Raw genomic sequence first — 72,089 nt, 5'->3', positions numbered from 1 at the left:
TCTGAACTCACACTATACTGACTTTGCACACATTCACTCCTCAGCACTCTCAAGCCTTTCTGCCCCCCCCCCCCCCACCCCACCCCCATCCCCAACACACACACTTACATCATCACTGTCATCACTTCACATACATACAGCACACTGCTTGCTACAGTAAGCCTCCTCTACATACTTGCTGCACACTGCCCCCCCCCCCCCCCACATACACAGCACATTGTCTTCAGGATCTTCTCCAACACACATCCTCTACATACTTACAGCACACTGCCCCCACCTACCCACACACACACACTACACACACACACACACAGTCACTGCTCCACTCCCCTCCCGCCCACACACACATCTTCACTGTCATCACTCACATACATTACATACAGTACTCTGCTTGCAATAGTAAGTCCCTGACCCCCCCCCAACACACACACTTACATAATCACTGTCATCACTTCACATACATACAGCACACTGCTTGCTACAGTAAGCCTCCTCTACATACTTGCTGCACACTGCCCCCCCCCCCCCCCCCCACATACACAGCACATTGTCTTCAGGATCTTCTCCAACACACATCCTCTACATACTTACAGCACACTGCCCCCACCTACCCACACACACACTACACACACACACACACAGTCACTGCTCCACTCCCCTCCCGCCCACACACACATCTTCACTGTCATCACTCACATACATTACATACAGTACTCTGCTTGCAATAGTAAGTCCCTGCCCCCCCCTACATACACAGCACATTATTTCATCAGGAAGCTTCTCCAACACACATCCCCAACATACTTACAGCACACTGCCCCCCCCCCCCCCCCCTAATACACAGCACATTGTCTCATGAGGAAGCTTCTCCAACACACATATTGCACACTGCCCTCTCCCCACATACACAGCACACTATCCCATCTCCCCTGTCATCCCCCCAACACACACACCAAGACCCCTGGCAGTTGGGTTAGCCCCTTGAGCCGTGGATCTGCCCAAGGTTTCTTCCTTGGTAAGGGAGTTTTTCCTTGCCCCTGTTGCTCTTGGGTGCTCCTTGTTGGTGCCCCCCACCCAATCCCAATCCTCCCCCACCTTTTTTATGCAGCCCTTGCCACTTAATCTACTAAACCCCTCTTCTACTGCACTTTTTACCCCCCCCCCCCATTAATGCACAAATAGGCTGACACCAGACATAATTTCACTGCATTTCTTACTTCCAGTAACTATATGCATGTGACAATAAACTTCCTTGTATCCTTGAGAGTTGGCCTAGTTCAGCAGAAAGCAGTTGATACAGGTGCAATCAGTTGAACTGATTCTTTGATGGGGCCTAGATTTGCAGCTGGAAGTTGATACAGGTGCAAATCGCATGCTAACAATGCTAAAATGCTAACTATGTTAACCATGTTACTTAGCTAACCTAGTTAATCATTTTTAGCAGTTATGCTAACTAGCATGTTAACTATGCTAACCATGTTACTTAGCTAACTTAGCTAATCATTTTTAACAGTTATGCTAACTAACATGTTAACATGCTAACTATGCTAACCATATTACTTAGCTAATCATTTTTAGCAGTTATGCTAACTAGCATGCTAACATGATAGCATGCTAACTATGCTAACCATGTTACTTAGCTTACTTAGCTAATCATTTTAGCAGTTTTGCTAAAAATGCTAACAATCTTAGCAATGCTAACATGCTAACCATGCTAACTAGCTACAGTGGGTAGGAGTCATAGTTGATGACAAGTAACAGTTACAATGGCTGAACAGTTAAAAAGTTCAGTAGTTTAAAGGCTTAAATTGTTTAACAGTGAAATATTGTAGTGAGGACTTTTATTTTGAAACAGTTTTTGGCAGCGGAAGCAGTTGAACAGGATGTGTAGTCTTAATAGGGCCAGTTTGTATGCTTAAAGCCTGAGACTGGCAGTTGATGCAGGTGGCCCGAACACCGGCCATAGGATTCTAATTGCTTAACGGCTCTATTGTGATGTCATCAGCCCATGTTAAGTCTATGGGGAAATTTTGAGTAGTTTTTAATTAATAGTTTAAAAAGTATAAAAGTTACAAAGATGAAAAATACATAGCCCACATGTCCTAAGTAAGACCTACGTAACATAGTTTGAATGAAGTTTCTACGTTAAACGGTTGAAGCTGCATTAACTGCGTTAGAAGAAGAAGAATAAGAAGAAGAAAATGCCTAGGAAGAACAGTACAGTGCATTTTCATGCACTGTAACTAGAGAATGTAATTCCAGGGAATTACGAGTGCATGAAAATGAAGCTAGGACAGACACAGCATAGCTTAATAAAAAGTTGATAGTTTAGACGTAGACAGTTTAAAAGTTGAATGTAGATAGTTTAACAGTTGTTAATAGACAGATAGTTTAATAGACAGATAGTTTAATGAATGTTGAAAGTTTAAAAGTTATATGTAGATAGTTTAAAAGTTGTTGACAGACTGATAGTTTAATGTGTGTTGATAGACAAATAGTTTAAAGGCTCTATATAGGTAGATAGTTGACAATAACTGACAGTTGGAATGGCTCTAATGTTTGACCAAGTTACTTAGTTAACTTAGCTCATGTTTTCTAGCAGTTTTGGAAAAAATGCTAACAATGCTAACATGCTAACCATGTGACTTAGCTAACTTAGATAATCATTTTAGCAGTTATGAGGTAGATGAGGTTTTAAAAGGTTAAATTATTTGCTAGATAGATGAGGTTTAATATAGTTGGAATGACTGAACAGTTAAATAGGTGGATAGTTTAAAAGGTTAAATTATTTACTAGGTAGATGATGTTTAATATAGTTGGAATGACTGAACTAGGTAGATGAGGTTTAATATAGTTGAAATGACTGAACAGTTAAATAGGTGGATAGTTTAATTGGTTAAATTATTTGCTAGGTAGATGAGTTTTAATATAGTTGGAATGACTGAACTAGGTAGATGAGGTTTAATATAGTTGGAATGACTGAACTAGGTAGATGAGGTTTAATATAGTTGGAATGACTGAACAGTTAAATAGGTGGATGGTTTAAAAGGTTAAATTATTTGCTAGGTAGATGATGTTTAATATAGTTGGAATGACTGAACTAGGTAGATGAGGTTTAATATAGTTGGAATGACTGAACTAGGTAGATGAGGTTTAATATAGTTGGAATGACTGAACAGTTAAATAGGTGGATGGTTTAAAAGGTTAAATTATTTGCTAGGTAGATGATAACTAGTTAGATGAGGTTTAATATAGTTGGAATGACTGAACAGTTAAATAGGTGGATAGTTTAAAAGGTTAAATTATTTGCTAGGTAGATGAGGTTTAATATAGTTGGAATGACTGAACAGTTAAATAGGTGGATGGTTTAAAAGGTTAAATTATTTGCTAGGTAGATGATGTTTAATATAGTTGGAATGACTGAACTAGGTAGATGAGGTTTAATATAGTTGGAATGACTGAACAGTTAAATAGGTGGATGGTTTAAAAGGTTAAATTATTTGCTAGGTAGATGATAACTAGTTAGATGAGGTTTAATATAGTTGGAATGACTGAACAGTTAAATAGGTGGATAGTTTAAAAGGTTAAATTATTTGCTAGGTAGATGAGGTTTAATATAGTTGGAATGACTGAACAGTTAAATAGGTGGATGGTTTAAAAGGTTAAATTATTTGCTAGGTAGATGATGTTTAATATAGTTGGAATGACTGAACTAGGTAGATGATGTTTAATATAGTTGGAATGACTGAACTAGGTAGATGAGGTTTAATATAGTTGGAATGACTGAACTAGGTAGATGAGGTTTAATATAGTTGGAATGACTGAACAGTTAAATAGGTGGATGGTTTAAAAGGTTAAATTATTTGCTAGGTAGATGATGTTTAATATAGTTGGAATGACTGAACTAGGTAGATGAGGTTTAATATAGTTGGAATGACTGAACTAGGTAGATGAGGTTTAATGTAGTTGGAATGACTGAACAGTTAAATAGGTGGATGGTTTAAAAGGTTAAATTATTTGCTAGGTAGATGATGTTTAATATAGTTGGAATGACTGAACTAGGTAGATGATGTTTAATATAGTTGGAATGACTGAACTAGGTAGATGAGGTTTAATATAGTTGGAATGACTGAACAGTTAAATAGGTGGATGGTTTAAAAGGTTAAACTAGAAAAGCATTTCCTGAAGGAAATACAGTGCATGAAAATGCAAAAATATGATGTAAAATATCATACAGAGTAAAAACAAACTATATTGGTTGCTAAGTAGATGAGGTTTAATATAGTTGGAATGACTGAACAGTTAAATAGGTGGATAGTTTAAATGGTTAAATTATTTAGGTAGATAGTTGACGATAACTGACAGTTGGAATGGCTCTAATATTTGCTAGCAGTTATGCTAACTATGTTAACAAAGATAATAATGTTAACAAAGTTTTTAGCAGTTTTGCTAAAAATGCTAACTAGCATGCTAACATGCTAACTATGCTAACCATGTGATTTAGCTAACTTAGCTAATCGTTTTTAGCAGTTTTGCTAAAAATGCTAACTAGCATGCTAACATGCTAGCATGCTAACTATGCTAACCACATTACTTAGCTAACTTAGCTAATTGTTTTTAGCAGTTTTGCTAACTAGCATGCTAACATGCTAACTATGCTAACCACGTGACTTAGCTAACTTAGCTAATCATTTTTAGCAGTTTTGCTAAAAATGCTAACTAGCATGCTAACATGCTAGCATGCTAACCATGTGACTTAGCTAACTTAGCTAACTAGCTACAGTGGGTAGGAGTCATAGTTGATGACAAGTAACAGTTACAATGGCTGAACAGTTAAAAAGTTCAGTAGTTTAAAGGGTTAAATTGTTTAACAGTGAAATATTGTAGTGAGGACTTTTATTTTGAAACAGTTTTTGGCAGAGGAAGCAGTTGAACAGGATGTGTAGTCTTAATAGGGCCAGTTTGTATGCTTAAAGCCTGAGACTGGCAGTTGGTCCAGGTGGCCCGAACACCTGCCATAGGATTCTAATTGCTTAACGGCCGTATTGTGATGTCATAATCATAATGTTAAGTCAATGGGGAAATTTTGATAGTTTTTAATTAATAGTTTAAAAAGTATAAAAGTTACAAAGTTGAAAAATACATAGCCCAATTGTCCTAAGTAAGACCTACGTAACAAAGTTTGAATGAAGTTTCTACGTTTAACGGTTGAAGCTGCATTAAACGCGTTAGAAGAAGAAAAATAAGAACTAGAAAAGCATTTCCTGAAGGAAATACAGTGCATGAAAATGCAAAAATATGATGTAAAATATCATACAGAGTAAAAACAAACTATATTGGTTGCTAAGTAGATGAGGTTTAATATAGTTGGAATGACTGAACAGTTAAATAGGTGGATAGTTTAAATGGTTAAATTATTTAGGTAGATAGTTGACGATAACTGACAGTTGGAATGGCTCTAATGTTTGCTAGCAGTTATACTAACTATGTTAACAAAGATAATAATATTAACAAAGTTACTATGCTAACTAGCATATTAACACGCTAGCATGCTAACTATGCTAACCACATTACTTAGATAACTTAGCTAATCGTTTTTAGCAGTTTTGCTAAAAATGCTAACTAGCATGCTAACTATGCTAACCACGTTACTTAGCTAACTTAGCTAATCGTTTTTAGTAGTTTTGCTAAAAATGCTAACTAGCATGCTAACATGCTAGCGCTAGCATGCTAACTATGCTAACCACTTTACTTAGCTGACTTAGCTAATCGTTTTTAGCGGTTTTGCTAAAAATGCTAACTAACATGTTAACATGCTAACTATGCTAACCATGTTACTTAGCTAACTTAGCTAATCATTTTTAGCAGTTTTGCTAAAAATGCTAACTAGCATACTAACATGCTAGCGCTAGCATGCTAACTATGCTAACCACGTTACTTAGCTGACTTAGCTAATCGTTTTTAGCGGTTTTGCTAAAAATGCTAACTAACATGTTAACATGCTAGCATGCTAACTATGCTAACCACGTTACTTAGCTGACTTAGCTAATCGTTTTTAGCAGTTTTGCTAAAAATGCTAACTAGCATACTAACATGCTAGCGCTAGCATGCTAACTATGCTAACCACGTTACTTAGCTGACTTAGCTAATCGTTTTTAGCGGTTTTGCTAAAAATGCTAACTAACATGTTAACATGCTAGCATGCTAACTATGCTAACCACGTTACTTAGCTGACTTAGCTAATCGTTTTTAGCAGTTTTGCTAAAAATGCTAACTAGCATGCTAACATGATAACATGCTAACTATGCTAACCATGTAACTTAGCTAATCATTTTTAGCAGTTTTGCTAAAAATGCTAGCTAGCATGCTAACTATGTTAACCATGTTACTTAGCTAACTTAGCTAATCATTTTTAACAGTTTTGCTAAAAATGCTAACTAGCATGCTAACATGCTAACATGCTAACCATGTGACTTAGCTAACTTAGCTAATAATTTTTAGCAGTTTTGCTAAAAATGCTAACTAGCATGCTAACATGCTAACCATGTGACTTAGCTAACTTAGCTAACTAGCTACAGTGGGTAGGAGTCATAGTTGATGACAAGTAACAGTTACAATGGCTGAACAGTTAAAAAGTTCAGTAGTTTAAAGGGTTAAATTGTTTAACAGTAAAATATTATAGTGAGGACTTTTATTTTGAAACAGTTTTTGGCAGAGGAAGCAGTTGAACAGGATGTGTAGTCTTAATAGGGCCAGTTTGTATGCTTAAAGCCTGAGACTGGCAGTTGGTCCAGGTGGCCCGAACACCTGCCATAGGATTCTAATTGCTTAACGGCTCTATTGTGATGTCATCAGCCCATGTTAAGTCTATGGGGAAATTTTGACTAGTTTTTAATTAATAGTTTAAAAAGTATAAAAGTTACAAAGTTGAAAAATACAAAGCCCACATGTCCTAAGTAAGACCTACGTAACATAGTTTGAATGAAGTTTCTACGTTAAACGGTTTAAGCTGCATTAACTGCGTTAGAAGAAGAAGAAGAAGAAGAAGAAGAACTAGAAAAGCATTTCCTGAAGGAAATACAGTGCATGAAAATGCAAAAATATGATGTAAAATATCATACAGAGTAAAAACAAACTATATTGGTTGCTAAGTAGATGAGGTTTAATATAGTTGGAATGACTGAACAGTTAAATAGGTGGATAGTTTAAATGGTTAAATTATTTAGGTAGATAGTTGACGATAACTGACAGTTGGAATGGCTCTAATGTTTGCTAGCAGTTATGCTAACTATGTTAACAAAGATAATAATGTTAACAAAGTTACTATGCTAACTAGCATGGTAGCATGCTAACCATGTTACTTAGCTAACTTAGCTAATTGTTTTTAGCAGTTATGCTAACTATGCTAACTAGCATGCTAACATGCTAACTATGCTAACCATGTGACTTAGCTAACTTAGCTAATCATTTTAAGCAGTTTTGCTAAAAATGCTAACTAGCATTTCTAACATGCTAGCGCTAGCATGCTAACTATGCTAACCACGTTACTTAGTTAACTTAGCTAATCATTTTTAGCAGTTTTGCTAAAAATGTTAATTAGCATGCTAACTATGCTAACCACATTACTTAGCTAACTTAGCTAATTGTTTTTAGCAGTTTTGCTAACTATGCTAACTAGCATGCTAACATGCTAGCATGCTAACCATTTGACTTAGCTAACTTAGCTAATCATTTTAAGTAGTTTTGTTAAAAATGTTAACTAGCATGCTAACATGCTAACTATGCTAACCACGTTACTTAGCTAACTTAGCTAATTGTTTTTAGCAGTTATGCTAACTATGCTAACTAGCATGCTAACATGCTAACTATGCTAACCATGTGACTTATCTAACTTAGCTAATCATTTTAAGCAGTTTTGCTAAAAAATGCTAACTAGCATGCTAACTATGCTAACCATGTGACTTAGCTAACTTAGCTAATCATTTTAAGCAGTTTTGCTAAAAATGCTAACTAGCATGCTAACATGCTAGCATGCTAACTATGCTAACCATGTGACTTAGCTAACTAGCTACAGTGGGTAGGAGTCATAGTTGATGACAAGTAACAGTTACAATGGCTAAACAGTTAAAAAGTTCAGTAGTTTAAAGGGTTAAATTGTTTAACAGTAAAATATTATAGTGAGGACTTTTATTTTGAAACAGTTTTTGGCAGAGGAAGCAGTTGAACAGGATGTGTAGTCTTAATAGGGCCAGTTTGTATGCTTAAAGCCTGAGACTGGCAGTTGGTCCAGGTGGCCCGAACACCTGCCATAGGATTCTAATTGCTTAACGGCTCTATTGTGATGTCATCAGCCCATGTTAAGTCTATGGGGAAATTTTGACTAGTTTTTAATTAATAGTTTAAAAAGTATAAAAGTTACAAAGCTGAAAAATACATAGCACCCATGTCCCAAGTAAGACCTACGTAACATAGTTTGAATGAAGTTTCTACGTTAAACGGTTGAAGCTGCATTAAATGCGTTAGAAGAAGAAGAAGAATAAGAAGCCTAGGAAGAACAGTACAGTGCATTTTCATGCACTGTAAAAAGCCTTGGAATAACAGTACAGTGCATTTTCATGCACTGTAATAAGAAATTTTGGAAGAACAGTATAGTGCATTTTCATGCACTATAATTATTTGCTAGGTAGATGATAACTAGGTAGATGAGGTTTAATATAGTTGGAATGACTGAACAGTTAAATAGGTGGATAGTTTAAAAGGTTAAATTATTTGCTAGGTAGATGCGGTTTAATATAGTTGGAATGACTGAACAGTTAAATAGGTGGATAGTTTAATTGGTTAAATTATTTGCTAGGTAGATGAGTTTTAATATAGTTGGAATGACTGAACAGTTAAATAGGTGGATGGTTTAAAAGGTTAAATTATTTGCTAGGTAGATGAGGTTTAATATAGTTGGAATGACTGAACAGTTTCTCAGGCTTATAGCATAGAATGAGACTGTAGAAACTGACAGTTGATGCAGGTGGCCTGACCACCTGGCACAATATTCGAATTGTTATGATGTCATAAAGCCTGAGAAACTCAGAGTTGATCCAGGTGGCCTGGCCAGAGCCATATATGCTGATCCAGGTGGCCTGAACACCTGGCATAGGATTCTAATTGCTATTGTGATGTCATAATCTAATGTTAAGTCAATGGGGAAATTTTAGTAGTTTTTAATTAATAGTTTAAAAAGTATAAAAGTTACAAAGTTATTTATTTGCAGTCGGCCTCTATCTGCTGAAGTTGCAGCATCGGCGTCACTCCGCTTGCAAGAAGGAGAGCTACTCCGCAGGACCATATCTTTGATTAGAGCAGAGTTGGATGTAGGATCAATTGCCCTCGTTTCGCAAGGAAAGCAGACCTGCATCGCCTTCTCCAACAATCAGTTGATCTTTCCTCTCCTACTATAGTCGATCAACCGAGCACCAGCGCCGCAGCGCGGAGCTCCGTTCCTCTGGCGTCTCCCCTTCTGTTCATGCAACATGTTTTTCAACTCCGCAAGTTATGGCAGCCCGCGTGCAGCCCATTACCTTGCCTTCCGCTACTGCGGCCTCTTTCTCTATTCTTAAACAGCTTTTCCCCCTGCTCACTCAACTCAGCAAGTTATGGCAGCTCGCGCCCCCTTCCCCCGTAGCGACCGTGTCACTACTTTTCCCCCTTTCCCCATCATCTCCCGCCGGCACGAACCGCGTTCGAGCCGGTGTTTTTTCCCAGCCAGGGACCGCATCCCTGGTTCTCCCTCACCCCTCTTTCCCTGGATTGGTGCCACCACCCTATAGGCTACCGTATCAGCATCTCATCTGAGACCATGTCTACATAAAATAGTAATACATGTGGTGATCACAAAATGTATTTAAGGGAGCATCGCTTTAACTCAATGCCGGCGTTGGCCGTAAGGCAGCTGATACACAGGAGCTGTTGCTCTGTCGCTTATTGCCAAGAAGGCAAGGGAGGAATTTTTTTCCTTTAAATGTCTGGGAGTTTTTTTGCCTTCCTCTGTGTAGCTCTGCTCTGGTCCTCGGAACCCTCTCTAATAATGTGTTGCTGCTCATCACTTCTCTTGCCGTTATAGCTACCGCAGTTAGCTACAGCAGCCTATTTTAATTGTGTAGGCCTTACTAAACATTGCCTACTGAACATTGGGGTGCATTAGATGTAGGGCTGTAACGATATACGATTCGAAACCGAAATCGCGACATTCATATCCACGATACTGTGCCGCGGTGTGAAAAGGCAGAATCGCGACACACCCTTTCTAGTGTTTCACGCAGTGCTTTGCAGCTTTAGGCGGCCGCAAAAGCAACCCACAACTCCCGCTTTACTTATCGGTAGCCTACGCTGTCCAAAAACAAATAAATAAATAAATAATAATTTCATACCTCTCCTTGCTTTCATTGTAGACTATGTGTGCAACTTTACCAAACAGTATAGAAGTAAACCCCCTCTCCTTGCCCCGCTCTCTCTCGCGTTCCCTCCCTCTCACTCCCTCCCTCCCTCTCCTACTCAATGAACACGCGCGACTTAAATAAAACATTCACAATCGTGAAAGCAAGGACGCATAGACGACTAGCTAAATTACTATTAAATCCGCTTAGCATCATTAGCATGCTCCACATATTTGCTCATACATACTCTTGCATTGAAGTTGACTGATCATCTCAATACCAACGTTTCCCAAAAGGGCCTGTCCCAAGGAGAACAAGTATTACCTTGAAACTTAAACACACATGGGGAAACTGAACAGTCCAATCAGTAGACTATGATAGGCTAAGCTAGCCAACTATGCTACTTTGTTTACAATATTTCCAGGCTTCATCCAGACATCTGAATTAAAGAGGTAGAGTTGTAATAAAAAAAATAGTAGGCCTAGGCTATAGGCTAATCTGCATAAAGTGTGCTGTCATAAATATCAGTCATTCAGAAAAATATTTTTATATCAGGATATAAAATAATAGATATATTATATTGTAATCCTCTGGTGTTCTAATCTAAAGGAGGCTATTAAAATGTTATTTAATAAAATGTCTAAACTTCTGGTTTCAAACGCAGCTCAACGCTGTTCTAACGCAAATCGGAATCCCAGCAGGACGTTTAGACTCATTATTTTATGGTGCAGCCACCAACGCAGCAAATAACGGCCTGTCCGATCAAGCGCTCAAAACTCTCAGCCCGTGGTCCTCCAACGCCTATCAGGTCTCTCTGATCTGAGGGAATTAGAGCACCTCGCGCTCTCCCGTCGAAATTGTTTGCGTGGTCTTGGCTATAGGGTCCCTCAACTTCAGGACCCTGGCCAGAGACTTCGCCAAACATGCTTTTCTATTATGCTATTATATCTGTTTGCAAATTACGGAATGTGAACTAGTGAAATGGCGTTTACAAACGAGGAGCATGACGGAATTTGCCACGCCTCCAATCAGACAGGTTATTTATTTGCAGTCTGCCTCTATCTGCCGAAGTTGCAGCATCGGCGTCACTTTGCTTGCAACCCACCACCTCCTCCCCTTACGCCTCCCGTCTTCCATAGTTCAAGAATAAGGGGGTGTATTGCGGAATCCTGCACAGTTGACTCCTGCACGATCCCGCAAAACACTTCAGGACCCTGGCCAGAGACTTCGCCAAACATCCTTTTCTATTATGCTATTATATCTGTTTACAAATTACGGAATGTGAACTAGTGAACCCACATTTTTAAAATGTCCATTTTTGGCAAAAGGCTCCTAGCATTTATATGAACAAAACCAAGCCCTTTACGTGTCTTAAAATGTCGATGAGTGCTCACCAGCAAGAGTTAGGGCGCAGTCAGTTGGCATGTTTGAAAGTGCCTTTGTGTTGTTTAGGCTATATGTCCATTTTCGCAGATGATTCCTTTTTCTTTATACTTGTAATCCCTGGGGCAGAACTTTGGCAGATGAGATGGCTTGTAGTTGACATGACAGAACCAGTTGGCCTACGCTTTGGGAGGCCTAAGTCGCGCTCATCTGACCATCGCTGTTGACAGGCACCAGGGAGATGAGTTGAGGGGTTGTGCCTGAGTGAAGGGACACAGGGATACAGGAGGATACCATCCTCTTGATGACAGCGCGGCCAGATCCTCGATGGATGTAGCGTTTCCTGCGTAATATCCCCGTCGCTAGGCAGAGGTGGAGCACATTTGCGCTGATAGCTGTGTTGATAGATGACAACTGCAAAAGTTGCAGGTCAGTGTATCAAAGGGCCAACATCAGCAAGGCATGCTCAAACTGACACAGTCCAACGAGAGCAATGCACAAGCTGCGTCCTTCTCCTAGCTGCGTAAGGCCAGCTGACAGTCCACCGACTAGATCAGCCACCGATGTCTCAGCTGAGAGTCAACTGACTACATCAGCCATTGAAGTTCATAAATTGATGAGGAGTCTTACTCCCAACTGACAATCAACTGATTGAAACAGCCACTGAGTCTGCTCGTATGCTGATGAGTTGAATAGCAAATGTTACGGAGATAACGGTCTTTAAATGGATGCCGTCTCTTAGGCAAAAACAAACAAAAAACTACCACGGAAAGGGAAAAAACGCAACAAAAAGAACACAAACAACAAACGAGCTGATATGTTTAATGAATAAAATATACAAATTAAAAAGATATGTAAATCAAGATATGTAAATATTAGAAAATAATCAAACAAAAATAAGCCAAACGGAGCAGCGCATCTGGCCAGCGTCCCCGTTACTAGGCAACATCAAAGAAACATGTTGTTTTCAAATACTGGCTTCACTGCAACAACAGTGGTACAGCCAGGATATTCACATTCCAAATTTTCATTTGTAGCCTGCAAATACTATTTATGTTTTGAGTTTGTGTTTTGGCCTGCTGCACCACCCCCAATTTTACCAATCACAGCTAGTAGCATAGCCTATCAACGATTGCCAGATTAGCACAACCTATAGCACTATGCAAATGTTTTAACTTAATATAGGCCTAACAGCTTCGAAGCCAATTTGATGGTAAACAGACTTGTAATAGGGGAATCGTTCACCTAGCATAGCCATAGAGTATAGCTGGTTAGCGACCCTCAATGGAAAATGGAACGGAAAGTCTGGAGATAGTCTTCACCTGTACCCAGAGGCGGACAGAGTACACAGCTTCATTACTTGAGTAAAAGTACAGATACCCTTTGCTATATTTTACTCAAGTACAAGTAAAAAAGTACAACAGTCAGATGTCTACTTAAGTAAAAGTACTGAAGTACTTGTTTTTAAAAGTACTTGAGTAACAAGAGTACAAGAGTAGCCACCATTTTCTAAATACTGCATTACTACTGCCACAGTGCTTACATTTATGTACAGAAATGTCATACATGGAGTAATGAAAAATGTTAATGTTAATACCTTGGAGAATCATTATGTAAAAGGAATTGAAAGTAAAATCAAGTCATTTTCATCTTTTTACCATGTTGCCAGGGATGGGCAGTATTTCTAATACATGTATTTAAAATACGTATTTCAAATACAAAATACTATTTTGTAATTGAAACACTTGAAGCGAAAACTATCATTAACTTGTTCAGAAAATTTAAATAGTCCTGCGAGGTGGGGCCTCAGGTTGGCACATTCCCGGGATGGACCTGCTGCATCTTCATCCATTGTTTTGTCCATGGTTTCGTCTCTTATGTAAATCTGACCATGGAGTTGACTTTGGCGGAACGCTGAAGGTGATTGCTGATAGGCTGTCCCAATCAGTGGCGCCTGCACAATCCAATCACGTTTGAGAGGGAAACAACAAATTGAGGGTTTCTGAGATTTTTCTTTTTTCCTTTTTTTTTTAGAAGTAGTAACGGGTACTCACGGTTGTGGATAGAAATGTAGTGGAGTAAAGAGTACAATATTTGCCTCTCAAATGTACTTGAGTAAAGTCATGAGTACTCCCCAAAAATGATACTCGAGTAAAGTACAGATCCCTCAAAATTGTACTCAAGTACTGTACTCAAGTAAATGTACTCCGTTACTGTCCGGCTCTGCCTGTAGCTAGTCTGGCTAGTCTTCGGTTCCAAAACAAAAGCACATGCAGCATGTATGGGGGAGGGACTCAAGCCATGAGAAGTATTTACAACTACAAGGTAAAATATAAATATTTCGGGACACTATGGGAGCTCCAGAGTCACCAAAAATACCCAAAAGTACATTGGATGCCTTCAAAGGGACACCAGGCAAAGTTTTCGTGTTAATTAATCATCTTCATAAGTCGGTATATGGTTAAATGACTCATTACAGGGCGAATGGAGACTCTCTTGCCCGCCCCTACTTAGGGCTGGGAAGGTAACCACATTACCGCGGTCACGTGACCCCTACCGCGGGTCTGAGCTCGTCACCATCATCACCGCAAAAAAAAAAAATCTGTGAAACATTTGGGGGATTCGACTTCTATGTTTTCAACCATGACATTATGCACAATTCCGGGTTGAAAACGTAGCAGAAACTGAGAGATAATCAGTTATGCAGTCAGCTTCTGCAGGTGGCTAGCCTACATGAAGTCGAATCCCCCTAATATTGGCCTGCACATGTGTGCACGTAGTAGGCCTACAGTATGTAATGTCATGGATGTGTAATGTGATGAACCATCTTATGACATTGATACTCAGAGAACCACAGTTACGTTAAGTAGGCTAACCCTCCGTTTTCAAAACAAAACTTCAAAACTTATGATCAAAAGATGAGGCAAACCCGACCTTTCACGTTTGTGTTGGGGAGCGCAATGTTCCCATTTGTTCCACATTCCATTTGTTTACTATGCGAGAATAGTAAGAATTTCCTTTTCTATTCTCTCCGTTCAAACTCGATTTACATAAAGCAGTTAAATGTGAAAGCTGTGAAAGGAAAGGAGTCATACATGTTTAGTTAATGAAAGAATTAAAAAATATGTTCTAGTTTGTTAAGAATTTAACTTAACAGCAACATGTCTAGGATAGCCTAGGACCTACCTTTGTTACAACCTGACAGCCATTAAAACGTGTGGTAGCCTACCGTTGTAACATTAGCATAAGCGTCATGAATGTAACAGTTCTAAAATCGCGATAGTCTTGTTGATAAACTGCTTATTTCTTTCATGTCTGAAGCATTTGGTCATAATCCATAATCCATTTAATTTTTTTTTTTTTTTTTTTGGGGGGGGGGGGTATACCACGAAACCGCAGTAATTTCTTGCTTACCGACCGCGGTAAGAAAACATCCATACCCTCCCAGCCCTACCCCTACTGCCTGTAGGAAGAATATCCCGCTTGCAAGTTCGGTGTATCTTACCCGCGACCTTCAGTCTCACAAAGTCTCAGACATCACGAGAAGCAGGATCAGTTTACATCCTGCATCCCCAGCATAGAGGCAGGCTAACGAAACCCGGCTAGCGATTGTTGCAAATGTGTGTATAATGGCAGAGCCGGCTAAGAAGCAGCGAAAACCCTTGACGTAAGATGCAAAGAAAAGGAAAAGAGCTTCAGACCGAGCGAGGGCTTGCACACGTATCTACACGTACAGAAGCTAGGGGGAGCTTCATAGAGAAAAAGCAATCAGGCTTGCCTGGTGTCCCTTTAATGCTCTCCAATGTTTTGAGTTTGGACTGCAATGCCTGTTTTAAACGCTAGTGGTCGTTATTGCATAAAGGCATGTTTAAAGGATTCTGTCAAGGTTAAGGGTTGGGCAGGGACGGACGGACAAATCGAGCAAGATAAGAGGTTTTGTCCTTGCCACAACTAAATGTTTTTGCACATTCCTAGTCATGGAACATTGCCCTGAAGACGGGGCTCACATCTTTATTGGACGTATAGGAGTGATGTCGGCTAACCGTCTGCAAAACCCACAGCATTTCGGCCTTCAGTGCAGTGGTTGGGGAGAATGTACCGAAGGCATTACTTGTACTGGGCGATTCTAACGTTAGCGTTTGCATTTGCAGTAGATACCGATGCTGCAAAAATCTGAATGGGGACAGTTGTTGCCTGACTGTCGGCATAGTGCTTGTGCTTCTCCCCTTTCATATGTGCGTCAAGGGCTTTGCAGCCCATTGTTCCCAATTTTATGGGGGGTTTTGCAAAGTCTGCACCATGCTTCGTATTCCATCGTTTTTTGTAACCAGCCGCTATAATTCTTATCTTCAAGTCAGTTATTATTAAACCTCTTTCGTGTGATACATGTGATGTCTGTGATGAATAGGCTACTTCGCAAGTAGTTAAGCAAATTTGGGTGGGACAGAAATACCTTTACAGAGCAGCAGTTCTGGCCATATCGGCTCTGGCTCACATGATGTACTGCTTTAAATGCATTATCGCTTCACTACCCAACACGCGAACAAGAAAGAAAAGAAAAAAGAAACCAATGTGCTTATGTCGCGATTTCCGATAGGCCCAGGCCTAGAGAAAAGACAGCTATGGTAACCTAACAATTAGGATTTGCTTTGCCTACACTGCTGTTTGGTTGTCCCAAACTTTGAGACGATCCATACTCACATTAACTGAATCTTATCAACCCGAACTGCGATGTTGAGTGACAGGATGCAATGCCTAATAATCTCACTGCCTTCGGCATAACTGCTAACAGTGCGCCTAGATCTACTGTTAAACACTTGAAAAATATTAAGCTGCTGTTGCTTGAATGATTTATGACTGAATGGAACGTTGCGTTTTTAGAGAACTGCTTATTACGTCGTGTGACAAAAGTTTACACTAATCATCATCTTCTAATGTATCCTTATGTTGAGATGTCCATTCTCTTTGCCCTAGGCTATCATTTGTGCGCGAAGCATGTTTCAATTAAGACAGTACACAAGCTATTTTTATTGTTGTAATATTGAATTATTTCATGAATAAATTGTACGCACAGTACATTGTACGGCCAACGCAAGGGGCAACTCTTCTCTTCAATTTATCTTCCAAATTACGTTTTATTGTCTGAAGACATCTATTGCAAGAATTTAACATTCTAACAGCAACAGCAAAGCAAATGCAAGCTGACCAAAGTGCAGTCGGTTCTCCCGCCATGGTTTTTGAAATCACACACCTGCTGTATCTAAAGGCCCACGCACATAAGGCCTGCTACGACTATCACTCTACACCCCCTGTTGCACGTCACAATTTAATTTACTATAGCTGATCCTGCCTCCTGGCTCCCCAAAATGCCGCATCATGTGAACAGATCAGCAGGCTGGCAAATTTTCACCTCGCTTTCAGACGCAAAAAGACGTCCCCTCTTCCCGCAAATTTAGCATGATCTCTGTGTGAAAAGGCCTTGTGAGTACGATATATCCATTGATTGATGTCAAGACGGGAGTTCTGAGCTAGCAAGCTAGCTAACTAGTATATTGTGGCAGATTTTTTTTGAAGATGTCATGTGTTGCCAGGCAGCAGCCGAGAGATATATGTAGTAAAGTTCATGAAGAGTTCATGTGCAGCCAGGTGGCCAGGCAGAAGCTGGGGGAGCATGTCATGCATGTGCGCGAACGTGACACAGGCCTACTGGGGATTATTTAATAATTTTTGTGGCAGCTTGGTGAGCTCATCCACCAATATAATTTATTGAGTGTATACTGATTGGCTACAAGGGGGTCTGCCATTTACATAGGGGGCAGACACCCGGCCAGGGTTGGCCATACGAAAAAAGGATGTGTTTTGATAACATACAAAAACTTTCCCCAAGAGGAAAATCCTCAGAACGTGCGCACCTTCTCCCCAAGGCCTGGGTCATGGAGTCTCCGCTGCAGAGGACATCCATCATTCACAACTCCTGCCTGGCGACACTTAGTCTCTGTGCATTTTTTTCAGAGCTGTACCCAGCAGGACTTGTGAATAAAAGGCCACAAGTGGCCACTTCTCATCTCAGACCGTTCTCCGCTGGTTTTTGTTCAGAGTGCTAAGTTAGAGTTAAAAGTTAGTGAATTTTTCCACGACAATATCCAGCAGACACTTTAATGATTAGACAAAAGTAAAGACACGACACTGGTGTCAGAAGTGCAAGTAGCCATCAGCATTGAAGCAGAATAAGAAAGACAACGACAACTGTGCTTCAGAGGCCACTAGTTAAAATTCCGGACTGTGCTATTTTGCCATTGGGGACGAGAACTAGCCGCTGCCTAGCAACGACAAGCAGAGGGGTTTCCCAGGGTCTACGTGATTTTGCAACAGTGTATCCTTCCCAGCTGCACGGCAAGATTGCTACAGAGAAGAACGTTGTTGTTTTGCAAATGGAAAACATATCGTTGGAAGATGAAAATAATGTGGACATTTAACCCTTAAAGGAATGTTGAGAAATGAACATTCTAAAGAATATCTGGGTTCATTGAATTCAACATAGAATTTTAGAACCTTCAATTGTTGCGGAACTTAGAATGTTCAAAAACCTACACCTTTAAGGGTTAATAGAAAATAGCTCATAGATTGTTAACATGGACTAATTTCACAAAACAGTATTATACACTGATTGCATATAAGGACCAATGATTTTATTGGAAAATAATACAATTACAAGGAGATAGAACACTTGGAGCTCTTAATTACAAGATTGACTTCAATTATCAAGACATTCTATTTACAAGATACTTTATTCACCTTATAAACAACAATAATAACTTCAAAAAAATAAATAAATAAAAAGAAAATACAGAAATTAAACAAACATGTCTGAAGATCAGCAGAATGATACTGGAGGCACTGGAGGTGCTACAGCCTCAGCAGCAGAAGAGCCTCCACCGTGGCTGCAATTAGTGTTGGAGCAGCAAGCTCAACACATGCAAGAATTCCTAGCTGTGTTAGCCCCACATCTTAAGGCCAGCAATGGCACACCTGCAGAACTGGCAACAGCCACTCCACAAGTCTCGCAAAGCACCAGAGGCCGATCGAGAAGGCTATCTCCGCCATGGATTACAAGAGCACCGCTCAACTCAGCACTCACCTGTGCGAGTATCTTCAGCCACACCCATGGATATACCGGACACTGCAAATCCATTTACGGCTCAGCTGGACGTTATTCAACAACGGGCTCGGAGTGCAGGCCCCTCATGGATGGTGGATTCAGGTCCTGAGGAGAGGGCCAGAGGCATGGAGAGAGGACGACAGCGCTTCACAGCTGCCACCCCACGAGCGTATGGCCCCAGTCCGGCACATCCCGATGCAGGTCGATCTACGACATATGATGGTCCTAGGCCAAAAATGGCAACATATGAAGGGAAGGAGGACTGAGAGTCATTCTTGTTGCCTTTTTGAGAGACTAGCTCGGAAATATGAATGGAACAGTGCTGAAAGAGTCGACAAGCTGCATCAATGCCTTCGTGGGGCTGCCATGCGCTATGTATGTTCACTCCCGGAACACATCAGAGAGGACTGCACTCTGCTTAAAGAACACCTGACTCAACGGTTCGGTCAACATGACCCCCCAACAACTGTTCGCAGGAAACTTGGAGAACTGCGACAATCAAAAGAGAGTCTTCAGCTGAATTTGCAGAGGAGGTAAGGCGCCTAATAACCCTGGCCTATCCTGGTGTGGAAATGCAACTGCAAGACCAATTAGCAGCAGATGCCTTCCTTAAAGGTTTGAAAAATCAGAAATTAGCCTATGAGGTGATGAACAAGGATCCGTGCACACTAGCGGCTCAGAAGTTAGTGGAGGCACATGAACACAATTAGGCTACTGTGGGGCGAGAGCTGGACCTGAAAGGTAGAACAGCCCAGGCGTGTGTCCTGGGCTGATGATGATGATGACATGGCACCACTATCTCGTCGCATTCAAAGTCCAACCTATGTCACAGCTGATCAGTTTAAAGGACTCATTGAAAAAGTTGAGCAAATGCAGTTGACACTTACCCGTTTGCAGCCAGTCATGAGTGACCAAAGAGAGCAGAGGTACTCAGACCATCCCCCAGGAAGAGAACATAGCCCAAGCCGTGACGGAGGCCGTGGGCAGCCGCAGCAATCGCCGGAAAGTTGAGCACGGGCCAACTCAGAGTGGAGTGCAAGTGGTCTTCCAGATAGGAAACCCACACATTTGATTGGGATGTTTATGTGGCCCCAATTCATGATCGTCTTCTTTTGGGCCTGGATTTCCTCAGAGCTGCGAACGTCACAATTCAGGCCACCGGCCGTGTGTTCATTGAAGGAGAGCCAATCCCTGCAAAGATCATTGGAGGGGAGGGGCCAGACTACTCTGTTGCCCGTGTGCTGTTGGAAAAAGACATAACCCTGCCACCAGAGTGTGAATGTGTGGTGTGTGGAGAAGTTGACCACCCAAGACCAGGAATCTCCGCAGTATTGGAACCTACTAACATAACGGAGAATGTGTCCTCAGGAAGTGCTGTTACAAATATGGATGCTCGTGCTCCTGTCCGGCTGTGCAACCTCTCCCCGGATAAGGCTGCTTTGCGCAAAGGAACATGCCTTGGAATCCTGATTGAGGCATTCTCAGATGACTTACCGGTTCAGTCTGACATGGGTGTTGAAAGCAGTCTGGACAATGACCCTAAAAGCGCTCCGAAGATTGGGAGGGTAGTCACAGCCAAGGCTACTGACTTACCTGAGCATGTCCAAGCCTTGTACACTGCATCTGGAGAGATGCTCAGTCAGGAGCAGCAACAAAAATTGATCTTGTTGTTATTAAAGCACCAGGCCCTCTTTGCTGCATCTGATACAGACCTGGGCTACTTCTCTGCTGTCTCACACCAAATAGACACTGGGGCATCTAGACCAGTGCGCCAGCCAGCAAGGCGAACCCCTTTGGGATTTCAAGATGAAGAAAAGAATCACCTTCAGTCCATGCTAGAAGCAGGAGTAGTTACTCCTTCATCATCCGAATGAGCATCACCCGTAGTGCTAGTCCGTAAAAAGGATGAAGGTGTGCGTTGGTGCGTGGACTACCGCCGTCTAAATAGCTTGACAACCAAGGATGCATATCTTCTGTCTTCTCCACTCTTGATCTACAAAGTGGATATTGGCAGATCGCCCTAGACGAAAAAGATCGGGGAAAGACAGCATTCATCACAAAGTATGGCTTATACGAGTACACCAGGATGCCTTTTGGGTTGTGTAATGCCCCTGGGAGTTTTCAGAGGGCAATGGAGTTAGCCCTGCGTGGACTCCAATGGGACACACTACTAATATACCTTGACGACATCATTATCCTGGGCAAAGATGTGGAAGAGAGCCTGGAGCGTCTTACGGAAGTCTTTGAAAGATTGCAAAGTTATGGGCTAAAACTGAAACCTTCAAAATGTCAGCTTTTGATGGAGGAAGTCCTATTCTTGGGGCATGTTGTTAGTGGCGAAGGCATACGCCCTAATTCAGCACTGGTTAGGGATGTACAGGATTGGCCACACCCTTCAAGCAAACGGGAACTCCAAGCTTTCCTGGGCCTGTGCAACTATTACAGAACATTTGTCCGATCCTTTGCAGAACTAGCAAGCCCTTTGACACGTCTTTTAAGGAAGGAAATCCAGTTCCAGTGGGGGGAGGAGCAGAAAAAAGCCTTCCTGCACTTGAAGGAAAAGCTTACATCCTCTCCAATACTGGCTTACCCTACTAGCGAGGGGAAATTTGTCCTTGACACAGATGCATCAAACCACAGCATTGGAGCTGTACTGTCCCAATATATCAGTGGGGAGAAGAATGAGTAATTTTCTATGCCAGCAGCCACTTAACACCAACTCAGCATAGATACTGTGTAACCAGACGGGAATTACTCGCTGTGGTTAAATTCTCCCGTCAGTTTCGCCATTATCTTCTTGGCAAAAGGTTCCTGTTGCGGACCGATCACAACAGCTTGGTATGGCTTTTCAGGTTTAAGAACCCAGAAGGGCAATTAGCAAGATGGCTAGAAGAGATGAGCCAGTACGACAGAACTGCCCACACGAGATGAAGTGTCTCTTGAAAGTCCGGCTGTGAGGAAGTACTGGTGGGAAAAGGCAGACAGAGGACAACCCCATTACTTGCTTTTAATACCAACCTCAATGCAAGAAGAATTCATCAGGGCTTTCCATGATCCGCCTCAAGGGGGCCACCTGGGAATCGGCAAAACTTTACAGCGCCTCAAACAAAGCTATCACTGGTATGGGATGGCGGGTGGTGTGGAACTCTTCATACATAAATGCCAGAGCTGTGCAGCACTCAAGACTGCTGGACCAACAAAGAAACCAGCGCTGCAGTGTTACTAGGCTGGAGGACCCTTGGACCGCTTTCATTTGGACATGCTTGGTCCCTTCCCTGTATCAGCGGCAGGTAACAGGTATATCCTGGTTGTAATAGACCAGTTCACACGGTGGGTTGAAGCTTATGGTGTACCAGATCAAGGAGCAGAGACTACAGCCAGAAGACTGGTGTATGACTTTATCTCACGGTTTGGGTGCCCCCTGGAACTCCATAGTAATCAGGGTCGCAACTTTGAGAGCACTCTTTTCAAGATGTTATGCCAGCTTCTCGAGATCACTAAAACCAGGACTACGCCATACCACCCTGCTTCAAATGGCCAGGACTCTCCTACAGATGATTCGCTGTTATGTGGACCAGGACCAAAAGAACTGGGATGAACATCTTCAACTGCTTACTGCGGCCTATCGCAGTACTAAGAATGTGAGCACAGGATTCAGCCCAAACAGACTCATGCTAGGCAGAGAGGTCCATCAACCACACGACATATGGTCAGGAGCAGCAGAACTCAAAAGGGACAAGAACGAGGTTCCGGAGTTCCTGAGTGAACTGCAGCAGGGCCTGAAAGAGGCACAGGAAGCCGCTAGGGAACACCTAAAAGCTGCTCAAGAACGACAGAAGCGGAGCTATGATGTCAGAGCTAAAGGGAAACCATATGCTGTTGGAGATTTGGTCTATGTCAAGGACAGTACCAAGAAAAAGGGATTTAGCCCTAAGCTCCAGCCTCCATGGAAAGGCCCCTGCATCATTGCCTCTTGCTTGGGTCCATGCTGTAAGAAGTAATTGGGAAGCGAGATAGGAAGATCCTGCACCATGACCGTCTGAAGCCCTATACAGCTGACATGATACCTGGATGGATACGACGAAAAAGGCACGAGATTCTCCAGAGAGACCAGCCCCCACAGCGTGCTATCGACTCGCTTGATGAACCCAGCAGTCAGCCAAAGAATTCCTCTAGCTCTGCGGATGAGGAAACGGGACAAGTGGAGCATGAAGGTCGCGGACGTCAAAGAACTGCGCAACGGCACCGTCAGGCCCGCAAGAAAGCCTGTCAACCCACCCCGATGGAAAGGGCGCCACTGAACCAGCCTGACAGCGTTCCGATACCCTCGCAGCACCTGACCACTTCACGAGGTCGTGAGGTCCGTCCCCCTGTCCGTTACCAATTATAAATGGACTCCCATCATTACAATTAGTTGTGACACATTATGCTAATGCTTTAACGACTCATTTATTCTTTGACTTTTATTAATGATGATTGGTAGTTTTCATTAGTTACCATGTTAAAATGTGTTAAGTTTACATTTGAGTTTGAACTTGCATTTGTACTGAAGGGACTCAGTATTCTTGGAGGGGGGCAGTGTAATGTATGCCTGCTTTTAGTTCAGTTAACAATGTTAGTGCAGTATCTTATCTGGCCGGTAGGGTCTGAATGTAATGTTCTTATAGTGTGTGTACACGGAAGTCTGCTCTTATCAGTTTTTGATAGCTGCATATTGCCCACCATATGGCCCTGGCGAGATAACTCTCCCTCGTCGGAGCTAGGTGACTTTTGCAGCCCTGTTGTAATGCTACATACTTCATTAAACAACTCAACTTTACATTGGGATTCATGTCGTGTCATTAACCTTGCCTCGGAGACTGTGAGTACGATATATCCATTGATTGATGGCAAGATGGGAGTTCTGAGCTAGCCAGCTAGCTAACTAGTATATCCAGTAGACACTTTAATGATTAGACAAAAGTAAAGACACGACAATATATTTTATTTAAGACGTTTTAATACTTTTTAAGGATCCGCGGAGACCCTGTGAATGTTTCCAGGTGTTCCTGAGAACTTGTGCTCCTTAAGCAATTCTTAATGTACTTGAGTACAGAGAAACTTTTCTCACAAGCTACCTGTGTCACAGGCAGAGTAAGAAGAAATTTGTAGCCTAAGCCAAGGATGTGATAGGCATCTGTCAAGAGGTTGGACCGTGTAAGAAGTTGGTAGCAGCACATTGGGCATTCTTTGCAAGATTTGCAGGTGCTGTTTTTTTTATTTCTGCCTCTTCCCAAACATCTGGGTCATCCTCTGCAATCCTGACTTGATACTCCTCAAGAACAGATTGTTTAAGATGTGGCCATTGGGCTGCCAGACACTTTAGCTCACTTTGCAAATTAGCAGGAGTTGTCCTGCTATCAAACCTGAGAAAGCATTTGCTCATCTCCTGAAATGCAGTAGGCCTATCAGGCAAGCCTGTTGAAGAAATTTCTACAAAGTTTCTTGGATCAAAGAGAGCCAAGTCCGCATAGAAGGAACCATGGGTTAAAAAGCGCCTATGGATGCTCTCTGTGACTGTCCATCACCTGGTTATGAACTTTTGCTTCTTGCCTTCTCACCAGCCATCATCTTTTTTCTTCTCCTTTTCTCTGGAAGCATTTCCTCCAGTTCAAGGTCACAATCCTCTTCAGACAGTGTTGTATCTGCCCACTGAACAAAAACATCAGCAGCTTTCTTCACTGACTCAAAATCTCTTGACATGTTCTTCAGAGCATCTTCGGTGGTCAGAACCATTTAATGAGCAAACAAGATGTCTACACCATGTGTCTGCAGGTATTTTGAGAGTGGTGTTGTGACTTCAAAAATCCTAAGGAAAAGCTGAGCAGTTAGAACTGTTTCATATCATATTAAACTCTCCAAGTACCCTTTTGCTTTGACACGCGCTGTTGTTTTCAGGTTTTCCTGGCCCTGACACCTGTCCAGTGTCCTGAGCAGGGCTGGGCGATAAAACGATAACGATATGTATCGCGATAGACACGTGATCAATATCAATAGAAAATATATATATATATATATATATATATATATATATATATATATATATATATATATTTCCCCATTGTAATAAACCAGAACAAAGATTCTATTCTAGCTCCGCTTTGAACCCACTCGTTTGCGAAGCAAGGTTGGTTGGTCGGTCCTCTGCTGCTACCTAGCAACGTATGGAGTGACACACTAATAGCCAGTCATGAAGCAGTATCAAGCTTGGTTGTGCCATCTCGTCTCGTGCACGGCCTCTTGAACCAGCGTGGTGTGAGACGTAAAACATGTGCACGACTGCGAACGAAGACATAGTTGATAAAAAAGGAAAGGTCAGTTCACCTGTTTGGCAGTTTTTTTGGATATTATAAGTCGGACCGCACTCAGACAAATGTGGTGTGTAAATTGTGCAGGACAGCCGTCCCCACCAAGAGCGGCAATACGATGAACTTGTTCTATCACCTCAGCCGCTCTCACCCCTTGGAACATAGCCGTGTGCAAAAACGACCAACACAATCCGTTGCAAGACCGAAGCAACAGACCACTATGGAAAGGTATGGGAAGGTAGGGGTCATTAAAATGAGAGCAGTATCTGAAGTAATGAAAGAAGACCAAGGCCAATCACAGGCAGAAGCTTCTGAGGGAGTAGCAGAGCAAGGGGCAGAAGGTGGAGCTGTGGCTGCCACTGGACCACCTCCACCACTGGGCGAGAAGAAGCAACGCAAGTCATTAGGGAGCTTCTTAAAAAAGCAGTGTCAAGAAGAGGATGCCTTGCCTCTAACTGAAGAACAAAAAGTGGAGAGTGAGCTGGAAAGGTACCTGATGTGCCCTGATGCAGACAGTGAGTCTGAACCCCTGGACTGGTGGCGGCTCCATGAACACAACTCAGCTGGCGAAAAAGTACTTGTGTATCCCAGCCACCAGTACCCCCTCAGAGAGAATTTTTAGTACTGTATTGTTACGTGCACTAGGGCAGCTTTAAAACCAGAGATGGTCAACCAGCTGGTGTTCCTTGCACAAAACCTTAATTGAAAATATACTTGTGTTGAATGGTTCAGTTATGATTAGACTAAGAATAACTTGAAGATTTACCTATTCATATTTCTATACTGGTTTATATTACCATTACTGTGTTGGCTATCAGGTTTGTTTTTTATCTTACAGATGTCTACCTCAGTTTTGCTTTAATGTCTCCTATGTTTACAAAACACTGCACATAATTGAAACATGTCAGTCACCGGAGGGTGAATCGGCAAGTGAACTTTTTTGCACAAAACTTGCAATAACAATATACCGGTACTTGAATAGTTCAAGGGTGTTTAGAGTAAGAATAGCTTGAAGAGCTACTTTTTCAAATGTCTATGCTGACTTCAATGTTACTGTACTGGCAGCTGGCAGGTTTGATTTTTATGTTATAGATGTAAAGTCTACCTCAGTTTTACTTTTTTGGTTTTACAAAACACATATTTCAAAGCATTTCATTCACCAGAAAGTGAATCAGCTTGTGAACATCCTAGCACTAAAGCTGCAGTTAAAATATATTTATTGTGGCACCTTAATGTGAAGACACAATTGTTAAGTGTTCATTGTGATTTTAATTTTAATTTATTTGGGTGTTTTTCATGGTTGTGTTGCCATTTCTGAGGTGATTCAAATCAGAGGAAGGTTACATTTAAAATAAAAAATGTTTAAATGTAGTATATTTTTCTCCTGGTCCCTATTTTAAAATTTCAATAATTATCGATATTGACCAATATGAAACACTTATATTGTGATACAGTTTTTAGCCATATCGCCCAGCCCTAGTCCTGAGGACGTCAATGTAGACACACTGGTCTGGCTTTCCAAAGGACCCAAAAATCCTCTTCAAAGCAACATCCTTGGCCCACCACCTTGTTTCTCTGATAGCGGAAAGGCGCTTGTGTCGACTGTCCTGGCTTCCTTGCGCCCACACATTCATCCTTTGGTATGACTCACGGAAAAAGACAGCAATATCATTCAATAGTGACAATAAGGATCCACTGGAGAGGGACACTTCAGTTGTGTCAGCCAGAAGCAAGTTTAGCACATGTGCATAACACCATACATGCACTTGGTTTGGCGCTTTAGAGGACAACAGTGTAGAAAAACCTTTGTATTTTCCTTGCATATTTGATGCACCATCAGTGGCGTTACTGACACAGTTGCTGATTTCCAAGTTACATTTTTCAATCACATCTTCAAGCATCAGAACAAAATATTGTCCAGTAGATGCTTCACATTTCACCACTGCAAAAAGCCTTTCCTGTACTGTCTTTGACATACCTCAGAACTATAGAGCACTGCTCTTGGGATGTGATGTCTTGGGTTGTGTCAATCTGCACAGAAAACATCCCAGCTTTAGTTACCTCTTTTGCAATAGTCTCCCGAATTAACTGCTACACTGTGACTTTGATTACAGTTGTTTTTGACAGAAATTTTTACAACAGAACCTCAACCTTTAGCCTGGGTTTCATGGATCTTCGTACTTTTTTCTTTGCACGCTGTGAGATGTTCCTTCATGCATACATCATAATTTCCCAAGAAGAATGATTAGCTCTAAAAAATTCCCATGATCAGTGCTCATGTCATCCAGAGTGTAAGCTGCTTCAGACTGTTTCCCTCTGTAGCTAAGTCCTCTCTTGCCAATGACCTTAACTATGTCTACTACACGTTCCAACACCTGCCGTCTCTTCAGCTCTTGATCTCCATGGGCCACTACTTGGGGACCATGAAGCAGACTGGCTATATCAGCTTTTGATGCCTGTAAAAAATAAGCTTCAGCACACAGCCTGTGCATGTTACTCCTTTCATGCTCCTCTACTCCTTGACTGACATGCTTCCAGTCCTGCATTGGACTTATCAAGGGATTTGTTTCACCTGGCTTGGCAAATGCTAAACTGTACAATATAACGTGATTCTCCTCACAGTATGTGAGCCATTTGCGGTTGGTACCATCTTTACAACTGAACACTCTCCTTAGAGACAGGTTTTTAGGCTTTTTTTTTAGACTGTTTGCAACATAATGATGTAGAGCAGCTCAAACTCAAATGAGCTTGGGGCCAATTCTGCCAACGTCATCTGATTGGAGGGCCGGCTATTTCTGAAAATGCAATGTTCTTTTTTTCAAATACCACAACAAACTGCAAACAGAAAGTGCAAGTGTTTTTATCTAGTTTTAGACACCTGTGCTAGCAACCTTATCTTAGAGCATCCTGGGACATCCTGGCACTTCCCTGCACTCTCCCAGTCATCTTTTTTTATAAACTGATAGGTAGTGCTAGCTACTAGCTAGTGCATCCTTGTGAGCCAGAACCAAACTGACAACTAGCATAGCAACCTGTAGTGCTAGATAGCAGGGATAGTGTGGGTACCTGATATGCATGGGTTACCAGATCTGCATGATTACGTCACAAAATAAATAAAATACATTCTGATTGGTCTATTAGCCGTTGCACTTCCAGAATTTCATTGGTCAGAATGTTGTTTGCTGTTCGATAATTCGCCTGAGTTTATTGTTTTCTGTTGAAGGACCCAACGTACAGGAAGGAATGCAAGTGTCTGAAATATTGAACTAGCCGGCAAGCCGCCCAATCACCCAAACACCGATAGGCCTACCTACCGTTTTTGTAATATAAACAAATAAAACATTGCAGTATTAAATTGCAAACTTCTAGCCTGTCAAACCTTGAAATACAGCTAGCCACCAAACATTGTGAAATGTTAATGTTTGTAGAACAGCATGTGTCCAGGCCTCTGAGGAACTTCCCAGGAAAGACAATAGAAGCTGGCCAGACTTGACGTCACCCAAAAGGCCACATCCCCCACACACACCACACCTTTACCTTGCATATTCATACTAGTAGGTCACTCCTTCTCTTTGTGTGTAACTTTAAATATGGTAGACTGTTTCTGTATAGTCAGAGAAGTCAGAGAATACTGAGAATCTGGTGAAATCCATGATGGGGTGAAACAAACATGTACTTCTCTCCCTTGAGGGCCACTGGCCCCTCATTGAAAAGAATAAAGCCTGGATCCTGATCTTGCATCGTCCTGATTGAGTCTTAAGAGAAATATGGTAGTAAAAATATACTATCACCATCAAACATCGATGTATGTATGTATTTCCAACCTCTTACGTCTGTCACTTAATATTCATTTCTATACGAACCAAGACGGCAGATTCCTAAAGAAACACAAGCACCCACACGTGTATCTAAATTAGCTATGTAACAAAAAATACATGTTACCGTGACTCAAAGAGCTAAACAGTGTTAAAGGCTGCGTGTAGAAATCCGCTTGGAGCTCCAGTGGAAATTTGAATTGCGAACTTCTAGCCTGTCAAACCTTGAAATACAGAACTACCCAGCTAGCCACCAAAACATGCAGTCTTACCTACTGTTTGTAATTTAAAGAAAACATTTGTTGCAGTAGGCTCCTAAATTGCAAACTTCTAGCCTGTTAATATATACGGCTCTTCTATTTCTTATCCTGCACTGCCACCTAATTATATATATATTATCGCTTACAGCCCGACAACATTCGTCAGTGAATCTTTATGGGCACAACCCTCCTACCTGACATGAGGTTAAAACGAGACCCTCGATATATCAGACATTACAATTTCTGTAATATGATTTACATGCAAACATCTTTTACTCCATCCCCCACTCTTGAAACTTTTGTGTATGCTTGTTTGGCGTGCCTGTGTGTGTGTGGCACAGAAAGTAGCCTACTGGCGCTGCAAAGGTGAATAGATTGTAGAAAAGCCAAAAAAGTTGTAGTATTGTTATAAAACCTTTAAAATCTCTAAACAATCACAAGAAGGGCAGTTCATCACAGTTCATCCATTGCAACTGGATTGATGAAAGGTCACTTACACCTGTAGGCTACATTGTATTTGGGAAAAGCAGAAGGTATCAGAATAATGTTATATTTTTATTTATTTATTTATTAATAAACAAAAACATCTCTGTCAGTTCCATGCAGTTTTCAACAGCTATCAAAAACAAAGGTCATTTTTGTATGGATGGATTTTTTGTGAATGTTTCTTCTTCTACATAAGATTTTAATCATCTTTAGTTCATGTGATACTTTATTGTCAATGCACAAATTAAGTAAGCTTACCAGTAGTCTGAAACGAAATGCAGTGGTGCAAATAACTGACATGTCCAAATGGGCCTTCATGAAATGCGTCGCTAGACTGTTCATACACATTTTAACGGGCCAAGTTGAAGAGCTGTTGTCCGTTATTGTTCGTGCAAATATAGGCTGATTCATGTTCCCTTGCATTGTGTAACTGAGGTCCATGGTTAGTCTGGCTTTCACCATACCAAGCTCAATCTTTTAAGAAATCAAAAAATAAATCGCCGGCAGATCAGGCTGGATTCACCCAGCCTAGTCCATGGTAGGCGCCCGATATTGTTCAATTTTCCGATTGAGATATCCATGCTCTGGCTATTCTAAATGAAAAAAAAAAAAAAATCAGGGAGTTATGACAAAACCGTAACTGTTAACAAACTAGATCCTAATAGAAAGCTGTTAGCTTCCCTAAGCTACAGGTAGGCCTATAAGGTAGGCCTATTTACAACATAAATTGTCAATAGGCTATGCTGGCGACATATAAAATCTCATTTGGAAACCAATGGCTTACGCCTTACAGTATCAAGCGGACTTAAGCTGCCACATCGTGGCGAAAAGTTTTAATAAAATTCACGCAGCTCCATGAATCACGGAAAGCGCGAATGAAGTAGTCACTTCTAAATGGGACCCACTACACAGTAGCTTAAGGTGTGTTGCTAAAGCAGCCATAATGAAATGAAGGTGTCATTGTTTGGGTACTTCACACACACGTGCTTTTTAATTTCACAGACTACAACTACCAAGCTGGAATCAAAGCACATCGATTCCCCTCTCACACCCTGCACGCACTTAAAACAAAATAAACAGGCGTCTCAGTCTCACGCATGTATAGGCAAAACTGTATCAGACCGGTGTAACGTTGGTAAATCTTCCATTGCACAGAATGATTTTTGTAGCACGTGCAACAAATGACAGTCGAAAGATACAATTACAGTGCTGCTAATTTGCTTGGTATAACCGCATTTATAGTTTTCTACAAATGCAATCAATCAAATTGGCCTCCATCCATCACTCAACCAACGCTAACGGTAACATTACCTAGGTCCTTATTGATATTATAAGATTAACGTACCTGCAGTAAAAACCAAGCATGTCCAATAAACATCCTCAGATTTATTTCGGCTTCAAGAAGAAATGGAAATTACATTTCATGTGAACATCGTCCTATCCTCATTAGACGTTCTCTGCGGTACAGTCCTTGTAGGAAGCGTCCATTGTTTTTCCAACCCACTTTTAACTTCCAACAAAATTACGTCTCACTGCAACGATGCGCCATCTAGTGGACAAACGACTACTTATCGCCAATACTGGAAATGCAGCCATGAAGATGATGATGAATATTTATTTTGGCTTTCTTTTAATCCTACTGAATTTGTAATTATGTATCGGCCGTTCTAATACCGATAGTATGTGGGTGCCTGTGTGTGTGTGCATGTGTATATGTGTGCACCGCCATCTACAGGCCAATGAGTGTACACATAACCTAATTTTTTTTAGACCCCCCCCATGGATGAAATTCTACGAAACTTGGCATACCCCCAGAGAATGCCAGGTCAATCATACACATAAAATTTGGTGCAGTTCTGAACATCTTAACTGAAGATAGGGGCGATTAAAGCAGAATAATATTGCATTTTCATTTTTTACCGGGGGGGTGCAAATCACAAATGAGTGATTATGGGCCAGGTTGATGTGGGCCCGTGAGACCCACATACCATAAAAGATTCTTCATCCTCAGTGCCACGGTTCAGGTAGTTATTTAGGAAAAACTGCTTTTTGGGAGTGGCCCCCGGGGACGAAACAAAATTTTTCCGTAAAAGTCTAGTGGGGCTACATACCCACCAAATTTCATGTGCCCCGGTGGTTCGGTGTCCCGGGTATCGTTGACCAAAAATTCAGGAAGTAGATGACGAAAAAAAAAAAAAAAACTTTGACAATCCCTATATGACCGCTTCGCTAGCGGCGGTCATAATAAATGGTTGGTTACATGTTCAAATAACTAATATGTGTGACTAAAGATGCAGAGAGAGAGAGAGAGACCTGCAATGTTCCACACTGGCCTGGTCCCAACTATAGATGATTATTCTAAAATATATTGCCATAAAGAACATACAGTGCCTATAAAAAACAATACAATAATGTTCAAAAAAACCCTTTTAATGTTAAAGTGAAAGCAGTTTTCTACAAAGTAATGTTAATTCATTAATAATATAGAATGCAAAATATATAGTGTGCGTGGATAGGTCTCAATAAATCTTGCACATCTGGATACTACAAAGTTACTATTTTAATTTTACATTTTTCTTGGCAAAACTGCTCAAGCTCTGTCTGGTTGGAAGAGGATAAGGTGTGAACAGCCATTTTCAAGTCCAGCCACAGATTTTTATAGGATTGAGGTCTGGGATTTGACTCTCCAGAACATTAACCTTTTAAACCAAATCTTTAAACCTGTGTAGTTTACCCTGTATGCTTCGGCTCATTGTTTTGCTGGAAAGTAAATGTTCTCCAAAATCGTAGTTCTCTTACAGACTGAATCAGACTCCTCCAGGATTCCCATATATTTTGCTGAATTCATTTCACCTGTACCTTTACAAGCCTTCCAGGGCCTGCTGTCAAGAAGCATACACAGCATGATGCAGCCATCACCATGCTTCAAATTAAGGATAGTGTGTTTGTGGTGATGTGCAGTATGGTGTCTGCTAAGTATTCAGTGTCACAGTAAACATGTAAGGAGCAGAACAGAAGATGGCGTTACAAAACAGTTAACGCTCCACTGGAGATAGACGAGCCTACAAGGGAGCCTTTCCTGCAATATGAGCTTGCAGAGTCTCATATTCCCTTCATTATCATACAAAACTCCCTTATACCAAAGATGGCCGGAGCCTACAAGCTAAAAATAACACACCTATCAGCACAGCAAACAAACTGCTGAAAGAGAGTAAAAAGCTTGCTTTACTTTGGCTGAATAAGTCTATACTGAAGTTCAAAACAGCACCCAATTCATTACAACTTACTGTAATTTGAGGCACAGTTGTTAGACATCAAAATAATTGGTAGATTATACGTTTTTTGTATTGCTTTTGGAGGACACGACAATTATAGGCTACCAATGGCGGACATTACTTGAGTACATTTAGTCAATTACTGTACTTAAGTCACTTTTTCATGTATCTGTACTTTACTTAAGTATTTCAATTTTGTTAAACGTTTTACTTTTACTCCAGTACATTTCTAGGCCAAATATCTCACCTTTTACTCGACTACATTTTGTGACACCTGAAGTACAGTTGAAGTTCCTTTTGGAAAAAAGACTGTCCAAATACATGTGTACTTACATAAAGTATGTATTTTATATTAAGTGAGCTAGGCTTTACATAATGGTGTTGCCTAATCTATGTTATTGTTATATCCACTATTTACTATCTTGGTCCGAAAGTGTAAAGCATTCAACAAAGCAAAAAGTGGTTACTTTGAAGTATCTAAGATAAGATATCACATTAGTTTGTTTTTAGTTATTTTTACATACAACAATTCTTAGTTGATTTTGTTCTTGAATGAAATAAAAAGGCTCAAGGAATGCCTATGTCTGTGCTGAATCATTTCAACAATAGTAAATGCTAGTCATAATACATTTCAGGACCTTTACTTTCGATACTTAAGTACATTGATACTTTTGTACTTCCACTCAAGTGGAAATGTAAAAGGAGGACTTCTACTTTTACTGGAGTTAACATTTGACCATGTGTATCTCTACTTTCACTGAAGTACAGGGTTTGTGTACTTTGTCCACCACTGGGCTACTGTTAGTGAGTGTTTGGTGGTTATGCTTTGTGCCTAGACTGAAGTGCCAGTAGAGAAAACATAGCCTGGGTGCCAGCTGAACTTAGTCCTGCCCACAACATTTGAGGTCGGGAAGTTCAGTCTGGCATTACTCCATTGTGGAGCAACTGCTCGCTCGTGCCAGAGCTGTGCGGACCAATCAAAACGGGCTTTACGATGATGGACAAGTGAGCAACAGCACCTCGTCTATCACGTCATCTGAGCACGCTTAGGTTGATTATGTTTGCAACAAAAACGCTGTGGCTAGAAGGAGACAGATGGCTTCTAAGACCCCATATGGAAAATGCATATTATTTCAATGAGGTTTTATCACTGAAAATGATTATTTCTGAAGACTTTGGCCAAAGTTGAGATGTGGGAAAACTCATGGTTTCACTTTCATCAAGGGAAAACAGCGTGTTGCATTGTGACATGTTGTTCCCTCGTTCGTTTGAAATCTCTGAGTGACCACCTGTTCGAGGGATTTGCGACAGCCTTTCCCAGCTGTTTATAACATGTTTGTAGCATATCAGTGTTCAACGGAATTATTTTTCGCATTTCTTGGACTGACCTAAGTTGCATACCTTCTGAGTTAACATCACAGAACAAGGTGGAATGCTCTGTCCATCCATTCTATCTCCCCTTTAATACATGTCATAATTGTTCCTTAGGGCACTGGCAACCTCATTGAACCTGGACTCCACTTCCCCTGAATGCGATGTAATATCCTCTGAATGCAATGTAATATCGTCTGTATTATCTAAAATAAGTGCCCAGCTCCGATGTCGCAATGCCACCCACAGGGTTTGCTTGACTCCCCCACATTTGACAGCGTTTGACAAGCAGGCAACATGTGTATTGGGTTTCTGTCATCAGCAGGTGATTATAGGCTTCTCTGAAATACCCCAAGAATAATTCTTAACACATGGAGGTAGCAGACACGGCAATCTCCCAATGAATGTATTTTAAGATTTCAAAGTCTTTCCTGTTAAATAGTTTTGCTATCATTAAATAGAAGTTAGTAACAAAGAGCATTCAACATGTTTGTTTAAACTTGGTCATGGTCATATGTACCTGTACTGCTTATTTCTTCTAAAAACAGATCACAAAGACCAGCAAGTCTTTCTTATGTGACAAATGTTTATGTAAATTATCATTTGTTGTGTTTGATGGTCAAGCTGTACATGTTCACTTACACAAACAGAAATGGTTATATCTCTCCTCAAATGGAGATCTGTCCAGCCCTGAGGAAGTGAAATGACACCCAACAATAATATAATTAAGCAGCCATTTTAGGAAGGGCAGCCCGAGCACACTTGAAAACTGCAACTGCACTTTTCAATTAGAGCTAAAGAATTTCACAACAAGACATGTGCTGTCTCCTTTTCCCCTTACTCTGCACAACTGCTCTCTCTGAGTGTGTGTGTGTGTGTGTCTAGGTGTGAGAGACACCCTCACCCACTCTCCCCCACTCCAAACACGCACACACACACACACACACACTCAAGAAGGGGGGCATGTTTCTGTGGTGCACACATCACATACTAAAGGTGGTCACCTACACAACATGATCCAAGTTCTCGGTCAAAAGCAGACATAAACAAGTTGTTGGGTAGCCATACTATGCATTGACAGCACCACTTTGTGTCACTCTGGACACAACGTTTCTACATGTGCGTTGCTAGGGGCTCATGTTACTTTGTGTCTTCTGGTCCAAGCAGGACATATATCAGGCAAAGGAAATGAAACCCTGTAGCAAAACTCTGCTGATGCCAGAAATAGACTTTATTAATAGCAACTAGGGGATCGATGGGGATGCCCAACATAAGCTGTCCCAGAACGGTTGTCAGGTAGTTATTCAGTAACGCCACTGTGAATATCTTCATCACTTGGTTTATGGATCATTAAGAGGAAGTAACAGATTGTGCTTCAAAGAGGTATTGTGAGTGCATTCAACACAACTGCAAGTTTGTGCTTGATGGTCCTGAAGTGGAAAAAGTGGTGCAGGGAAAGACTGAGAAGGGTGGCCTAATCAATTGCATGCTATTGAGCATCATATTGGGAAAGATGACCACACATAATGTTGCCTCTAGATGAGTGAAGGGGATCTGTGGCTGTCGTGAAACAGGTATCTTGCTTGATAGAGCGCCTGTGGCTATGTGACCAAGTCTGTGGCTATGAGAAACAGGTCTATGGTTGTGTAAACCGTGTCTGTGGCTATGAGAAACAGGTCTATGGTTGTGTAAACCGTGTCTGTGGCTATTATAAACAGGTGTCTGTATGATACGGATCTATGGGTGATGTTAGCATCTCTTGCTGGGTTGCTGAGGGTTACTCCTTTCTGCTCTTAAGGATCACATGGACCGCTGCCATGTGCTCTCTTTGACATACGAGTTTGAGTCTTGAGTGTGAGGAAGCATTCCCGTGCAAGGAGAAAGTGTGGACTGCATAACAGTGCACATGATCGCGCACACACACACACACACACACACACACACACACACACAGACACAATGTGAGAATACAGTGTAAGTATGTGTAAGTATTTTTTATGAGAAACAACAAGATAGATGAATTGCTAAAGTGTTTGGATAAAAATACCAATACAAATTGCATTAGTTCTTCTACAGTCTGACAGTTTTTATTTCTCTCACACAACTCAAGATATTAAAATGAAATGGCATTTGCACTTACTGGCCTATGCAATTATTATGCTTAGCATCACACAAACTGTTTGAACACTCATAAAGATACAAGGACAAGTACATTCTGTGAGCAAATATCATATTGCTCTGTTAAGAAATACTGTACATCTTAATCCAAGTCTCAAAAAATGCTCAATATGAGAAAGATCCCACTGTATGCACAGGTTTCAGACTTTACACTGAAACGATAAGACACAACTTAACAGTATAATGTATACAAATAAACTTTGCAGATAACATAAACATTTGCATCTGCAACTAAAATACAAGTTTGACTGCCATGACTACCGTAAATCCTCAAATTGTGACCGGGGTCTTTTATTTACTTAGGCTGTGCAAAGCACAGGTCTTTATTTGGGGCAGGCTTGTATTCGAGGCAGGCCTTTGTTTCTTATTAGGCTTCTGTTGTAGAATTTTATTCTTAGAAATAAAGTAAAAGGTTACTCATAAAATAACAAATTGCCAGACACGCCTTCATGAACAATAACAATAACAGCAAGTTAAGGTGTTGTATTGGGAGACATGCGTTTCATTTGGAGCGGCTACCAGGCTATCAAAAGCAGAAGATTTTCGGATTAGTTTGGGATTTAATTGACTTTTGGCCTGTTTAATTATATTGCTAAATGTTGGGACTGATGGACACTGAAATCTGGGGTGTATTTGATGGTTCACTATTAAGTTTCATGTAGTTGAAAAAGTGTTGGGATTTCCACCCGCTTATTGCACTATGAACGTGCGTTGTGTGTGGAAATCTTATGTTACGTAGCCAAGTAGCCTAAATTGAGTTATTTTTTAATGATGTATGATTTCCTTTTTATTAAATTCGTAGGCTGGAATGCCTTGCGGCAAAAATTGTGTGTATGTCCGAATCGACCGCAACCCCGGCTATTATCCGAGTCCCGGATATAAATCAAATCCCGGCCATAATTTGAGGATTTACGGTATACATTAAAAGCCTTTATAATTGACAAAATGCAAATAAAGGCGTAGAGGCATTAACGTTTTTAGCTGTTCATTCTGTTATATTTGTAACAGTGTCACAGTGTTGTGAGCACACTGCGGTCTGGAGACAACTATATGACAGACATTCATATCAGTAGAAATACTTGGTAACAGCTTTTAACAAGACTCCAATCGGAGAGAATAAAAAATAAAAACACATCCTGACAGCTGAAATAACTTTTTGCATTCTGACGCCTGACAGATATTCACGCAATTCCACTCGCAGTCATACAGTAATACAAAAAATCTACCTCTTGGCCAGGGTCCAACTAAGGCAGGTGCTGAGAGTATTTCCCACCAGCAGGATAACATCTGAGACTCAGTAGGTAAGACGGTTGGTCCTCAAACAATCCTGAGAGTGTGGAATCACATGGGGAAAATCTCTCAACAAACTGACTTGCTTTATAGGACTCTGGACTGCAATCCAGTGATTAGACAAAAGAATCTGTGTGCAAAGTGAAAAGACTCATTAGTAAAGGCCAAAAAACAAATATATCCGAATTGTAAAATAATTCTCACAATAATAGTTCGATTATAAATAATATAATAAATATACTAGATATAAAAATCCAAGAAAGGTACAAGAGATAGAAGGCATATTAAGGTAGTCAGATGGAGGTAGTAATACAAGCTGGTAAAATTTAATTTAATGAATATAGCCACTAGCGGGCTCCAAGCAGTATGGCAGCAGTTGAAACCATACTAACCAATGTTGGATTTAGGAGTGGTAGCTATAGAATATAACACTTGCTGGTTGCTGAATTGTGAGCTAAAACATTAAATGCACATATGGCAGTGCCCCCTTGTGGCCAATTAGTTTAATATTTGGTACATAGCATCTATGTGCCATTATGAATGAGCTAATGGAGTTTAATGACGCCTTACAAAAACAATAGGTTTCCAGGAGCTTCTCTGCTTGGACCCCTAACAATAATCATTGCAAATAAAGGTCCAGCAGCTTCACTGCTTAGACTCCTAAAAATAACATTGCAATTGCAGAACACACCACATGTCTTTAAGGGGCAGCAGTGGCCCACTGGTTAGCACTCTGGACTTGTAACCGGAGGGTTGCCGGTTCGAGCCCCGACCAGTGGGCCGCGGCTGAAGTGCCCTTGAGCAAGGCACCTAACCCCTTACTGCTCCCTGAGCGCCGCTGTGGTTGCAGGCAGCTCACTGCGCCGGGATTATTGTGTGCGTGCTTCACCTCACTGTGTGCTCACTGTGTGCTGTTTGTGTTTCACTAATTCACCGATTGGGTTAAATGCAGAGACCAAATTTCCCTCACGAGAGCAAAAAAGTATATATACATATACTTAAAGACAACAGCGTAGGAAGACCTGATACTGTCACTCAGTGAGTGAGTCCATTATAAGAAATGTGGGTAACACTTTACAGGTGAGTTCATAGCAGCACATAAAGCATTCATGACTGTTTCATGAGACATGACTCAACATTCATACCAAACCTGTGTGAAAGACAGAACTTGTCAAAATAAAAGTCCAACAATCGCAAAGCAGCATTGCCGTTTTTGTAAACTAGCCTACATTCTGCTGACCCGTATTTGTGTACCTGTACCTACCATTAATTTAATCTCTCCAGTCTTTTCATATAGGCATATTTCATGAATATCTTATGAAGTCTTCATCGAATGACAACATCACTGTGTAACCTGGAATGGTTGGACATTCCCAGTAGCAAAAGATGAGAAATCATCTGCAAAGGTTACATCATAAAACAAATACATTTTTATGAAACAATGTTCTGTCTTTTTGGCACTGGAGTAGCCCATTGACTCAGATGTGACGTGATCAGGTAAGAGGTAACGGCAATGCTGCTTTGCGATTGTTGGACTTTTATTTTGACAAGTTGTCGTCATTCGCGAAAGGTTTGGTATGAATGTTGAGTCCTATCTCATGAAACAGTCATGAATGCTTTATGTGCCATTTATGACAGCTGCTATGAATGTGTTATGAACTCACCTGTCAGGTAAAGTGTTACTGAAATTTGTTTTGAATGGGGCTGGTCTGAGACCAATTGAAAACATGGTTGGGCACTTCTGTGTGAGTTAATTTAGGGAGGTTGTCTATGCCAGTCATGTCTTCAGTTAAGTCAGGAAATAAATCCATTACTACAGTTTAACTACTTTTCATATGGGACAAAGACTCTCTTTTGCCTTTAGGTACTAAATATTCAGTCTTTAAAGCTTTGTTCCTGTGATTGTAGGACTCTCCCTGAAGATTCTTTGGCACTTGCGTTTGCTACGATGCGCTCTGTTTTGTTTTCTCATGGAGTTGAAATCTTGTTGCTGTTCTTGACACTCATGTGCTACTCCCCAGTGTGTACCCGCTGGTGGCGGACCAAGCGTGAGGCCATGGCAAAGGCCACCCCACACTCACCACACTTGTGTGGCCGGAAGCCACTGTGCACGGACTGGTGCTCCAGCAGGTTGGAGGACTTGGTAAAGGCCTTGCCACAAATGTGGCAGACGTATGGCCGGACACCGCTGTGCACCTTTCGGTGCTCCATCATGCGGCTGGGCATGGCGAAGGCCTTGCCGCACTCGGGGCAGACGAAGGGCCGCTTGCCCAGGTGCGTGCGCTCGTGCCGCAGCAGCGACAGTGGCTTGTTGAAGGTCTTGCCGCACTTGGCGCAGGGGAAGGGCTTGTTGTTCGCGTGCATGTTGCGCTCATGCTTGCGCAGGTCTGACGATCGGACAAAGTCCTTGCCGCAGGCATCGCAGATGTATGGCTTCTCGCCGGTGTGCGTGCGGATATGCTTGCGGTAGTCGGAGGACCAGATGTAGGTCTTCTCACAGAAGGGGCAGTGGTAGGGCCTCTCGCCTGTGTGCAGACGCTTGTGCTGCTGCAGCGTGCCCTGGTGCGAGTAGGCCTTCCCGCACAGGTCGCACACGTGTGGCTTCAGGCCGCTGTGCGTGCGGATGTGGCTCACCAGGTTGCTGGACTTGGTGAATGCCCAGTTGCAGTGGGTGCACTTGTAGGGCCGGTTCTCCATGTCCCCCTCCACCCCGCGCTTCTTCATGGCTGGGAAGATGAGGCATGCCTTGTCGTCCGTTTTGCTCTCTTTTGGTCCTTCCTTTCCTTTGTCTTCTTCCACGCGCCCATCTGACGCCGCGCCATCATCATCATCATCATCATCACCCCGGGCTATCTGGGGGCTCTCACCATCATTTAAGCGCTCAGCCTGTTCTTTTGAGTGATCAAACCTCTTGCGGTGTCTCTTTACCTTCGCTTGATTTTTGCGTTGCTTTGCTTTGCGGGGGCGCATGACCCTGGACGTGTCACTCAGCTCATGGGTCTCTGTGGCCACCTCACTGTCGCCAGACCGGACAGTTAAACATGGCTTCACCTCAACCGGTGACTGGTCTCTTGGGGAGAGCTCGGCGAACTTGTCAGACAGGTAACACTCCACAGGCTCAGTTTTAATGCAGAGCAGCAAGTCGGGACAACAAGCCATGGACGAGCTGGTTTCCTCCTGCTCACTGGACAGTGTGAAGACGCCAGGAGCTCCTCCAAGGCTGCTGTTGCTCTCTTTCTCTGAGGCTATGTAAGGGAGATAGTGCCTTTTGCTGATGAAAGCCTTCCTGATACTTCGTTTTGAGATATAGATGTCATTTAAGCTCCCTGGATTGTAGTTATCCACTGGCTCTGCCATCGCTGTATTATATTTTTTTATGTGTTGTGGCTTTTTATCACTTTCCTCAAGTTCAGGTGTTGTGGCTTCAACTTCTCCCTGGACATATGATGACTCCTCAGTCCTTGGTACCTGAAACATTTCTACAACAGTTAATCATGCTGTGGTGCAAGAAATCCAGGCAACAAAGATGCTCACATTAATGCAGGTTCTCAAAGTATTTCTGTCATTCCCCACTTTGGAGGTGGGGAATTTTCAAGCCCCACTTGACCCCATCAACCTAGCAAAATGGTAACGTTCAAATATTTTTTTTTTTTGCATTTTGGTTCCAAGTTACATTTCCCGTCTCGGTCTGCTGGATCGGATGTTATTTTAATTCATATGTTGGTCTGTTTATGACTCTTATGTTTGTGTATGGCTGTTTTGTTTTGAATCTATGATCTTCCTTATCAAAAAAGAAAGCCATTATTAAAGATAGGCACATTGTTTTATTATTATTATTTCCTCCTGTTCCTTACGCCCCACCTGTCATGTCTCTATTCCCCACTAACGGGGCCCACCAAACACTTTGGAACCACTGCATTAATGTATGGTGACAGGGGACAGCTGATATGTGATGCTGTTTGACTGAATATCAATTTGAAAAATAGACAAATACAGAGCAAGCAAAGGCTTGCACAAGGTTTAACTTCAGTCAGCTGAAACGGCCTTTTAAGAGGCAAAACATCAGTCACAAACTCTCAACTTTACATAGAACAAATATATTTTAGTCAATACAAATATGGACCATACAACATAACAATATCAAACATTAACTGAGTTTCTGTTATTTTTTTCCTGAATGTACTCAGTTTAATTCCCACAAGTTAATTTTGCCACAGTTATGATTTCCTTTCTTTCTTATCATTATTAATAGGTTATACTGAGACACATTTAAATTAAGCAAAATATATTCTTATTATTTTTTTCCTGTAACCTTGCAGCACCAAAGAATAGGCATTGAGGAGTCCTTAATTTGGATGCCCTTCTCTATGTTTTGGGTTACAGCAGCCAATCTGAAGTCCATGCAAAAACCTACATTTTATTTCCTCAATTATTATTATTTTGGGATTATTTAAGGATGTCTGTGTTAGTAACACAACGGCAGGGAGAAACGTTGCGCTAGGATAGCCTAATGTTTGCCGTCCAAAAGCTCCTGCAAAACCCGGCTTTCTGAAGCAGCGTTTTGTGGATGGGATTCCCTGAAGCCTTGTGCCGCCATGCAGTTTTCATTCAAAGTCTATACTAAGAAGTGTTAGGCTATTTACTGTTACGTGCCTATGCTTCGGTTTGTTGAGTTTTTGTTCCAGAAATGCACACTCAAGAAGTGCCATAACTGAAGTAAAACAGCGATGACGCTTCGGATTATCCAGTCAAATATAGTTAAATACAATGTAATTTAAATCAAATAATTATCTAAAATAATGTATCTGTAGGATAACAGCTCACTTTCATATGCCTTTATAAGAACTATGCTCATAGGGTATAAAAAGGAGTTGAAAAGCGTAGGCTATAAAAAAAACTTACCGACTGGCTGCCCGCAAGTGAGCAATCAATGAAATGTCCGTATGGAACTCATTCTCTGCTTTGACTTGACAGCATGCTACTACGTAACTCTAAAGAAAGTTCAGCCATAACGGAGGCGGAGTCACAAATATATCAACGTATGCCAGCCGGCAAGTCTGAAACACACTAACGTTGATCCGAACCCTTAGGCAATTATGCCCCTGGACATTTTCCACACTGCCCCGAAATAGACCACAAGCAGACAAAGTAAACCAAGCTATTTCGTGTCCCCAAGTGGTCGAATGTTGATAGGGCCTACTGTAAGGTGCGTGTAGTAGCCTAGTCTAGCTGAGAACACTACCATGAAGATCCATTACACTGCGAGCGAATTAGTGACAGATATGTGCTGATGTCATGCTTTAGTGGTAGGGCAGAGTGGGGGGAAACGCCCCCCCTAAGGCTATGTGATATTACTGTGAAACAAAAACCTAAATAGTCTATGTGTAGAATTGCTATCCTAGTTTTGAGTGACAGTGTCATGATTTATAAACCAAATATGAAAATTATCATTTCATCAGAGTTTCATCAGAGTTTACCATTACAGTTTTGCATGTACAGTTTGAACATGTCTTCCAAACATCATAACCCCACACCAAATCTGCAAAACCATACACTAATTCTCAGTGTTTGACTCAGTTTTCAATTTACTAAATATTTTGCAAAACGCCACACACAATTTTCTACTTAACACACAAAAATCGAACAGGAAGTAACTTGACAACCCATCAAAATGCCACACTAAATCACCAGTGCTTCACTCTCTCTCTTCACATGTGTAAACACTCATTAGGCCTACTTTACCGAACACCATCCAATCATTGCCTTAGTATAGGCCTATGAATAGATACTCTATATATGGACCCTTTCAATCTGCTCCTAGAGGATTTCCGGTTGAAATGTTCAGAACCAATGTAGATACTTTGAAAGGGAAAATGACAGTAATCGGACTTTAGCTTACAGTAATGTTCTACAACCAAGTTACCATTAGCTCAATGTTTTTTTCTATAGACCTATGAATACATACACAACATTTGCATTTGATAAGGGTGATTTATTTTTGCGGAGAGAATATGCAGGACTGGACGGTGGTCATATTTGTACCGCTCTGCTAAACGCCCCCCAAAAGTAAATAACTAAAGAAAACAAAATCAATTGTGGAGCAATACAATATAATCAGTAAATTACAAGCTACTATATTATATTGGTCAGCGACTAGCTTATCTGATGCTAACCTGAGGTAAATATGTTTCAAATATTTTGATTTAACAACCTAGTTAGACTAGATTTAGTGAAAAACAATGGATCTGATCCTTTAACATGTTGGCTACTGTAATTATGATGGAAATCAATGATGTCATGGAGGGGGTATTTTACCCCAAGGCATCAGGGGCGTTTCATCCTGCATGATATGGCTTCAAAAAACTAACGTAGGCCTAATTCTGAAAAATGTATTATATAAATTATATAATGTATGTAATTAAGATAGGCCTATACTGTCTATATCCAATAGGCTACTCACGATTCACACATTGTGATATCCTGTAAAACCACAGCCTATCAAACACTGTTTTAGTGACTTGCCTTAAAATCCATTTTTCTTTTCTTTAAGTTCGTTGTACAAATCCATTTTATAGTGGTACTTGTACCTCACCATTTGTAAACATAGTATAGAAAATATAGCTGCAAGCAGCAATGAGGGGGCCAAGCAGTGAGATCAGCAGGCCAGATTTGCCATGTAAGTCAATGCCGTTGCATCAGACATATAGCCTTAAGCAGTCACAGCAAGTTCCATGCCATACAACCCAAGATTGGCTGAGTTACAAGGTCAAGTTTCACATCAAAACATAACTGATTTTGTGGGGCTGAACCAGGGCTGAGTGTCGCCGCCCCCTCCCCCAGCCAGCCCACCGCCGCAACCGCCCCTGCCCATCCCACCCCGCCCCACCCTTGCACGCACGCATTAGAATTAACTGGATGGAACTCGCTGTCATCAGTTTCACATCAAAAATAAAAGATTGACTGAGATATGATCACACTTGCTGTGATTTAAACACAGAGGTCAAGAATTGACGTCATAGGGTGTGTTGAACTCGGCTTGGCCCAAGGATTCCAATGATACCTCATTTTGCCATTCGGGTCAACAGGTCAAAAGTTACGTCCGTGAACACAAGTCCAACTTTGGCCTGTTGGTGGCGCTAGAGCGCTTGAGGTGCCGGCATGAAACTTGGTGAAATGAATTATTGGACTGTCCCCAATTAGTGTGCAAAATTGTATAACTTTTTACCAGACGGTTCTATGGGCTGCCATTGACTTCCATTGCAAAATAATGCGCATCAGCAACTACTGGCCAAAATGCATTTTTGTCAATTACGGAGCCCCCTAGAGGTCAAATGTCACCAAATTTCTTGAGCGTCCTCCCGATGTGGTCTGAGTTACATGTACTAAGTTTGGTTTTGATACATGAAAGCGTTCCTGAGATATGAAATCACTTCCTGTTTGGCGGCTTCGCCGCAAATTTTGATTGGCTGGTACAGGCCAAAGCTTCTGTCAATTGTTCCAGAAAGCAATGCACTCATCAGGCATGGTCTGAAGATAGTCTCTACCAATTTTGGTGAAGAACAGATGAAATTTGTGACCTGCGAAAACTTGTACGTGTTTTTGATTAAATCCAATATGGCGGCCGAATCAATTACGATGACATCACAAGTTGGCTTGGGTCGGCCTAAGGACCTCCAACAGTATTAACAGACACCACTAGTGCATTTTAATTCTAAACACAACTGCAGCTACAGGCCAAAAGGCATGTTTCTTAATTACAGCGCCCCCTAGAGGTCAAAGGTCACCAAATTTCTTGAGTGTCCCCCTGATTGGGTCCTGAGTCCATGGACTAAGTTTGGTTATGATAGATCAATGGGTTGCTGAGATATGAGCTCACTTCCTGTTTGGCGGCTTCGCCGCAAATTTCGATTGGCTGTTACGCGCGAACGGTTTTAGTTCCGAAGACAAAAAGCAATGCATTAATGAGGCATGGTCTGTAGATGATATATATGAAGTTTGGTGTCGATCGGACAAAATGTGTGACCTCTGATACGTTTTAAGTGATTTTGATGAAATCCAAAATGGCGGAAAATCCATCATGGCGGAAAATGACGTCATAGGGTGCGTTGAACTCGGCTTGGTCCAAGGATTCCAACGGTACCTCATTTTTGACAATCGGGTCAACGGGTCAGAAGTTACGTGCGTGAACGCAAGTCCAACTTTGGCCTGTTGGTGGCGCTAGAGCGCTTGAGGTGCCGGCATGAAACTTGGTGAAATGAATTATTGGACTGTCCCCAATTAGTGTGCAAAATTGTATAACTTTTTACCAGACAGTTCTATGGGCTGCCATTGACTTCCATTGCAAAATAATGTGCATCACCAACTACTGGCCAAAATGCATTTTTGGCAATTACGGTGCCCCCTAGAGGTCAAATGTCACCAAATTTCTTGAGCGTCCTCCCGATGGGGTCTGAGGTACATGTACTAAATTTGGTTTTGATACATGAAAGCGTTGCTGAGATATGAAATCACTTCCTGTTTGGCGGCTTCGCCGCAAATTTCGATTGGCTGGTACAGGTCAATGCTTCTGTCAATTGTTCCAGAAAGCAATGCACTCATCAGGCATGGTCTGAAGATGGTCTCTACCAATTTTGGTGAAGAACAGATGAAATTTGTGACCTGCGAAAACTTGTACGTGTTTTTGATTAAATCCAATATGGCGGCCTAATCAATTACGATGACATCACAAGTCGGCTTGGGTCGGCCTAAGGACCTCCAACAGTATTACCAGACACCACTAGTGCGTTTTAATTCTAAGCACAACAGCAGCTACAGGCCAAAAGGCATGTTTCTTAATTACAGCGCCCCCTAGAGGTCAAAGGTCACCAGATTTCTTGAGCGTCCCCCTGACTGGGTCCTGAGTCCATGTACTAAGATTGGTTATGATAGATGAATGGGTTGCTGAGATATGAGCTCACTTCCTGTTTGGCGGCTTCGCCGCATATTTCGATTGGCTGTTACGGGCGAACGGTTTGAGTTCCGAAGACGAAAATGAATAACTTTTGTGAGGTTTGGTCTGAAGATCAAGTGTGTCAGATTTGGTGTCGATCGGACAAAATTTGTGACCTTTGAAGACTTTTTAGTGTTTTTGATGAAATCCAAAATGGCGGAAAATCCATCATGGCGGAAATTGACGTCATAGGATGCGTTGAACTCGGCTTGGTCCAAGGATTCTAACAATACCTAATTTTTGACAATCGGATCAACGGGTCAAAAGTTACGTGCGTGAACGCACATCCAACTTTGGCCTGTTGGTGGCGCTAGAGCGCTCAAGGTGCCGGTATGAAACTTGGTGAAATTAATCATGAGACTGTCCCCAATCAGTGTGCCAAATTTCAGAACTTTTCACCAGACGGTTCTATGGGCTGCCATTGACTTCAATGACGGAAGCGTAATAATAATAATAATAATAATAATAATAAGAAAACTAACAAACACAATGGGTGCCTTCGCAGCTTCGCTGCTTGGCCCCCAATAATAACAACAACAATTTACTTCATCTGGGGGGAATTCTCCCATGTGCAAGGGTGCGTAAGAAAAAAAAGCATATAACTACACGAATTTCTCTACGCGAATTCTCCCCTTCGCTTAAATCTGTCATTTATGCACAATACACAAAGAGGTAGTTACGCGTTTGGGGAAGAGCAACCCCAAAATCTGGGCGTTTCTTATGCATACAACTCTTGCGCGCATTCTGCCATGGCTTAGCACCTTTCCAGCTATGCGCTCCGGAGGGCTGTTTTAAGGTCGATCGCCACTACAAGGTAAAACAGCATATTACTCGATGTCGGCAGTAGGCCTAGTTCTAAATACATGTAGGTTACACAGTTACAAATTAACATTACACAACGTTACAAATTAACATTACAGTATCGAATTTGGTGCTTAATATGCTGATACAGCTTCATGTTTCTCTTCATTACAGTGTCACACGGTGGCACATTTCCCGACATTACCTTATCCATAAGGCTACATTGTTAAATAGGGAAAACCCTACTTTGGATATTGGAGCCTACCGACTGTGCATCTTCAGCTTTAACTTAACGTGAAGCTAAGTAGAAGCTTAGAAGCCATAGCTTACTTTGTTCGAATCTGTCCATTTTTTTTCCCAATTTGACCTAAGTCATCCATACATTTGCACAGACGTCTGCACAATTTTCAAGCAGCATATTCGCCTGTCTCTTGATTCGTTTCGGCAGGTGTCAGTCTACAACTTCATTAGCATAGATAAATTGATATTAGAAGCATCTGCCATTGAAACGTTCTTTCATAAGAATTTTTCAATGGCAGTGAGTTTTTAAATTATGGATCTACACACCTCAAGCACGTGTTGAATCTTTCTAAACAAACCTCAAAGCAAAAGTGAAATTTCGTGAAATATTTTTTTTGGCTATGTGATGACACACCATTTTATAGGCCTTCGCTATTCAGTTCACCATGCTTACATTTTCAAAATCAAAGACTGGTTTGTGTTCTTTGGCATTCAGAAGGTCAATAAGAAAGTCCCCCCTAGTGAATAGTTTGTTAAATATGGTGGGGGGGGGGGGGGGGGGGTTACCCCAAGGGGCGTTTCACCCCACTCTACCATACATGTCTAGCCTAGCCAGCATGGGCCCCACAGAAGTAGGCTGTAGGGAAACTTGAGAATTAAAGGCGACTCTATGGTCAGTGCACCTGTTACCATCTCGGGATGCTACTTAAACTTGAGTAGAAGCTAGCAAGTGTAAGATAGCCTGCAACAGTCTTTAGCTTTATACAACAAGATTGTATAATCCATAGGAAATACTGGTCAACAAATGGCATTGTCAGACAGTACAAAGCACGATTAGTATAAGCTGTAGTATCAGTGTGTCATGTCACACATGTCACACTGACACAGTGTGTTAGTATACATGTAGTCCATGTTATGATCTTAGACCAGGGGTTCTCAAACTTTTGTGGGCCGGGGACCCCTCATGTAGTGGAAAATTCTCCAAGGAGCCCTCATAATCGCAACACTTAACACACACTTAAGTTAATCATGTAGCTGTATAGCCTTGTTTTCTGTTAGATGCTTATATGTATTTTAAAAACATAGAGGGCTAATACCACAATAGTCATGTTAGCAAACTTTGACAGTATGTAGGATTTTTTAAAGGATTGTTGTCAAATGTAGGCCTATATTGTGTTGAACACATAGTGTTTGCTTCACATAACTTTCATTTTGTTGGCGGTTAATTAATAGTATAGTTATAATTTACCCTTACTATAATATCTGTTTTCATAGCCAACCTTGGCCATCAGATTTGATGTCCATTATGTAACAAGTGAAATGAAAGTAAAATGAAAGTGAACAAGTGAAATGAAAGTACAATTTCCAGACCTCATCTATCCACTGAGATGCAATGCAAATGGAACCCCTGAAAAGGCAAATGGTCTGATTTATTGCATTCTGAATAGAGTGTTGAAGATTATTTGCTGGTGTTTATTGATTACATTTTTTGCACAACAGGATACAACAAACTGTTCAGGTTAAAGGGTGGTCTCATCTTATAACAATAATATTCACACACAAGCCATGAGAAGCTGATAGGGTGCTTTGCTTAGAAATGTCAGAAATCAAGGACAAGCTGTATACTCCTTTAGAATATTTTAGAATGTACCATAAAAAGGTACATGAAATACATAACTTGTATGTTATGTAAAAAAACATGTTTTTTACTTGTGATGGGTTATCATTACCTTGCTGTAACTAGATAACTAAAACTGTTGTAACTAGATTCTTTTGAAAGCATGTGAAAGCATGCTGTACTCACCAAGAGCTTAAGCAGACTTGCCTCTGCCTTATAGCAAGAGCCTGCCAAAGTCAGTCCTGACAGAGAGAGGTTGCTCTCACCAACATGTGTTTCACGTGTTGTTCCGCAATGGTGAAGTATCACGGATCCTGGTGTTTTAATAATGATGTTGTCCATAGTTATAGAAGTGGAAACCAATCGGTGTGACTGTCTTCACCAGAATTCTCCATCTTCTGACTGCTTGCGACATTCCTCAGAGATAGATTGGGTTGCACTCATTCCCATCATTCCACTTTAAAAGCACTTGTGAGTGCTGTCAGTAGGGCAGTAGTAGATGACAGAAAGTTTACAGATCAACAACTCCAGATCCATTGGGGGGGGGGGGGGGGTAAACAGGCTTACATACTTACATACTTATGAATAAATGAAAGACCATTCTAAAAACCGTATGTAGCGCTCGTAGACCTGGACCAGTAATTCAAGCACTAAACATCAACCTAGGCTCGGGAGAGGGGTATGCTTAAATGGACTAACTCACAAGAGGAATTAATAAGTTGAACAATTGACAGTTTTATTGCCTCCAAACAGCAGTGTGTTTACACAGCATTGAATGGGCAAAATATAAATGAAATGATAAGGAAGAGCTCTTCAACCAAATAAAATATGAAAATCAAAGGAAACTTAGAATTCAAGCCCCTTATTCCTGTATGCACTGATTCAAGAAAGAGTTCAATTCCTGTATGAAAAGTGTATATCAGTTCCTGTATGAAAAGTGTATTGATTCCTAAAGTTCAGTTCCTTGAACGTGTGTGTGTATCGATTCCCAAAGTTCAGTTCCTTGAATGTGTGCGGATATGACTACTGTGTTGAGTCAACAGTGTGGAAAATCTTATCTGGTGTTCGATGAACGAATGAACAAATCTTGGGTTTCTCTGAGACAAATCGTACGGTTGGCCACACCGCTTCCACGATCGTTCTCAGTCTCACTGGGCTGGGCTCGCCATCTGGGATCCAAATCTGATCTGGTCGTTCAAAAAACCAATCTACACAAAGTGCAGGATAATAAGAATTCTGTTCTATTTCTATTCTTCAACATGAGACCTCATTAACTTCTTTCTTTCTTTTAGAACATCTTCTAATGTGTAACCAATAACTAAGGATGCACTTAAGATTACATTGAGATGAATTACTTACATCACAATAAACTATACAAATGAAATATAAGCAATTACATTACTTATAAGCATGTACTTTCAGTACAATTCAACGAATTGCATAAATGAAACAACAATAATGTTTTTAACATCATTAAGCAGTGTGCTTATCTATTTTACACTTCCATTTACTAAAACATTTTCCTTTTTAACCTTTTCAAGGACTATTTTAACATATTGCATTGTAACATGACTATGAATTAAATATTACAACTAACTTATTCAAAATATACATGTGAAACTCAAAAGCTATGCATTTGTAATGCATCTGTATTATAACTCATTAGCATCCGCTATTACATCAACTGAATGCTAAAATGTAAACAAGTTAAGCGCCACGCATCTCACATGGTTCAAAACGCTACTAACGGCTCGGCTGACTAGGCTACCATGCTGCGCCAGCTAGTTAGGGCGTTAGCTAGGATTTAACATTGAGCACAATGATATGGCTTGTACCAAAGTGGCAGGAAACATTAAGATTCTCGTCAGAGATTAAACATTCTATTTAACTATGATATGGCATACCAAGGTTTCATACAAACATTGAGCATCGTCTCACTCATACTCCGATTGGTTTTTATGAATTACATCCTTTCCTAGAATGCTAGTGAGAAACTAGCAAAACGTGCTTTACTCACTGGAGTTCCAATTTGCTATAAACTCGACAGAATCACTTTTCTTTCTTATTCAAAGTTGAGTTTGAGGTAGACTAATATCTTATGGATATAACTAGATGTAAAGTATTGACTTTTCAAAAGTATTTCGTTATTATTTATCTTCTAATCTGGGAGCTCTTTCAGGTGCACGTTCACAGGAAATATGTCGCTGGTAGAGAGAGAGAATGTTTGCTAGTAGGACGCTCTAGTCTTCTGACACATAGAGCGCCCTCCACAGGAAGATACATGTAATTGCATCTAGATTAGTAGCCCTAATTTCATGAGGGTTACACGTAGGATACTGTAGATGGGGGGGGGGGGTGAGGGGTTGCAGAGTGCACAGCTGTCAGAGGGAATGTTGTTAAATCATTAGTGTAACTGTCTGGAAAGCTGGTTAGCTCACACAGTAAATGTTTCTGGGTTAGAATGGCTTTATAAACCTGCTTACAGTCTTTGACTGCACAGGCAAACGCCGGAGAGATGCATTTATTATACTTATACAAGGATACAAGGATACAAGGAAGTTTATTGTCACATGCATATACTGTAGTTACTGGGGCAGAAAGGCTAGGCAATCAAGGACATGGGTAGATAGATGGAGGAGAAATCAAAAATAATAAATAAAAAGTTCTATGGAGATGTGCAAAAGTTGGAGAAAGTCAGATATGTGTGTGTGTGTGTATGTGTATGTGTGTGTGTGTGTGTGTGTGTGTGTGTGTTTTGACGTGTGATGAAATAAGAAAATAAATAAAAGGTCTGTAGCATAGGGAGAGGGATGTAAAAGTGCTAAAAGTCATGTAGGTGTGTGTGTGTGGGGGGGGGTCATGAGTGCTGAGGAGTGAATGAGTGCAAAGTCAGTATAGTGTGAGTTCAGCGTTGGGAAATGTTTGAGAGTGCTGAGGAGTGAATGTGTGCAAAGTCAGTATAGTGTGAGTTTATAGTTCGGATGGCCTGGGGATAAAAACTTAGTCCTGGCCTGGGGATAAAAACTGAGTCTCTCAGTTCTGGCTTTGTGACTACATAGGCGTCAGCGGTAGGAATAATCCATTGTTAGGATGTTGAGTCCTTCAGAATCTTTTGGGCTCTTAGGAGTACTCTTCTGGAATAGATATCTTGTAGAACAGGGAGTTGAGTTCTTATAGTATGTTCAGCTGAGCGCACTACTCTCTGCAGAGTACTACAATCTCTAACTGTGGAGTTACCATACCAGGTGATGATGCTACCAGTTAGAACACTCTCAACCGCTGAAGTGTAGAAGGCCTTCATGATGGATGTAGAAACTTTGAATTTCCTTAGCTGACGAAGAAAATAGAGTCGTTGTCTGGACTTCTTCAGAACATATTGAGGGGCCGTGCACACGACGCCGGTTTTTGTGAATCCGGTGAGGTTTTGGTAACGGTTACGCCTTGCATGTACACGACGCCGGCAGTTTAGGAGACTGAAACCGATAGCTTTTGAAACCGGCTTCCGAAGTGGGAACTTTTGAAACCGCCGGCTGACTTTCGCCGTGTAGACGCCTGTAGGTGCGAAGCCGGCAACTTTATGACGACATAGCCACGGCACTCGACCTGACATGTTGCTTGTCAAAACAAACCAAACCATTTATTTATCATATTAAAATGTTTTTCTTTCCCCCGTCATGATTTATGTGCACAATGTAGCCTATCAGCCTTTAGTGGCTAAGTTAGAAGCACACGTTAGCTTAACTTAGTTAAACATTAGCTTACTGCATGTTAGCGTTTTCTCCAGTGGTGCTCAGACCTAATGCAATGCGTAGGCTAAGTATTTGAAATTTCACATAGCAGTCACATACCTTGAAAATGAACTTTATTAGTTTAACAGTTGAATTGAAAACCGAATTGTCTGTAGTCTCCTTATTTCATTCGACGGCTTAACCAGAGCACTTATTAGACATTCTCTGGCTTAACAAACTGTTTCAACAATGTTTTCTTCTACGCGATTCACGCGAAATTGTCGCGAAGCTTCTGCACAGCGGCGCCATCGACTGGTCTGGCATATGCACTACAGCACATTTAGCCGGTTACACCTCTGTGTGTACACGCGAGGTTTTTTCTTGCCGGAGTCGTTAAAGGTGTGAAAGCGGTAAGAGAAAATCCACCCGGCGGTGTCGTGTAAACGGCCTCTGAGTGTTAACAGTCCATGTTAAGTCTTCAGTAATGTGGACACCAAGGTATTTAAAACTTGTGACTCTCTCTACAGGTTGCCTGCTGATCATTAGTGGGGTGTAACTGTAGTTCTGCTGCTGCCTTCTGTAATCCACTACCATTTCCTTGGTTTTAGTGATATTCAGTGTCAAGCTGTTAGATTGACACCACTGTGCCACCTCATCAACCTGATCCAAGTAGAGCTGTTCATTGTTGTTACTAATCAGGCCCAAGATCACTGTGTCATCTGCAAACTTGATGATGGAGGTATGACTACTGTTGGCTTTGCAGTCATGTGTGTAGATGTTGTACAGCAGTGGACTCAAAACACAGCCTTGGGGAGCACCAGTGCTGATGGTTAATGAGTCAGATGTCAGACCCCCCACTCTAACCACTTGTGAACGGTTGGTGAGGAAGTCAAATATCCAGTGACACAGGGTGGTGTTCAGTCCTAAGGCCTTCATCTTTGTGACCAAGGTGAGAGGTACTATCGTGTTGAATGCTGAACTAAAGTCAATGAACAGCATCCTCACATAATTCCCATTCCCCTCCTCCAGGTGAGTTAAGGTGGTGTGCATGAGGTTTGAGATGGCATCCTCTGTAGACCTGTTGGCTCTGTAAGCAAATTGGAGGGGGTCGAAGGAGGCAGGGAGGGATGAGCAGATAATGTTTTTCACAAGCTTCTCAAAACACTTCATCACTGTAGACGTCAGGGCTACTGGGCGGTAGTCATTCAGACATGATGGACTTTTGTTTTTCGGTACTGGAACAATAACAGACTGCTTGAGGCAAGTAGGAACTGTCTCTTGAGCCAATGATGTGTTAAAGATATAAGTGAACACAGGAGCTAACTGAGCAGCGCAGGATTTCAAAACCCTGTTAGAAATTCCATCCGGTCCAGCAGCTTTTCTACAATTAACCCTCCTAAAGGCATTGCTTACATCGACCTCAGGGACACAGAAAGGTGCATCCTCATTTGCTTCACATGCTGCAGCTAGTGCAAGATAGTCTGTGTTTTTCATGTCAAAGCGAGCATAAAAAGCATTAAGTTCATCAGGGAGGGCTTTACTCACATTCATCATAGGAGTGGACTTTCTTTCAAAGCCAGTGATGGTTCGGAGTCCTTTCCACACTCGTGCTGGATCACCCTCCAAGAAATCAGCTTCAACTTTGTCTCTATAGCGCCGCTTAGCATCTTTAATAGCTCTGCGTAAACTATAAGATGCTGCTTTGTAATCGTCATATCCCCTGAAATAAGCCCAGCATTATAAGTCATGGTGCGTGTCTTTAATGCCATTCTCACTTCTCTATCCACCCATGGCTTCTGGTTAGGGAAGCTTCGGATCTTTACAGTTGGGATGATGGAATCAGTTAGCATATTGAAGTAACTCAATGATACTTCCGTAAACTCATTGATGTCAGCAGAGTTCGTCTTGAACATCTCCCAGTCAACGTTGCTAAGGGCGTCCTGTAGCCTGGCTTCCGATTGGTCAGTCCAGCGCTTGACCTCCTTCGTCACTGGGGGGTCCGTCTGACTTCTCTGCTTGTACATAGGCAGTAGGAAGACAGCGGCATGATCTGATTTTCCGAAAGCTGGTAGAGACTTAGCTTTGTAACTGTTCTTGAACTGTGTGTAGCAGTGATCCAGTGTGTTGTCACCACGTGTAGGGAAGTGAATGTGTTGAATAAATTCAGGCATGGACTGGTTCAGATGTACTTGATTGAAATCACCGGCCACAATAAGCGCAGCTTTAGGGTGCGTGTGTTGTTGTCTATTTAACACTTCTTGCAATTCTGAAACCGCAGCATCTGTGTTGGCTTGTGGAGGAATGTAGACAGCGTTGAATATTACCGAAGTAAATTCACGGGGCAGGTAGAAGGGTCGACAGACGATCGCTAGATGTTCTAGATGAGGCGAGCAGGACTTTGAGATAACGGTGACATTTCTAGGATCACACCACTTGCTGTTCGTCATGATGCAAACACCGCCACCTTTTGATTTTCCAGATTCCTCAGTCCTGTCAGAGCGAGCAGCAGAGAAAAACTCCACCGGAGTGATGGCACAGTCCGGTACAAGTTCAGTTAGCCATGTCTCAGTAAAGCATAGAATGTTACAGTCCCTGATGTCTCTTTGAAACTGTATCCTCGCTCTTAGTTCATCCATCTTGTTCACAAGAGACTGGACATTGGCTAGGAGAATGCTAGGCAGTGGAGGCCTATGAGCTCTGTTCCTCAATCTGTTACGGGCCCCGGCTCGTTTTCCTCTGTGTTTTTTCCTTCTGCGCCGAGATGCGTCTCCATGGTTCCCTGATGCATCTCGAAGAATCTCAGTCGGCCAGGTAGAATCGTCGATTAAAACATCCCGAAACAAAAAAGGCAATTAATTTCCGATGTTTCTGAGTGTACTGCCATCATACGTAATCAGTGCAGTGGAAAAGTGCAACAAATTAGGGGTTAATACAAGGTAAAAGAGTAAATATAAGCACAAATTAGGCGGAGCAACCAAAAAGGCATCCGAACGCGGCGGCGCCATGGCAACAGGATACTTATAGTGATTTCATAAAATGTAATAAAGTAATATAGCCTATTTGTGAGTCTATTTGTGATGTGAAAATGCTTGAACAGGAGATGTATCTTTCCAAGCGTACACCAGGATTCTATTTGAAAGAGTCTACTACATGTTCACCATGAGCTGAAATATTGTGCAAAACTCGCATGTTTCCAAACCCAGGGTGGCATGTGTGGACTTGGGAACTTCCCTGTGGTAAGCCAAGGGGTGCAGCACAGGCTGTTTTTATCAAGCCCACTTATCCGACTGGAATCACACTTTGGTTTTAAGTGTGAAGAATAGCTTTAGAATGCATGGCTTCAGCAACGCAGTGATTTGTACCCCTCCCTCCAGTGTTGTAATGTAACGGAGTACAAATACTTCATTACTGTACTTAGAAAGTGTTGTAATGTAACGGAGTACAAATACTTCATTACTGTACTTAGTAGAAATTTCACGTATCTGTACTTTACTTCGCTATTTAAATTTATGTCAACTTTCACTTTTACTCCAGTACATTTCCTAGATAAAATGTATACTTTTACTCCGTTATATTTCCACTAAGCATCTTCGTTACTCATTACTAAAACATCAAATTAGAAGAAATGTGTGCGACTGCAATAAGGGAGGTTTGGCGAATCACTGCTCCTAGATTGCATTACACACACTCTGCACGCTCTATTTTAGCGCTTGTTTGTTGCTAAAGGAGGAGGATGCACAACTGAAACCACCATGGAAGCGCGAGCACCTACTGGAGGACCTCCCATTATCATAGACGACCACCCCAACGATAGTGGTGAACTCGGTGAACAGGGTAGTGGTGAAGATAACGTCATACACCCGTGGCCATATTTGCAAGGAATGTTTCTGTACATTGGCAGCTTTCTGTGAAGCTGAACACTCCGCTACCTGCCTCAGCGGCCTGTGGCTATTCAGCATCGCAGGACTTGTCTTCAGTCCAAGAAGAGTAAGACTGAATCAGGCCCGGGGTGGGAAATCGGGAGAATTCCCGGTGGGCCGCTTCACTTTTGGGCCGGTCGAGGAAAATAATATTGACATTTGTCACGTTAGCCTATCTTTTCTTAAAGTACCATGGTACTAATAAAAATAAATATAATTTAAAAAAAAATAAGACCTAACCAATCAGAGCAACAAAATAATAAAAAAAATGCTTTACTATAAGAAAGCCAAAATAAAGTTCACAATAAAAGTTCAAAATAAAACCGCTTGCTTTTTACTGTAACTTCAAATACTTAAGTACATTCAATATCAGAAAATTACTTTTGATACTTAAGTACAGTATATATCAGATACTTTAAGACTTTTACTTAAGTAATATTCTAAAAGGTAACTTTCACTTACCAAAGTCTTTTTCTAGTGTGATACTTGTACTTTTACTCAAGTATTGCTTTCTAGTACTTTATACAACACTGCCTCCCTCACAGTTTGAGGCCAACCTCATGGCCTGGCTCTACTTTCTCAGTAAACAGATGTACACTGGTCACAAATGTCTTGGCCAGCTGGCAACGAGGGTGCATTTGTCTCATGCCTGCTCTGTGGAGAGGGGTCTGGCTGCAGAGACGCTAGTAGGGACTCTTTTAGGGTGTATTGGGTTCAGCAGCACATAGTGTTTTGGGATTGGTATTAACATGACATAAGAAGTGTTATAATTGCACACAATGCAATCACTGTTTCCATAATGTGGTTTGTTGGTTGGTTGGTTGTTTTTATAAGAGATATTTTTACCCAAGGAAAAGAAAAATGGACAGCTCTTATTGAGATATTACATGGGTCATTCTATAATTCGGGGTACATTTCACATCTCCATGATAATAATTTAGTTATTATCAAAAAAATATATCTTCATGGAATCAATTTTGAACAGTTATGCTAATAAAACAACCTTTCACCAATAACAATGCTTTATATTTATTTTAGACCCAATCTACAAAATGTTAATTAAATGACTTCTACACTAGCCTGGTTGCCAGCCGAACTTAGTCCTGCCCACAACATTTGAGGTCGGGTAGTTCGGTCTGGCATTGCTCCGTTGTGGAGCAACTATGCTCGCCCCAAATTTGGCAGACCAATCAAATTGGGCTTTACAATGATGGACAGGTGAGAAACAGCACCTCGTCTATCACGTCATCTGAGCATGCTTAGGTTGATTATGTTTGCAACAAAAACGCTGTGGCTAGAAGGAGACATTGCTTCTAAGACCCCATATGGAAAATGCATATTATTTCTGAAAGTGTTGTAAATCAGAATCATTTCTGTAAATGTACATACTGTGTACTTCTTATGGTCATTTGTGATTTTTGTACCCATGTGTACCCTGTGTGTGTCTTTGGTCTGTATGCAGTGTATCCATTGTTTATCCTTGAATGATTAGAATTCAGTAGACACTGTCTATAGGGACCTTTAGGCTTATCCTCAGGTGTGACTCTCCATTGTATAGACTAGAGCAAGGATAGGGGGAGCAGACCTCCTTGTCACCATTTGGCCATGAGCAAGTTGGGATGTTAAAACAATATGTGGCCAGGCCTTTGAAGCTTAATTAAAGAATAATAAAGCTGACCAGGCCTGATGACACAACAACAAGAGACCACATCCCCACACACCACACCTTTACATTGCATACTCATACTAGTAGGTAACTCCTTCTCTTTGTGTGTAACTTAAATATGGTAGACTTGTTTCTGTATAGTTAGAGTATACTGGTGAAACCCATGATGGGGTGACACAAAACATGCATCTCTCCCTTGAGGGGCACTGGCCCCTCATTGAAAAGAATAAAAGCCTGGATCCTGATATTCTATCGTCCTGACTGAGTCTTAGGAGAAATATGGTAGTAAAAATATGCTATCAGTTAAATGAGGTTTTATCACTGAAAACGATTATTTCTGAAAACTTTGGGCAAAGTTGAGATGTGGGAAAACTCATGGTTTCACTTTCATCAAGGGAAAACAGTGTGTTGCATTGTGACATGTTGTTCCCTCATTCGTTTGAAATCTACAGATTGACCACCTGTTTGAGGGATTTGCGACAGCCTTTCCCAGCTGTTTATAACATGTTTGTAGCATATCAGTGTTCAACAGAATTATTTTTAAAAACAGAGGGGATGGCTATCAGTTTTTTCCTAATAGCCTAACCTACTACGTATCTCTTAGAATTCGCTAATGAGTGTTGTAGGAGATATAAGTATAAGTATATATACTCTTTTGATCCCATGAGGGAAAGGTCTCTGTATTTATCCCAATCCGTGAATTAGTGAAACACACTCAGCACACAGTGAACACACAGTGAGGTGAAGCATACACTAATCCCGACGCAGTGAGCTGCCTGCAACAACAGCGGCGCTCGGGGAGCAGTGAGGGGTTAGGTGCCTTGCTCAAGGGCACTTCAGCCGTGTCTACTGGTCGGGGTTCGAACCGGCAACCCTCCGGTTACAAGTTCGAAGCGCTAACCAGCAGGCCACGGCTGCTCACCAGTAGGCCACGGCTGCCCGACGTTGACGGCACAATAACTTTTACATAAGACCAGAAAACAATGTTAAGGCATTTGTGGAGAAGAAGGATGGTTTGTGTGTTTTTCCTACATCTCACGGTAAGTTATTTTGTTGCTCTGATTGGTTAGGTCTATCCAATTGAGTGCAGAGGCATTCACCCCATCAGTTTAAACACACCCCATAATTACGTCCCAATGGAGCAGTATCAGACTCATATTCTGACTAGAATTGAGTATGGCTACGTCAGGCTACTTCTACATCACATATTATTAACTGTCTCCGTCCACAGATTCATGCATTCAACTTGACTAAACATAATGTTATTAAGTCTAATGATCTATTTGGAGAATAATTTACTAAGTGTTATAGCATCAGTATAACATGTTTTTTTTTTATTTCAGGACAAAAATTAGCAATCCTATCAAATTTAAATTTGCTTCAGTGACTGTAGAGACAGAAGTTCTCTTAGGGAAGGCATAATTTAAAAATGTATCACATTTGCTAAATATATATATAATTTACCAGTTTGTCTCTAACAGAGTTAGTATTACATATTTTTTATAAATAAATCCTTGAAGTCTTACAGGTTTAAGCTCAGCAAATATTTGTCATGTTAACTTTGAAGTGTGTTCTATGACTATAAAAAAGTTTAATGATTAAAAATTCATTACATTTTTTTGGTTTCTCTCTACATTTGAAATGTGAGCCAAATTATAGTTCTCCTAAACCCCCTTTAGGAGAATGTCAGGAACAATAAGAATAGATTGAGAAGAAAAACTCTATTTTGAACATTGGACTGAAACAACAAGAGGACAATTTCTCAGATGCAAAATAGCCCTCCTCTTTTCTCAGCACAAGTAATTAATTTGGTGGATTGCAATCAGCATGAGAACACCCAAGAATGTAGTTTTACTGTTTGTGAAAGTCCACAAAATATAAACTAGAAATTCAATTCCAAGTAATTACAAATGCATAAAAATGCAAAAAAAATGTATGTAAAATATCATATACTGTATAGTTTAAACAGATAATGGAAGCATAGTTGGTACTAAGTTGTTGCTAAGACATGGTTGCTATAAATAAAGCATTTGCCATGCTGGTTGCTATGCTGGTGCTAGGTTGACATTATGGTAGTTGTTGCTAGGGTAATTGAGATGGTTGCTAGGGTGTTATTAGGGTAGAGATGGTGGCTGCTATGCTAAATAAAGCAGTTGCTTAACTGTAATTAATGAATCTAAATTAATCACATGCATCAATTTTTGCTATGAACATATCTTAAAAACAATTTTGGCAGATGAGTGAATCAATGAAGATCCAAACCAACGTTATAGACTTTAAAGTTCAACGTCTCTCTCTTTTATTATAATTTTCCCTTTGGCTCAGACATCAGTGTAGTGCAGACATGTCAAAGTCAAGGCCCGGCCCGCGAATGAATCATCTACGGCCCCCGGGATGATATTTGATTAGCATTAGAACCGGCCGCAGGCCACAGCCGCCGGCTGCTGTTTTGCACGCACCAATACTCCATTCCCCACAATGCAACGGTAGCCTGCACAAACTCACTGCGGCGCCGCAAGTGGGCCTCGGCTTCATTATTTATCAGTATTCAGTCAGGGCAGATGTCAACTTTCAGCTACCCCCTCCCCAGTGTTGTGCCTGAACTCGTTCATATTTTGAGCGAACGTGAACTGAACGTACTGTATTGCCTGATGAAAGTTACTGTGAACTCGTTCATTCTAGTGTCTGTGAACGGCACGCTCTTTCAGTTTAACTTCGTTGGATAGGGTGCCAGATTTCTACAGAGCCTTCTACAGAAGGCTTCGTTGGATAGGGTGCCATTTCTACAGAGCCTGGCAGCATGCAGGTCACCATTTGTCAAACTATGGGCCGCAGTCCGCAATGTGGACAATGGTCTGCATAGTGGGGCCATCGTCTGATAATTTGCTGCGCAATTGATCAAGGAGCCGCGCGCGGACAGAAAAAGAAAACAAACATTTCTGCAATTAGGAAATACTTGTTTGGTGTCATCAAACATAGAGGCATAGAATTAAGTCGTGGCATGAGCGTTTATTCAATGCATGCGTGTGCACGTTGGTAGCAAAGCTAGCTTCAACATATTGGAAGGCTATTTAATTATGAAACGACATTTAATAGAACGACGTGATTTATGCAACTTCCATAAAAAAACAGAGCACAGGCTATATAAAACACTGTTTGGCATTAAGTATTAAAGTCAGCCAAAAGCTATTAATTAGTCTTAAAGCGCTTTCAGACATACGTGTAAGACCGGAGGTTCTGCCGATGTTAAACGGTGGGGCCGTATATCTGAACGACATAACCGGTCATATGGAAGTCCGAATTTAGCCGGTTGTTGTACTACTCCCCCTAGTATTTCCTCCGGACATTATGTAGATATGCTGTGTCTGAACAAGGAGTAGAACATTTGAACACAACTGCATGGCAAGGCCAAACGAATTCAAAAGACTGAATCATCATAAGCAGAAGGCGAAAAGGCAGTAGCCTACAGCGACGTCGTTGACGACAATAACAGGAGTATTTAATAAATTGTTAGCCAACATGGTTCTCTGTTCATTGATAGCCTTAGGCAGATGTAGCGCCCTCTAGTGATTGACTACGCCACCCCTTGACTTGATACTCTAGAGGAAGGAGAACTCTGTCCAAAAGATCCACACATACACGTGTTTTATGAAAATACAAAAATAGAATTTTATTAAAGAGCTTTTACTATTTCCTTTAAAAAGTGGATCAGGTTGCACAGGTTTAGTCATCAGTAAACACATGGGGGGGGGGGGGGGGGGGGGAGCCACCGAGAGGCGCCACACTAACAGGCCAGTCTCTACACACGTGAAATGGGAACAAAACCTTTACGGCAGCACACAATAACAGTTCAAACTACTAATACACTGCAATCTTACATCCAAGGCAATTCGGGTAAGGTCTAAAGTCGCTATTGAGCTCACACTCACACCATAACACTCGGCTGACTTCAAACAGAAGGAGACCGGCTGCTTCTGCATAAGCTAACTCGGCTACCTGGGTTGGCCAGTACGGGGCGAGCTAAAGTAAGGGGAGATAAACAAGCTACAAGGACAAAACAAATAATAAAAAGGAAAAAATAACCCCCTCCACCCCGTGGCTCGCTATACAGACAGACCACGCTAAATCCCTCTAGCCACCAGGTCAGAGGGGAAAAGGACAAAAGAAAAACTACAATCAACATACAGCGGGAGCTGTAGCCTACTCACACACACACATACAATCACGCAAAGTAATGGCTAAAAGAGAACAGCAGCTTGTACGGCGTAGCATTTGGGCCTGTAGCGATGTTAAGCGACCATAATCGTAGGATACGTATCCTAACACCCCCGTTCAGCAGCCACACTATCCAGCACACAAGGACTCACTCAATGAAATGTTTGGATAACATGCCGGCACGGGAAAGCGCTCAAGAAGGTCTCACTGCTTAACACAGGAACAGCACCCAAAAACGCCACCACACACACACACACACTCTACTGAGCTAGCAGCAGGGCAAGCTACCTGGCTAAGGACCCCAGGTGCCCGTTCCTACCTGCCGTCCAATTACAACCCCAGCTAATGACGTCACAGTAGTACGCTATGAAACAAAAGAGAAAAGGGGGGGGGGGGGCAACAGCAAGGTGCTCTGCCATAAAGCCACATGCTACACAGAATTAGGCTACAGAAAAGAATACAGGATTGTTTTCTCTCCCGGCAGTAAAGACAGTAGATTCGTGTTTAAAATGTAAATGCAAACTAAAGGTATAGGCTAACTATGCATATGACCATCCAGAGGAGGCTGGTGATCTGTCAAGAATGATGAAGATCGTAAGATACAGATGGTTTTATTGTTGCTGTCATTATTACCACAAACACGAATTGACAACGAAACCATGGCGATCGTGGGTGATATCTTGCCTGCTTATTAGGCCATGCAGCCCTGTCAGAACTCCGTGTAGCATGCATACTGGCAGTTTTCATAGACCATCACCAACTAGTTCGCACTTTGGATATATCGTTGGATTGTGCAAAGCCCAATTTCGAATAACTCCAGTACAACAGATGAGGTAGGATGCATCTTTTGCAATTAGAATTTCGTGTGGGTGAGACCTGTTGCCTATCAGTAGACATGCCATCTCGAGTTCCACGACAGCTTAGCTAGTGCCACCGAAATATGACACTGAAATCCTTTCACTATTGGAGTCGCTCAGATAGAAACAGCTGTGGTTAGGACACTTTTGCTGTGGAGTGGAGACACCATAAGTTAGGCTACTCAGAAATTGTTTGCCATTGTAGATCATTGCAGCCTAATTAGCATATATTTTCAAGCCAAACATCTCTGGTGTGGTTTTGACAATCAGAAAAGCAATATACTGAAATAGTTTAATGATGTAAAGTCAAGTGCGCTTTTGGGTCTGGTGTGCGCGCAGTTTTTATTGATGAGTCGGAGTGGCAAGTGCTGCGCATAGTTGCAGTGGAATGTGGCTGTCCAGTAGCCTGACGTAGGCTAGTCATACTCAATTCTAGTCAGAATATGAGTCTGATACTGCTCCATTGGGACGTAATTATGGGGCGTGTTTCAAAGATATGGGGGAATGCCTCTGCACTCAATTGGATAGACCTAACCAATCAGAGCAACAAAATAGCTTACCCTGAGGTGTAGGAAGAAAACACACAAACCATCCTTCTTTTCCTATATCCCCTCCGTTTTTAAAAATAATTTTGTTGAACAGTGATATGCTACAAACATGTTAAACAGCTGGGAAAAGCTGTCGCAAATCCCTCAAACAGGTGGTCAATCAGAAATTTCAAACGAACGAGGGAACATGTCGCAATGCAACAGCGCTGTTTTCCCTTGATGAAAGTGAAACCACGAGTTTTCCCACATCTCAACTTTTGCCAAAGTTTTCAGAAATAATCGTTTTCAGTGATACAACCTCATTAAATAATATGAATTTTCAATATGGGGTCTTAAAAGTCATGTATCCTTCTAGCCACAGCGTTTTTGTTTCAAACATAAGCATAATCTAAGCGTGCTCAGATGACGTGATAGACCAGGCGCTGTTGCTCACCTGTCCATCATCATAAAGCCTGATTTGATTGGTCCGCCCGATATAGGGCGAGCATACTTCCACCACATTGAAGCAATGCCAGACCGAACTTCCCGACCTGTGGGCGGGACTAAGTTCGGAATGGCACCCAGGCTAGCTGTCCAGGGCATTATAAAACTTGTTGCTCTTAGGCCTACTCATACACCGCGCTGAAATGGCGTAGCTGTCTAAATTCAAATCATATCATGCTAGGGGAGAAATCGTCGGACATCCATCATTTTGTTATTCAGCACCCATGGTCAAAAATGCTTTTGGAAAAAATAAACCATGAAAAAACTAACAACTTCACTGTTATGTTAGTATTTTGTTTGTTGCTTAAAAACGTTGTGATGGCCTTGAAGTCTTGAGTTAGCCTACTGAATTGGCTGGTAGCCTGCCATAAAGTTTGTGCATGCTCTCTCTCTCCAACGCAAACCAGATTCTGGTACATTACGTTGAAAACAGATAAATGTGTTTATTTGAAGCACACATACAAATACTGTATGTGCGCACTTACGTGACTAGCCTACTTCAAGTATTAGCCTACGCACAATAGATTTCTCTTCTTTAGCCTAAATAATGCATAGGCTACACTTTGTAAACAAAAAGCAGCTGTGACGGGCAGCGGCCGCATATATTCTGCGTCATATCTCGCATCTTGTGAACTCTACAAGGCCCCACCCCTCACTCGACAACCACACAGAGATTCTGTAATGTGCGTGTATGTCGTTCACACATACGTCCGTATAAGGTCAGTATAAGGTCCGCAGGTTAGCATCATATCTGAATCATCCGAAGGGTAGGACCTCCGTTTGACAAACCTCCGCATATACTCCGGAGGTTATATCTGAAAGCGCTTTTAGTTAAAGATAGTTAAAGATCTCCAGATCAGTGATTTACGCATGATCTGATCTGCCATTTACCATTCACAAAAGCTGGTATTGTGTTTCCTGAATCCTTAGATTCAGGCATTCAAATTAAATGTAATTAAATAGCATATATATATTCTATCAGTGTATGATGCTTTTATGAGGGAAACATCCCAAAACAACAGCACCCATATAATTGCTGTTGTTTTGAGAAGTAAAACTATTGTAGGCCTAATTATATTTTACATTAGTAAAGCAGTACTCTGATGTGCATGTTTTCACAAACTTTTGTGAACAATCTTAGCACTTTAAACATTGGCTGTTTTGAAGTGCATTTATAGCAATATAGTATAGCCTAAAAATAATAATAATTGTGATATCATTATGATAATTTGATGGGGGGTGGGAGGAGGGGGTGGGTTCATGTAGGTGGGCCCTATGACCCAAAAGTATGCCTTGACTGGGCCTCAGGTCAAAGAAGTTTGAGAAAGGCTGATGTAGACGACAAAGCAGCAAGGAGGCATCGTATGATTGTTTAAACAAGTTTTATGACAAGGTCGGTGAGGATGGGAAAAATCGTACATTTCTGTGCAAACTTTGCCCGCACTTCAGTCACAGTCATTATTCATTTAATCATTAAATAAAATACAGTACACGTCTTGGTTCAATAGGTTACGTGCAGTCATTTTAATGTTTAATGTTTTAATGTGATGTCATATCTCAACAACCCACCAAGCCAATTTGTGACATCAACGTAATTGATTTGGCTGCCATATTGGATTTAATCAGAAACACTAAAAAGATTTCATAGATCACAAATTTCATCTGATCTTCACCAAAATTGGCACAGACTATGTTCAGACCAAGCCTCACAAAAATCATATCCATATCTCAAACCGTTCGCCCGTAACAGCCAATTGAAATTAGCAGCGAAGCCGGGAAATAGGAAGTGAGCTCATATCTCTGCAACCCTTGCATGTATCAAACCTAAACATAGTACATGGACTTCAGACTCCATTGGGAGGATGTTCATGAAAATTGGTGACCTTTGACCTCTAGGGGGCGCTGCAATTAGCAAAAAGGCATTTTGACCTGTAGCTGTTTATGTGTTTGGAATTAAAACTTACAAGTGGTCTCTGGTTATACTGTGTGAGGTCCTTAGGCTGACACAGGACAACTTCATGCTACATGACATCAACATGACCGATCTTGCAGCCATCTTCGATTTTGTCCAAAACGCTTAAACGTTTTCACAGGTCACAGACATTGTCCGTTTGTCACGAAACTTGGCACAGATGAACTTCAATATGTGTTGATTTTTGAAGCCATATCCACAAGCGTTCACCCAAAACAGCCAATCGAAATCCGCTGTGAAGCTGCCAAACAGGAAGTGACCATATATCTCAGGCAATCTTTGGTTGCTAGATGTGAAACTTGCTCTGACAGCTTATGGCCATATGTCTGATGTAACAGCATTAAGTTGTCATGGCAACTCCAGCCTACTTGCTTGGCCCCCTCATTGCATATTTCCATATATCATTTCACCAGATTTCAAGTCTGAACCACAGGCAGTCTAGCGCCACCAATGGGTTAAAGTTGACATTGCATCCATGCAATTAACTTTTGAACCGTATGCCCAATTTTGAATATCACAATATATTTGGAATTCTTGGATAAGGCTAAACTCAACACACCCCATGATGTCAATATCCGCCATGTTGGACCTTCCGCCATATTGAATTTCATCAAAAACAATAGAAAGGTTTCAAGGGTCACAAAGTTTCTCCTGAATTTCACAAAACTTGTGAAAAGTCTAACAAAAGTTATTCCATTGTATTGATTTTCGAAAGAGTTTGCCCATCACAGCCAATCAAAAACGATGGCGAAGCCGCCAAACAGGAAGTGAACTCATATCTTGGGGAGGCTTTCACGTATCAAAACCAATCTCAATACTTGGACTCAGGACCCAACTAGGAGGAGGCTCAGGACATTTGGTGACATTTGACCACTATCGGGGTGTTATAATCATAGAAACTAGGCTCCTATCTCAGCAACGCTTTCACATATCAAAACCAAGCTTGGTACATGGACTTGGGACCCCATCCTGAGAACGCACAATAAATTTGGAGTCTTTTGACCACTAGGGGGCACTATAATCACAGGAAGTATGCTCATATCTCAGCAATGCTTTGACCAAACTTAGGACATTCTGAGGATACACAATAAATTTGGTTACCTTCGACCACTGGGGGGGGGGGGGGGGGGGGGGGGTTGGGCGCTAGAGTTACAGGAGATTAGCTCATATCTCGTCAATGCTTTCACATATCGAAACCAAACTTGGTTTATGGACTCATTACCACATCCTGAGGATGCACAATAAATGTAGCAACCTTGGACCACTAGGGGCACTATAATTAGCAACACTTTCTCGTATCAACATCAAACTAGGTACGTGGACTCGTGGCCTCAACCTGAGGACGCACAATAAATTTGGGGCACCATAATTAGCAACACTTTCATTCAGTTATGGTTATTCACCTTAGCCTGGCGAGCCAGACCCACATTAAAATGTAGGGTCTGGGCACTCACCGTTCGCAGTGCTCTGTCCGAGGGGCGGGATAATCAGTTGTCTTTCAAATTCCCTCTGCACGCAATAGGACGCAATAGGATATTTGTTTTCAAGTAGCAGGGAATTCAAGCCAAACCGTTGCAACTCTGCCATCAATCATTATGTTAAGCCCACCAAACGACTCTATACACGATTTCAATGGCCTGATTAAGTTTCGATTTCTGGAGCTCACAAGCCAACGGAGAGTTGCTAGACTAGCCCTGCTGCCGCTAGGGGCGCGTCTAGATTTCTAGGCTATATTCATCTATCACTCAGTTATGGATATTGTTCTGCCCTCTACCCCCAACGCCTTGCCAGGGTCGACAGATAGTTAACTCCTCTCCAGGAACAAACCACGCAGACGACGTATTCCAGTTCACTCTTTATGGAGTTCTTGAAGTAGGGTAAAACTGAGAAATGAAAGTACAACATTTCAGAATAGGGAATAACAAATCATAGAAAATAGCCTAGCTGCTGTCAGCTACTCCAGAAGACTAACGTGAACATAGCCTAGAAGTTATGCTAATTCGTTTGCCAGTTTGCTTGAATTAACATTCTCATAAACATTTAATTTACACATACCAACGATGCTTTCAGAGGCCAACTTGAAGCTTAGAAGACTTAAACAAGTAGAGTCCGGAGCACCACGCTTTTCACCAGTGTGAAATAAACGAAAAAGTCCAAGGCATATGACATCATCAGACAACGACAAGTGTACGCATTTGTATTCGAACTACCAGCTTTCACCATTAGATGGCAGAAGTGGACCATTACTAAATCTTAAAACACGGAGTTACAGTCACTGAACACAAAGTACAACACATGTAGCAGAACAGATATGGTTATGGTTATGGATACGCTTTTGTCCAAAGCGACATACAAATACAAAACAATATAATATTTAAATTTAACAGGGAACAAATGAAAATCTTGGTCAGACTATAATAAGGAGAATAGCAATAATAAACAACAATGTCAGTTGCAATAACAACTTCTGCTCAACTGCTTGGCCCTCTCATTGCTGCTCTGCAGCTATATTGCAACTTCTTTCTTCTGCCATTGGAGTCTATGGCAGCCTATAGAACCACCAACAGGTCAAAGTTGGACTTGCGTTCACACACAAAACTTTTGACTCGTTGGCCCGATTTTCAAAAATGAGGTATCGTTGGAATCCTTGGACCAAGCCAAATTCAATGTCAATTTTTGGATTTTAGTGAAACAAATTTTTCACAGGTCATACATTTTGTCCGATCAACACCAAACTTGACAGACTTGATCTTCAGAACAAGCCTCACAAAAGTTATTCCATTGCGTATTCATTTTTGAAACCGTTTGCGAAATAGGAAGTGAGGTCATATCTCAGTAACCCTTTCATGTATCAAAACCAAACTGTGCAGTGCATGGACTCAAGACCCGATTAGGAGGACACACAAAAAAATGTGGTGACCTTTGACCTCTAGAGGGTGCTGCAATTAGCAAAAATGTATTTTGACTCGTATCTGTTGACGTGTTTGGAATTAAAAATTACTAGGGGTGTAGGTTAATACTGTGGGTGGTCCTTAGGCCAATACATGCCAACCTGTGATGTCAAAAAATGTATCTGTCCTCCATCTTCGATTTTCTCAGAAACACGAAAACATTTTCACAGGTCACAGATTTTGTCCATTTGTCATGGGACCTGGCACAGATGATCTTAAGACTAATCCTTGCATATGTCTTGCTTTTTAAAATCCATGGCAACTCCAGCTCATCTGCTTGGCCCCCTCATTGCTATTTGTTATTTTTATTCCTCAGGTTGTAGTCACGAGTCCACATACCAAGTTTGGTGTCGATACGAGAAAGTGTTGCAAATTATAGCACCCCTAGTGGTCAAAGGTTGCAAAATTGATTGTGCATCCTCAGGATGTGGTCACAAGTCCATGAACCAAGTTTTGGTTTTGATACGTCTAAGCATTGCTGAGATATGACCTAATCTTGTGTTACTCTAGCGCCGCCCTAGTGGTTGAAGGTCACCAAATTTATTTTGTGTCCTCAGGATAAGGTCCCAAGTCCATATACTGTTTGGTTTCAATACGTGAAAGCATTGCTGAAATATGAGCCCCCTTTCTGTGATAATAGCGCCACATAGTGGTCAAAGGTCATCAAATTTATTGAGCTTCTTCCTAATTGGGTCCTGAGACCATGTACTGAGTTTGGTGTTGATACGCGAAAGCTTTGCTGAGATATCACTTCACTTCCTGTTTTGCGGCTTCGCCACCAAACTTGATTGGTTACCACGGGCGACGGGTTATCAATATGGCTCCAAAAAGCAATGCTTTTCTGAGTCATTGTCTGAAGATCATCTGTGCCAAGTTTCATGAAAATCGGATGAACTTTGTGACCTGTGAAAACTTTTAAGTTACATTGATTAAATCCAATATGGCGGCCAGATCAATTATGTTGATGTCACAAAATCACATCTGTCATCCTTAGGGCCTCCGCAGCTTCGCTGCTTGGCCCCCAATTACATCCGCTTGTCAAGTGATAATGTTGATTCTGATACAGATGGTAAAAATAATGCTAAATAAATGTATGTTAGTTTTAAATCTAACTTAAAGACCCACCTTTACTTACTCTCTTGCTTTTAGCTCTGGCTGAGGCTCTATGGTTTTGTCAAGTTCATTCCATTATTACAGTTTTGTATTTTATGTCACTCATCTTGCTTGTTGCTATTTTATCTCTGTCCCAGTGCATTTTACTCCTATTTTATTCCTATTTTACTTGCTTTTTATCCTTACTTTGATTTATTTCATTTCTATTTTATCTTTACCTTAGTACACTCTACACTCTTTTATTCTTGTTTTTACTTACTATATTTTATTTTTACCTGGACATATTTTAATTGTATTCTTATCTTTTTTCTTTTACTAGCCTACCTTTTTAACGCCAGTATATTTTTACTCTGTTTTTATTCTTATTATTACTTGTTTTTTACACGTTTCATTTAAATTCTCCTATGTGTCATGTATGTATCTATCTGTCCCTCTCAGCCTCTTTCCTGTTTGCCTCAACTATAAAGCATTTTGGGTCAACTCCTGTTGCTTTTAAATGTGCTATATAAATAAAGTGATTTGACTTGACTTGACTGAACTAATTCTGGTGTAGCCAATAGTAGGTCAGTATTATAATAAGAATCCCGTCAGGATAAACAGGACTTCAAATGCCCTGTGATTCTATATAACCCAATAAAAAAGCTGGAGAAGCTGGGGGATTAAGTGACTGTTACATAACAGCACACATGTTGGTACACTGGGTCAGTTTGGCAGTAGACCTGGCTGGCCCAGTAAGACATTTCCCAATGGGGGTCTGCTATGCCTAAGCCAGTCATGTGGGATAATAAATCCTGTTGGGATGAAGAGGACCCCAAATGCCCCCTGTGATTGTATATAATCAGCATTGAAGCATAGGAATATAATGGACCATGTGCAGCACGGGCGGGGGGGTCTAGGGGTGGGCGTAAGTAAATCCTTGTGGAGTAAGGCTTCTGCAGGAGAAAAGAGAAATGGTAGTGGAGGAAATGCATAGACAGGAGGAGGCTGTAATATGTAC

At 41.4% G+C, this 72,089-nt stretch overlaps 1 protein-coding gene and 1 long non-coding RNA gene across 6 annotated transcripts; both read right to left on the bottom strand.

The window, feature by feature from the left end:
* Positions 1–36,607: 36,607 nt before the first annotated feature.
* On the bottom strand, positions 36,608–50,113 carry znf648 (zinc finger protein 648). 4 transcript variants are annotated; one of them, XM_042111848.1, is made up of 3 exons: positions 49,826–50,113; positions 40,073–41,459; positions 36,608–38,121 (listed from the first exon to the last, which is right to left on the bottom strand). In XM_042111848.1, exons 1-3 carry the CDS (start codon positions 49,979–49,981, stop codon positions 38,108–38,110), a joined length of 1,557 nt encoding a protein of 518 aa, XP_041967782.1. In that variant the 5' UTR covers positions 49,982–50,113; the 3' UTR covers positions 36,608–38,107. The 4 variants fall into 4 exon arrangements, with proteins under 4 accessions (XP_041967782.1, XP_041967780.1, XP_041967783.1 ...); XM_042111846.1 differs by lacking the exon at positions 36,608–38,121 and having other exon boundaries at positions 39,591–41,459; XM_042111849.1 differs by lacking the exons at positions 36,608–38,121; positions 49,826–50,113 and adding an exon at positions 42,894–43,350 and having other exon boundaries at positions 39,591–41,470.
* Positions 50,114–50,253: 140 nt separating this feature from the next.
* Positions 50,254–51,895, bottom strand: LOC121724930. Of its 2 annotated transcripts, none has more exons than XR_006035332.1 (2): positions 51,544–51,895; positions 50,254–50,847 (listed from the first exon to the last, which is right to left on the bottom strand). It is a non-coding gene; the product is annotated as an uncharacterized LOC121724930 (long non-coding RNA). The 2 variants fall into 2 exon arrangements; XR_006035333.1 differs by having other exon boundaries at positions 51,657–51,895.
* Between the last annotated feature and the right edge of the window lie 20,194 nt (positions 51,896–72,089).

Source organism: Alosa sapidissima, chromosome 12, assembly GCF_018492685.1.
Source record: "Alosa sapidissima isolate fAloSap1 chromosome 12, fAloSap1.pri, whole genome shotgun sequence".
NCBI lineage: Eukaryota > Metazoa > Chordata > Actinopteri > Clupeiformes > Clupeidae > Alosa > Alosa sapidissima.
Note: the sequence above shows the minus strand (reverse complement) of the source record. Positions and strands in the feature narration are given on the sequence as shown.

Coding starts and splice junctions, on each gene's coding strand:
- znf648 (XM_042111846.1), bottom strand. CDS start 49,981: ATGGACAACATCATTATTAAAACACCAGGATCCGTGATACTTCACCAT. Junction 41,460..49,825: donor CAAGTCTGCTTAAGCTCTTG/GTGAGTACAGCA, acceptor GAAATGTTTCAG/GTACCAAGGACTGAGGAGTC.